The 71,837-nt window shown below is 42.3% G+C and overlaps 3 protein-coding genes and 1 pseudogene across 4 annotated transcripts; all 4 read right to left on the minus strand.

Moving 5' to 3' along the window:
* Positions 1 to 4,951: 4,951 nt before the first annotated feature.
* On the minus strand, positions 4,952 to 19,547 carry LOC129351379 (probable RNA-binding protein 46; annotated as a pseudogene).
* A 1,376-nt stretch (positions 19,548 to 20,923) lies between these two features.
* LOC129351406 (lecithin retinol acyltransferase-like) lies at positions 20,924 to 23,537 on the minus strand. The gene is made up of 6 exons (XM_055020271.1): positions 23,333 to 23,537; positions 23,299 to 23,301; positions 22,942 to 23,045; positions 22,525 to 22,599; positions 22,163 to 22,315; positions 20,924 to 21,222 (listed from the first exon to the last, which is right to left on the minus strand). The coding sequence occupies exons 1-6, from the start codon at positions 23,526 to 23,528 to the stop codon at positions 21,067 to 21,069; spliced, it is 687 nt and encodes a 228-aa protein (XP_054876246.1). The 5' UTR covers positions 23,529 to 23,537; the 3' UTR covers positions 20,924 to 21,066.
* A 948-nt stretch (positions 23,538 to 24,485) lies between these two features.
* On the minus strand, positions 24,486 to 29,807 carry LOC129351414 (lecithin retinol acyltransferase-like). Its single transcript, XM_055020277.1, is given in 3 exon segments — positions 24,486 to 25,211; positions 29,192 to 29,625; positions 29,628 to 29,807. Coding segments are annotated over 3 exon segments (711 nt in total). The 5' UTR covers positions 29,752 to 29,807; the 3' UTR covers positions 24,486 to 25,058.
* Positions 29,808 to 42,126: 12,319 nt separating this feature from the next.
* Positions 42,127 to 51,645, minus strand: LOC129351413 (uncharacterized). 2 transcript variants are annotated; one of them, XM_055020275.1, is made up of 15 exons: positions 51,336 to 51,645; positions 50,766 to 50,866; positions 49,867 to 50,067; positions 49,702 to 49,790; positions 49,430 to 49,529; positions 48,575 to 48,618; positions 48,190 to 48,267; positions 47,901 to 48,097; positions 46,757 to 46,821; positions 46,557 to 46,663; positions 46,333 to 46,435; positions 45,532 to 45,631; positions 42,483 to 42,522; positions 42,358 to 42,408; positions 42,127 to 42,235 (listed from the first exon to the last, which is right to left on the minus strand). In XM_055020275.1, the coding sequence occupies exons 1-14, from the start codon at positions 51,502 to 51,504 to the stop codon at positions 42,360 to 42,362; spliced, it is 1,443 nt and encodes a 480-aa protein (XP_054876250.1). In that variant the 5' UTR covers positions 51,505 to 51,645; the 3' UTR covers positions 42,127 to 42,235; positions 42,358 to 42,359. The 2 variants fall into 2 exon arrangements, with proteins under 2 accessions (XP_054876250.1, XP_054876251.1); XM_055020276.1 differs by lacking the exons at positions 42,127 to 42,235; positions 42,358 to 42,408; positions 42,483 to 42,522; positions 45,532 to 45,631 and adding an exon at positions 45,654 to 45,743.
* Positions 51,646 to 71,837: the final 20,192 nt, after the last annotated feature.

The following is a 71,837-nucleotide window of genomic DNA, read 5'->3' on the forward strand; positions in this document are numbered from 1 at the left end:
CTGAGGGATGAACCTGCGGAGGAATCAGTCTGGGTTTCCGTCTGCAGACAGTCCAATCCGAACTGAAGCCAAACAAAGGAGCCTTTTAACCGTCAGAACTCATTTCTCTCATTTTACAGAGTCGGCGCCGCAGATTAAACCCGCAGAGAAGGAGGAGGATTCTGCACCCCGTGTTCACACACAGGAAGTTCTGTGGAGATCCAACGTGGAGTCCTGCTGGGCTGGACTTCAAAGCCTCCAGCTGAACGCGTAGATCAGAAAGCCCGGCTCTCCATGGACCCCCGGGTCTCCTGGGGCCGTCCCACATTCACAGCAGTAAAAATAGATCGCCTCTAATGTAAATCTCCTCCACAGCTTCACGAGCCCGGCCCAGTCCTGTGGGACGCGTTGGTTCTGGACGGTTCTGTTGGTGCCTAAACTCAAAGTTTAGACGTGGATAAATGGAGCTGACGTTGCAGAGCTCATTAAATTCCCGGTTCGGTTGCCAGTGAAACAGAGACGAGGATAAAAGGCTTTTAAAGCTTTTCTACTTCCATGGATTACCGTCTGCAGAACATGGAGTTCTGGTCCAACGGTCCCACTGCGGTTCTGGCAGGAACTCTCTGGCGATCCAACAGAACCCGTTAAAAATATCATTTTAATCCGCAGCTCAGAGCTTCTTCATTAGGTTCACCTGCAGTCCAGCATCTGAATTAAACTCTGCAGCAGAGTGAAGCTATCAGGCTAACATGAACCGAAACCTCATCAAAACGAGTCGGACACCATCTTGAATCGATATCGCAGCCACAGCTGGCGGCTACCTGAAGATTAAAATCCTTGGATTTGATAAAGTGCTATTCAAATGAAGGCCACTCTGTATTTGGTGATGAAAGTATCTGCATTTGCTGTGTAAACCTTCAGGTGTTCTAATCTACTTAGAAGAAATGAAAGCAGATGGCAGAGCGAGCCGAGGCGTCCACAGAGGTGCCTGACTGTCAGCTCAACTCCCAGCGCTGATAAAAACCCGGCGGAGCCAGGCTCAGGTTTCTGGGCCGACCGGGCAGCAGAACGTTCATCGTTTAAAATCAGAGGGAGAATTAGGAGTTGAGCTGCAGACGCACTAAATGAAACATCAACTGTGTCGACTCTGATGCACAGACTCTCCTGCTGACAAGAAAACGGCTCACCCTGATTTTACCCCCCACAAATATTATTACTCTTCCTCTGAGCCTCCTCCTCTTCATCTTTTGGCCCTCTCTCTCTCTCTGTCTGTCTGTCTGTCTCTCTGTCTCTCTCTGTCTCTCTCTCTCTCTGTCTGTCTGTCTCTCTCTCTCTCTCTCTGTCTCTGTCTGTCTCTCTCTCTCTGTCTGTCTGTCTCTCTCTCTGTCTCTCTCTCTCTTTCTGTCTCTCTCTCTCTGTCTTTCATCTGTTCAGCAGCTCCTCCTCTTTTCTCTAGTTTTAGGCTCAGCTGGTGGAAAACTAAAATCCTCATTATCCACTCAAGGATCCAAAACGAAACAAAGGAGCAGATGCATGATGGGAATGAATGTCGTATTAAATTCTGCTTTACAAATTTTGAGCACTTTGTTTTCCTGAACAAACGCGGGCAAAAAGTATAACTGAAAGGATTTAAACAGTAAGATGAGCTTAAATGTCTAAAGTCTCAGTTTGAACATCTGAAACGTCGTCCAGGTTTGGGTCTACAAGAAGGAAAACCGTTTGGACCCAAATGGAGCTGATTGGAGGTCAGTTACTGGTCCTTCTGAGTACAACTTGTTCACTTCTAAATAACTTCATTTTTCTAATGCAGAACTTAGAAAAAAACTTTTTGGAAAGTGATAAAACTGTCCAGTTTTTTCCTCGTTAAGCCCTCGTTAGTTTGTTCTGTGGGGATTTGAGCCGTTTCATCTTACGGAGCAGCTCACATTGCTCAGCGGCACAAAGGAAAAACGACTAATGTGAGTTAAAACAACAACAGTCAAAGCTGCAGAGTCTGAATGCAAAACGGCAGAAATGGAAACTAAACCCAAGGACGGAGAAGAGAGGGAGGAAGAGCGGAGATAAAGGGAGACGCTTAGAGGAGAACAAATGCAAATGTGCAGCAGAGAGGAAGGAGGCTGCGAGTTGTTTCTGTCCAAACTGGGTTCAAACGGCGACAGGAAGCCACTTCTGAGCTTTATAACGCCGACCTTCAGAACAGCAGGGCTGAATGTCCATGGCGTCAAAATGGCAGACGACTCATTAAACTTTTATTGTCTGACACATAATTAGCCTGACGGAACATGACGGGGTTTTCACTGGGCTGCTAATGCCGCCCAACGCAGAACATAATCCACAAATCAAAGGAGCTGAAAGAGCTGAGTCATCACTTCCATGACCACATGATGGTGAATGAATGAAACTTCATCAGAAGTTTCTCTGAGTTCATTTCAAACGTGATGAAGAGAAAACAGAGAAACAAACGACATGAGGAAGCTCAATTCTAGATGTTCATTTACTTTTGATACATTATCTTTACTAATTAAAGAAGCAAGCTCAGAGATGTTTAAGACACATTATCCAACAGTTAAAGCTGTGGTGGTGAATCGTTCAGACGTCTCCCTGATGAGAAACCCTGATGATAAACCCTGAGGAGAAACCCTGAGGAGAAACCCTGATGAGAAACCCTGAGGAGAAATAAAAGTAAATATCAACATGCGTGAGTGAAATGACCCGCTGATGCAGACGTGGAGGCGTTGTGGTGAAAACAGACTGGAGAAGTTTAAATGTTCGGTAAATAAATGAGTTTTATTCAAAGACTCACCAGCATGTTTGTTTTGGCCGGAGCAACGAAACCGTTTCAACATTTCAGCACAAAACATTCATCTTCAGCTAGATTGATCATCAGCAATCAATGCCTTCATTTGTTTCACAGCAGCTGAAACACTTCATATTTTATCTGTTTCAATAAATAGGGTGACCTTCACACAAATGAATAATTTACTTTGCACAGACTTTTCAAACTCCAGAGCTGCGCGCCTGATTTGTGATTTCCCTCTAGTCTTTGGACTGTTAAATAAACATTTCTTTGCTCAGGTTTAAATTGTTCTGATAATCAAGGCGATTTGAAAGTCAGATTAAAAACATATATTTGTGGTTGTTCATTCACAGCGTCAGGATTCAAAATGGCTGCAGATTAAACACTAAATTAACTCCAACAACGTCAAACAAACCACCAGTGAAACGAACATGAATATCGACTCTCTGTGTCGGGGAACGAAAAAAACAATAAAAAAATACAGAACATTTCTGAGCTGCTCAGCCTGAACGGATCAATGAGAATAAAACATTTGAGCCAAAACAATGAAACTCAGGCTCAGAACAACAAAACACATTCAGACCACAAACGTTTTTCAGCGCTGAGGCTGGAAGCTCGTCTGTTTGCTCTGAATGAAACTTGGGTTGGTTCAGACGGTCCTCTCGTCTTCTGTCAACAAACTTTCCTCCTCCTCATCATCCTCATCATCCTCCTCATCCTCTTCCTGCTCCTCATCCTCCTCCTCCTCCTCATCATCTCCTCTCACTCAGTAACAGGTTAGAAATCAGCGGCAGGTTTTTCCTTCCGTATCGGTCAGAATGTTAAAACCGGCTTCTCTACAAACGCAGGAAGGTCCTGAAATCTGCCCGGAAACAAATGAGTCGAAATGCAGCTGCGCTTCGTATGGAAAGCCATTTTGGCCATTATATTAAATACAAAAAAATCATTTAAACATAATCATAAAGAAAAACATTTAAATGAAGATTTCATAAAGATTAATTTATGTGTTCCTGAAAATCCTTAATTAATCAAAGTTTAACTCCTAAAATGCATTTAATGACTTTATGTTAATAAATTAAGCATTTCAAAATAAAATTCCAATTTATAAAATGTTTTTAGAAATATTAGTATTTTGTTTCCAAGCATGAATAAAAGTCATCTGTAACAAAAAATCATTATCTCCTGAAATAAACAGAGCTTCAACATAAAAATAAAAAATGTAAAACATTTGAAAGTAGAAGATCTGAGAAAATAAATAAATGAACTTATTGATAAATAAACTTTAAAATAAATCACCTAAATCTAAAATTTCAAAAACAACACACTCCTTCAACAAAAAGATATTTTAAATAGTCTTAGTAATTTTAAAAAATCAAAAAGTATTTTGGAAAAGGTGCATATAAAATGTTATTATATTCCTGACATACTTTTTTTAAACCAATAAAAGTGAAAAACTCTGGCCTGAGGTAAGAAAATGCTTATTTTCATTAAATTATTAACTTTATGTATGTGTTCGTATTTACTCTATTATTGTACTTTAGAATTGTTTTTGCAGCCATGTTGTGTTATTACTGTTATATCATTATTAGTGACTGAAACGGCTTTCTGTAGATCGGCTAAATTTTCCTAAATATTTAGTTGAAATTTTGGAAAATGTTAATCATAGTGAATATTGACAGTGAATTATTTCCATATTTTATCTGAATCTGCAGAGGAAACACAAACAAACCTGATTAGTTTCTATGGCTTTAAAATAAACAGTTTTATTCTTTTTGACATTTAAGCACTGCTATTTATAATCATTAAATTTTCTTTTTTTTCTGAGCAGTTGAAGCCTTAAAAATCATAAATGAGTTTTGTTTTGCTTGGAGAAGCTGGTGGATTACTCAGGTTCACATGAAAGGGGTCAGCAGCTCCAAACAGGGAGATAAATCTGTTTTCAGCTCTGAGGGCGTCTCTGGAGGAGGCGGCCATATTGTCCTGCTCCATCTGAATAACGCGCCAACATTTCCTGAAACAAAATGTTGACTCTGCGGAGAAAGACGAGCTCTGCTGCTGTTTATGTAACCGGATCTGAGGGCAGAGGTCAGACCGGACCGGGGCAGGAGGCCGGTTCTGGTCTCGGTGGGACATGATGAGGAGATGAGGACAGAGAGAGACGGGAAGATGAGAGGACGTTCTGAGATCTGACAGGAAACTCAGAGAACCGTTGGACTAACTCAGATTATCAGACGGAGAGGAGAGAGAGAGCGGCTGGAAACCTGCATGGACACACTGCCTTCCTCACCCTCCTCTTCCTCGCCGATCGCTCCCTGGGCAACAAGCGACTCCCTGCAATCAGGAAAAACAAAACACAAACACTTTCTACACGTTCTGTCAAACTGGTAAGGAGAGAAGGTTTCCATGGCAGCAAGGTGAAGGACAAACCTTCATCCAACCCAAACTGACCATCATCATCATCAAAGTTACAGCTGATCTTGTTTCTCTTTGCTACTTTACCAGGACAGATTTTCATCCAGTTTCTCTCTATTTGCTTCTTCTCCTCTATATTCATTAGAGCCGCAGAGACAGTGGGACAGTTTCTGATTCCAAGTTTGACCAAAGTTTTTCTCAGATTTTAACCTTTTTCCTCAGATTCTGACTTTAATCATCTGAGATGAAAGTCAGAATTCTGACTGACAAAATGTCTGTTATGTTTTTGTCGGTGGCTGCCATCTTCTTTGGTATAACTGAGCACAAAGCCCTGCTCCGTGAACGTAGCTTAACAAATATAACCTCTTGCTTTTGTGAAACATGAGTTGAGGTGATAGGAGTGAAGCCTCACCGTCAGTAGAACGGAGACTGGGAGTTGAAGTAGAGCCGCTGGGCTTGGGACGCAGCGGGCGAGAAGGCAGAGAGCGAGGGGCAGGGGGGAGATGGGGAAGGGACGGCGGCGGCGGAGGAGGAGGAGCGGGCAGGCAGGGCGAAGGTGCGGCCGCCGCAGCTCAGCAGGCTGGGACTGCAGTCGGACGGCGACATGGCGAGCGGAGGAGAGAGGCTGCTGGGGGAATCAAAGGAAGCTCCGGTCAGGATGGACGAATCTGGACGGAAACACAGAAGGTTGGGAATGAGACGCAAAGGTCGGGATAAAACTTCCTCTCATCATGGCAGCAGTTTAAATCATCTGATTTATAACTTTTCATCAATTAGGATGGAATGATCAACTTCCAGAAAACTGAAAAACTGCTGAAACACTGAGTTAATTTAAATCACGGCTTCTAGATTTGATTAGAGGTAAATTAAAAAATGTATTTGATTTGTTTTGATGATGTAAAGAACTTTAAACTTCCTTGTTGCTGAAATGTTTTTCACAAATCAATTTGACTTTAATAAGCAGAAGGGAAACAGTTTAGTGAGAACAGATGAAACCATTTTCTTCATGACAGATTCTTCTTCTTCTGCAGGATTCAGATGTCAAGAAAAAGAGATGAAGCAGAAATAAATATATCTGATATTAACCCAATCAGGACATTTTTATCAGAACCAAAGATATTCAGGCTCCGGTGGAGGAAAGAGGGGATGAAAAATTCATGCAGTTTGAGAGTTTAATAAAAAAATCCTCCAGTGGATGAAACTCCTGCTGCTGCTCCCTCACTTCCCTCCCTTTAATTAGGCCGGTTCTGGTTGGCGGGTTCTGGTCCAGAATGAGAATCTCTAAACTCTTTGGATTGGAGCAGCTTTCCCAGCTCTGACCAGCTGTACCACTTTGTCTCTTTTTCCATTTCACGCTGATGTCCGAACTCCATTGGTTCTGGATTACTGGACCGGGCCGGTTCTGTTCAAAGAAATAAAAATCTAACAGATTCGACCAAATCGGACCTGCTGGTTGAGAAAGAAAAAAACTGAAAAAAAATTTACTGAACTAAAAATGTTGCGCATTTTGCTGACAAAATAACTTGAAGCTTCGTTTTAACATTTAAAATAAAATATATAATATAGTTTTTGAATACAATCCAATTAATTAAAGACCATGCAATTACTGCAGATAAAAATGTGAATTCAGTCCCAACCCTAATTAAACCATAAAAATCTTCAGTCTCTGAATGAACTGAAGATATTTAAATCAACACTGACATTTTGCTACAAGCTGCTTTAATGATAAATTGGGTCTGAACTGCAGAAAAGCCAAAGTTCCAGTGAAATGGAAAATGCCGTTTGGATTATTGAGCTGAATGGAAAAGTTTCCTGACAAAAACTTCCAAAAGTCATTTTGGTTCTTAATGCTCAGAGCTGGCAGACAGGAAGTACCACAAAAACCCAAACAGATGCTGCCTCCAAACAGAAACCAACTTAACCCAAACAGCAAAAAAAGTTCAGATCAGTTTCCTACTGACGTGGTTAAAGAAGCAAAACTGGACGTCTGAAACAGCTTCCATGTGAGGATCATTGAAAACTCTGGAATATTTCAAATGAATCATTTTATAATGACGGCCGCCAACATGGCCGCTCTGTCAGCCTTGCAGCAGCAGCGGCGGCGGCGACAGCGGCAGCAGCGTGTTTTGAGTGCGTGAGTGGGAGACGTGCTGCAGGTTGTTATCGCCTCATCATTAAAACTAGAGCAGGGGTGTCAACATCCAGGCCTCCAGGGCAGGTGTCCTGCAACTTTTAGATGTGCCTCTGCTGCACCACCTGAATAGAATAATAGGTCATTAGCAAGACTCTGGAGAACTGATCTACACAAGGAGGAGGTAATTAAGCCATTTCATTCCTGAGTTTTGTACCTGTGGCACATCTAAAACCTGCAGGACAGCGGCCCTCCAGGACTGGAGTTTGACAGCCCTGAACTACAGGGTCACTGTTTACGACGCTCAACTCCATCCATAAAACATGCAGCTGTTGTCAGACACACAGGCTGCATATCTCTGCATACATTTCCGAGCCGGTGTCACGCCCTCTGACCTTTAAACAAACTGGAGGAAGTGACTCGTGGAGAGCAGCCTGAGTTCAACACAGACTGAACACAATCTGTATGATTTCATGTCTATTTTATTCCACTTTCTCTTTAAAACTACTACTAAAACTGGTTCAGTAAAGAAATGTTTCTGTCCTCTTTATCGAATATTTACATTTCCTTCCTGTTTGTGTGAGCCCTCAGATATCCCAGCCAATCAGGCGGCTCCATGTCAGTAGCCCGACATGGACGCCGTTTTCCTGGAGACTGCGGTGTGAGTGAGACGTTACCCAGGTTCCACAGCGTGGTCTGGGCAGCCAGCTCCTTGGCGTCGTCCAGCAGCACACACAGTTTATCAGGGATGTAGGTGGCTCGCGTGGAGGGCAGCACCACCTACACACACACACACACACACACACACACACACACACACACACACAGAAATGAAGAATGTGGCCTCAGGTTTCTGTTGTGAAGGTCGGTGTTGTCAGGTTCTGCTGCTGCTTGTTTCTGTAAAAGTGAAGTTTCCTGCGGCTCTGAGCAGGTGAAGCTAAACCAGATGTTTCTGTTTCACAGCGCTGAGCAGCTGCTCTGTGGGATCCTAATGCTTTAGAACAGCTGATCATTAAAGATATGGTTCAAGATGTTGGCTCTTCTGTAAGTGGGTCATGAACTACTGTGTAAATATCAAGCTGTGAGCAAGGCAACCAGCTCAGTGTGTGTGTGTGTGTGTGTGTGTGTGTGTGGACCTTGTAGATGAGCAGCAGCTTCCCGTCCTGTCCCGGGGTGGAGTACAGGTGGTACTCGGGTGGAGACCAGCAGTTCTTGTGGCAGTGGTACTCCAGCAGGCTGACGGCCGAGCCGATCTGGCTCTGCTTCAGGGCGAGCAGACTGATGGGCGTCAGGGGGGTGCAGGGCAGCAGGGGGAACATGAAGCGCTCCGGGTCCTCTGATCCACACACACACAGACACACACACACACACACACACACAACATCTATTTAAATCAGCGTCAGATCAGGTTCTGGAAAAAAAAACATCCTGATGGACAAAATCCTGAAGATGTGAGGACAAAACGATTCACAGGAACAAAATGGTGACATGAGAACTTAACAAATCTATTAAGTCTTCTTTCAGCCAGCTAACTGGCAGTGTGCAGCAACAGATAGGGGAGGGGCAGAGCTGCCTTTCTCTACTCTATGACACAACAGGTGAATATAACTGATGTGATTTTGTGACTTTTAACTAAGTACATCATAGTGAACGATCAAAAAATGTGAAACGTTTTTTCCCTTCTCTGACTGTTCGGCTCTGAACTCAACAGTCTGACCTAAAATCAATCGTTTTATTTTATTTTAGTGAAACACCCAGGTCTCACTTATAACAACAAACTGATGCCAGTTGTTGAAGAATCAAAAGTCAGTTTCATTTTCTGAACGTCTTCAAAATAGAGTCAGACTGGAGGAAACTGGTTTCCGTAGAAAGTTCATTGTTTCACTACATTTTATCAAGTTATATCCAGCTTGGTCCAGTTTAATCCAGTTCTGTCCAGTATTTTGAAGTTTTATCCAATTTTATCTTGTTTTGATGGACAGTAAAATATGACGCTACAGTGAGTTGTAGACAGAGTAACATTTAAAAAGAAGTTATAGGAAACACTCTTTCACATACTTGGTGTAACGACACATCTGCTCCTAACATAGCATTAAAGGAACGCTGACACCATGAAGAAGAAAATAAACTAGTGTTGTACAATAATCTTAGGATGAATGTCAGCTGGGGAGCCAGCAGGTTGTTTTAATTCAGCTCAGATTATTTATGCAGCACATCAGACAATTTACAACAAACACAAAACAGAGCAGAGATTTCCAATAAGCAGCAGCAGAATGTGTGTCTGATTGTCCAGGATGTCTCATTTGAGTCCAAAGTGTCATAAAGCCACACTGAGAGCCTGGCGACCCGATTCTGCACTGGGCCGATCATTAAGCCCAGAGTCTGGGAATATTATTCAGACATTTTGTTTTGTATTTTGTAAAGTGAGGAGAAGCTCGGAGGAGTTAGAGCTGTCGCACACGGCAGTGGGAGGGGAACCGTGAATGAACTGGTACCAGAACCGACCCATTGATTTACTGTAACCCGGACACACTGTGCTAAGCTAGTGGTTATATGAGCATCAGTGAATATGTCGCTGGCCTTGTTATGACTGACTTTTATGTCCGACAGCTTAAAGCAATAAAGCTGCAGAACGCATTTACAATCTTTCTAATCATCTCAACGACACCAGAGCAATTTATATGCTAAACAGCTATAAATAATATTTTAATGTCTTTTCTCTGGTAGAAAATATAAAAATAAAAGGTACAAAACCCCTGAATGGGCCTGAAGCCGGAGTCTTTTCTGTCCGATGGTTGTGACGCTCTGAAGTTGCTTTGATAAATCTCTGATCTCTGTCGAGTCTAAGCGTGTGATGAAGCTACAGCTCCTCTGATTAACGACGCTCTTCATCACCTCGTCTCTTCATTAACACACCATGATGGAGAGACTGACTTCCTCTTTGGAGGGTTTTACCCCAGAAAACCTTGGCTCAGCAGCCCAGATCACCCACAATGCTCTCTGGTAACTGAACATGACATCCTGAATTATCACTATTAGCTGTTAGGAGACAAAACATAACTAAGTGTTGCTGATCAGCCCCATCAGTGTTAAACACTTTAATGGTCAGATGAAATGAATGCTGCTCTCTACTTTATGAAACTAATTAGTGTTCAAGTTGCTGTGCAACAAATGCTGTGTGTTTGTTTGAGAAACACTTTGAAGTTGTTTGGGTAATTATGTCCCTCATTGCTCCCCATAGAGGGTTCATCTCCAGGACAACAGGACGTGGACGGGTTCACGTGTTTAATGGGCGAGAGAGTCTCTCACTGTCATTGTTTAGAGCTGATTAAGCAACTATTCACTCACTTCCTGCCCTGGCAGCCATGTTGTCTGTTTACGTTTGGCTCCATGATTTGTGGGGCGTCTTGAGCTTGGAAGTAAACCTGCCAGACGGGGAAAATTTAAAGCTTCAAGCTGAATCAACCTCTGCAGTAAAGTCTGGAGCTCAGGTTCACTTCCTGGTTTAACTGAATGTAAACAAGCTAATTAAATATAACTCCATTCACTGGCTCTCTCACGGGGTTTTCTTTAGATTTTTTTGCTCTGCCTCTGTACTGATCAGATGTTTTGGTGACTTTGATGGTTTCATGTATCTAACTTGGTTTCTGCTTCGTCAATGAAAGTAAAGGAACGTTTCCTTTAAGGGTTTTTCATTCGAGTCGACCAGCCCTCGCTCCCCTGCTGTATCCATCTTTTTGTGGACAATAAAAAAGATTTTTCTGATTTTTCTTTTTCTCATTCTGGAGTTGCTGAGTTCCACTTGTAACGACCTATAGACCACTGGAAAAGGGATTTGTTGTTTCAGTGTTTCTATAATCACTCATCACTATTCCATCTCTCCTTCCTGCTATATGTGCTCTACCCACATCCTGCCATGAATCATTTATGGCTCATTTGTGGGAGAGCTCATTTTCAAACTTTTATTTTCAGGAAATATCTGCAGGAGTCGTGAAAAAGGATTGTAGCTTCACAGTTGGATTAATACAGAGTGTTTGTAACCTTCATCCTGGAAAGCACAGCCTGCATTGAAAGACAAAGTGGACGTTTGAGGACGTCTCTCCAGAGACACCTTGAGGGCGAAGAAGGTTTTAATCTCGGAGAAGCAACATGGAGCACGACTGGGCTCTCAGGAGAGGAAGCATGGTAAAAGTGTGGCCAGGCTGAAGGGATGCCTGGGGTGTTTAGTTTGGCTGCTCAGAAACACAGAGATCAGGATCTGAAGTCACAGAATTTAACTCCTCAAACTAAAAGATCAAATCTGTCCTACTTTGTTTTTATCTGACTTAAAAGCAGTTTAAGTCAGATTATTTTATTTTAGGCCATAAAATAAAGTTTTGAAGTGACAGAGGGGCTGTTTGAGATGCTAAAAAAATAAATCTGTCGCAAAGCTGCAGAAACTAGCATCGCAATCTCTGCTTTTGGTGGCTCAGCCAATCAGCACTAAGCAAAATAAATGCAGCTCCTGGATTGGCCAGCCTGTGGTGTGTCAAGTGTTTCAGTGTCCCAAGATGCATTTCAGAAGCGCATCAGTGATTAGGCGGATTTTCAGTGAATAGTTTGACGTCGAGTTGCAGAGAAAATGCTAAAAGGTTGAACTTTGACTAGGCATAGGGGCGGGGCTCCCCTGTAGAGGTGAACAGGGTTTGGCTCCCCTGTAGAGGTGTTTGGGGGCGGGGCTCCCCTGTAGAGGTGAACGGGTGTTTGGGGGCGGGGCTCCCCTGTAGAGGTGAACAGGTGTTTGGGGGCGGGGCTCCCCTGTAGAGGTGAACAGGTGTTTGGGGGCGGGGCTCCCTGTAGAGGTGAACGGGTGTTTGTGTGATTATGTACAATAAAGAGAATCGTAGCTACACCAACAGCCTTTGTGGGTTTAAAGCAGATGTCAAATCTAATCATGTCTCGTGTTTCAGGTTGTGTTCAAGCCATCCTCACCTCCTCCGTTGTAATAGGGGTTTCCCAGGCGTGTCTGCAGGGGCGTGGCTCTGAGCGAGCAGCGGCCGTCGCCAACGCCCCTGCGGCCGTATTTCCCAGGTAACCCCTGGTGTTGTACCTCCGCCCGGCGGCGCTCCCGTCCTTGATCCCGGCCGGCTTGGCCAGGGTGACCTCCACGGTGGCGCCGTCGATCTGGGCGCCGTTCATCAGGGTGAGGGCGGCGATGGCGTCGCTGCGGCTGCGGTAATGGATGAAGGCGTAGTCGGTGAGCTTCTTGACGCGCTCCACGGAGCCGGGCTTGAAGCTGGAGAACTCCCGGTGGAGCGTTCCTCTGTCGTGTCCATCATCAGGTTACGCACCTGCAGCAGGAGGACAGACGGGGTCAGCAGGCAACAGGTGGGGTCACACTTCAGAGCCACTCCTGGTGTTCTCTGTAAAGACCGTCAGGCTGCGTGTGTGTTCATTTGACTCTCGGGAGACGTGTCACCCTGCTGAGCTGCTCAGAGGAAAATCAATGACTCACGTCTCCAGGCCTCTAATTGTTTTCCACTTAAATCTCATCTGAGGAACAAACAGCAGGAGCAGTGGGAGTCTCTCCAGTCGGGATCTTCAGCCTTAATTACAGCTCTGATCCGGAGCTTAAATTCACTCCCCACCGGCACGCGAACCAGGATAATTAAGGAGTTTTAATGATTTTCCTGACCTTTCAATGACTTTCAAGAACAAAACCTCTGTAAAATATTTGAATTTATGGTGATTATTCTCAAATTAATCCAAGCTGCAGTTTGTTGGTGGAATCCAGGCTCAATATTTGTCCAATGTTGTCTCCGTGGTGTTAGCAGGCGGAAACGGACAGCGGTACGTACGTAGAGGACCCGAACGCGCTGCATCACCTCCTCGTCCACATCTTTCTCTGGCTCCGCCCAGTCCACCTGGATGGAGTGACCCCACAGCTGGAAGGTTCCTGCAGGAACACCAGAACCAGTTCACAACCAGAACCAGTTCACAACCAGAACCAGTTCACAACCAGAACCAGTTCACATCAGAACCAGTTCACAACCAGAACCAGTTCACAACCAGAACCAGTTCACATCAGAACCAGTTCACAACCAGAACCAGTTCACAACCAGAACCAGTTCACAACCAGAACCAGTTCACATCAGAACCAGTTCACAACCAGAACCAGTTCACAACCAGAACCAGTTCACATCAGAACCAGTTCACAACCAGAACCAGTTCACAACCAGAACACAGTGACAGTGGAAACAAGGAGCTGCTCTGGTGTTTCTCAGCTGTTTTCCAGAATGAAAATCAATTGAATCAGATTAAAAAGGTTTTTCTGGAAGCGTTCTGGTGTGGCGGGGCTTCAGTCCAGGTGAAGCCACCTGCTGGGCAGCTGAAGTTCAGCTTGAACTGGATCCACACTGGTGTTGAACCCAAACCCAGTTTGTCCCAAAGGTTCTCCACAATGATCCAAGATGAAAAACAATAAGGGGTTGGATGATGGGGTGTACTTACTTTTTAGCACATCAGTCTCTCATGTTGGCTTCAAGCTTCTTCTGTTGTTTTTGATCATTTCAGTTCCGTTTATTACATCCTGATGTATCAAACCCTGAGGAGTTATTGTTCATGTATTAAATGTAAACATAAAGCTCTACGGTTTGTATTATATTATATAATATTATATTATATTATATTATATTATATTATATTATATGAACGTGGTCTTGTTTTACAACCTGTCTGGACGTTAATTTAAGTGTTATTCAGTTTCTACGGTGCTGATGCTGAGAACCGTCAGGAGTCTGATTTATGGATTTGACCTATTCATAAACTCTTTACTGCGCTGCATTCACTGACACCAGGAACTATGAGTTTCTCCTCTCTAACTGGGGAAGATAAAGGAACAGGATGCAGATTCCCTCGGGATCAGGATGACTTCTTTAACTCAGACTGACCTCAAACTCCATGACTCACCTGCTTCATCATCCTGTTCTTAAAAAGCAGATCACAACAGTGTGTCGCTATGCTGTGCCTCCCCCTGCTGGACGCAGACAGGAAGTGACAGAGGCAGTGTGGAGACGGTACCGGGTATGAGCGTCCTGCGGGCCATGGCGGCCGCCTTGTGGGACTCGTACTCCACGAAGGCGAAGCCTCGGTTGCGGCTCTTATCCATGGAGCTGGGGTAGACGATGACGTCCACCACGCCATCCGTCACCTGGGACACACACACACACACACACACACACACACACACACACACACACACACACACACTCTGACTCATGGGAACAAGCTGTCACTTTAAATCTAGACACATGACAGCAGCTGCTCTGACATCAGCTGGACTGACAGGAGAGAAGCAGCATAACATGAAACAACCTGGACAGGTGAGCCACTGATTGGCTGATCAGGTGGCGTTCACATTCAGGATTTATTAAAGTTTCTACTGTCATTTTAACACTATGACAGGAGGAGGATTTAAAGAAATACCCCGGGTAGCTGGATGGAGTGACCCCTGAACACATTTAGTTTGAATTGAGTGAAGAAAAACGTGTTCCCCACCTTCTTCATCTCCTCCATGATCTCCTCCTTCTTCTTGTCTTTGGGGATGGAGCCAATGAAGAGGCGGCAGTTGTCCAGACTCACGCAGACGCCGATGAACTTCCCGGGTCGGACCTCGCAGTTGTCCAGCATCTGAATGGCCCTGAGCCGCTTCTCTGGACCAGAACCGACAGCGTCATTCACTAACCTGCTCAGCTCACCTGGCGGGGCCGACGGAGCGCCACCTGTTGGTGTACATGACGAAGGCGTAGCCGCGGTTCTCGCCGCTGAACTCCATCATGAGGCGGAACTCGTAGATCTTGCCCGCCTTCTCGAACAGCGGCACCAGCTCGTCCTCGAACATGTCTCTGGGGATCTTCCCCACGAAGACCTCGCAGCCCCGCGGCGGCGCCGGCCCCTCCCAACCTGGACCGCACAGCCAGGGTCAGAGGCTCCTCTACCACGGCTAACGTACAGTTTAAATGTCAGAGGTCACTAAAATACCCACCCAATAGATACAAATCTGCAGCGCCCTGCGAAGCTGCATCACTGCCACTGGCGACTATCTTTAGTAATTGATTATGCAATTAATCAAGTATTTTGACTATTATTCCAATATTCAGATGATCAATCAAATATTCAGAAAGCTAATTCATGACTTTGATTATTACTCTAATATTCTGACAAATAATTTAATATTTAATAAAAATCTTGACGATTGATCAATTATTCAATCGTCAATCTGCCAGAAAAAAAATTGGCAGATTCTTGTGATTTTTCATAAAACCACTTAATTTTACACAATATTAGAAATACATTAAAATTCAAAATGTGTGTGTGGAAGTGACACAAATGACTGCTGGACTTCAGCCGTGAGCGTTTATCATATAATTCATTGTCATAAATGTCTTGTCACAATAAGAATTCTGATTGTGGAAAACTGAAAACTTTGTTTTGAAATCCCAATAGAATGAATTAAAGTTTGTTGTTATATGGTGATAAAACGTAGAGTGAAGCTTTAATCTCATGGTGTTTCATTTCCTGTTTGGCTTACCTGGCGGCGGGCCGCCATACTTCCTCTGGCCGTTTTCCTGCACCATGTTATATCCCGTCTTCTCCATCAGAGCCAGCAGAGCCATCTCCTTCGCGCACGACACCCTGAAGTCGTCTCTGTTCGCCGGCAGGTCCACGTCCCCGGAGTCCCCGTCCAGGTCCTCGTCGGACGACCTGTCCCCGTCTGTCCAATGAGAAGCACCGCGGTTAGCATTCTGCAGCTCACCTGGTGCTGGGCAGACTGACTGTCGTATTAAATGTTACAAGAAAGTCTTAACCATTATGAGAAAAAGACAAGAACTCTTCACAATGAACTGGAGTACAGATGAATACTGGAGGCTACAGTTCAACTTCTTGTTGAAATTAACTTCAATCATTCACAGAAATCCAAAAATACTTTAAATGTGTTTTAAAACATTACAAACTTAGTAATGTTTTCATAAATCACCAGTTATATTTTTCAATGCATAATAATCCAGTTCTGGTTTCACTGAACTGGATTAGTGAAACCAGAACTAAACTAAAGGAGACTGCTTGATAAAAATAAAACAACAATTTTCAGAGTTTGTCTTTTAAAGAATCTGTAACAGGGTTAAAATAATACAATTATTACTATTGTATTACTCACCATCTGCAGTTCTCTTAGTTAATCCAAAAATATGAATAAACCTCAAACATGAAGGTTTAAGAAAGTAACCATGAGTTTTCTTCAGAAAATATCTATATGTGAGCAACTATTGGGCAGCTAAAAGCAAACAAAAACATTTTCACACCTGACTTTGGCGTTTTCGTTATTTTCAATCATTATTAATTCAAAACGTTCATATAAACATTTCTGACATTAAAAAAAGCAAAACAATAAGTGGCCGATATAGCTGCCCTTCTTTTCAATAACAGCGATCGGGTTCCATTCAGAGTTTGTCAGCTCCAGACTCCCAGAGAGCTGGACTGGTTTCCTTCACTGGAAATCTCCCATTTTAAGGTGAGGAAGGCCCATGCTATCAGTTTTGCTTCTTTTATCATTTATTGTTTGAAAGATGGAGACTTGATGACTTGAACCATTGATGGAAGAAAGTGTCTAAAAACTGGCAGAAGGTCTTCAACCTGAAAAGGTCCGACCAGTTCGGCTTTAATCATACCAGCACATACCAGTACCCCGTCTCCACCTTCAAAGTGAAGCTCTGAGCCAGTCACTGATCCACCCACAGGACCGTCCATCTGGTCCAATAAGAGTCACTCTCGTTTCATCCATTAAATCTTTGAACAATCTGCCATAAAGTAAATAACACACACCTTGATTCAGGGTGTTAACCTCTTTAGGCCACACCCTCCCTCATTATCAACTGATATGCTGTATTATGTTGAGAAATAATTATATTTATGATGTTGCGGATCATTTTGACCCGTACTGTGTAATTCGTCTCAAAACAGTCAAAAATTAAGTCAAACCAGTCAGAACTTTATTTTAGATTAGATACACACTTATGAGAGATGAGAAGAACAGATACACAACTTGAACACAATATCATTGAACTGCTTATTTAAAATTTTCACTCTTCATGAACACTGCTTTTCATTGGCCTTGCCTCATTTTCTCTGTCAATGTCCAACATTTTCAGTGTTCCCCACATGATGGACAGAATGTGACAGTGCTTTCTGCAAATGTACTTCCTGCATCTCACACAAGAGGTTCTTGTTTTCCTGTCATCTTTGGAGGAACAGACTTGGCATCTTTTGCGATTTTTGCACCTGTATCGACAGGTTCCATTGTGGGTTGGTCAGATGCCCTGCCCTGGACTTTTGCGATGACGGCTGCGGCTGCCAGGGACTGAGCTGGCCTGACTCGATTCTGGATGTTGGGAGTGACGAGTGCTTTGCCCAGTTCTTCCAGGAAAAGTCGACGTCGGTGCAGTTTGCTGGCATTCCACTGCTGGTTGATCTCAATCCACAGGACATAGGCATTGTAGGCAGACACATCCACAATGTTGGAGAAAACCACCAAGGGCCAACGGGCAGTCTTGCGCTGGCAACTATAAGTCGCTGTGACTTTGTCAAGATTATCAACTCCTTCTTTGGTGGAGTTGTAATCCAGGATCATTTGTGGCTTCATGTCTGCTCTTGTGCTCTGAGATGCATCTTTGTGCATTTTGCTCATCACAAGAACATTTTTGTTTCTCTTTGGGCAGTAAGAAACAAGTGTTGTTTTCTCAGTGAAAGCAAATTTTGAGGAATGTTATGAGGCAGGACTTGGACCCATTTATCCCAGACATCTCTGATTGCTGCAAGTTTGTCTCTCTTGCGTTGACCAGCTCAGGTGTCACGGTTGTCAAATCGTATGACACGAGAGATCATGTGAAATGTCTCCAAAGACATTGTTGCTCGGAAGATTGGTCTTCTATTCTCTTCATTCCACAAACTTGCAGTTGCTTCACCCTTTGACCTGTATACTCCAGCTAACACCAGAATTTCAATGTAGGCATGCAAGCCAGTTGGATCCAGCTGTTTCCATTTTTCTTGAAAGACACGTCTCCCCTCCAAGTTGGTCATCTCAAGAATTATCTTCTCCATGGGTGGGGATATGAAAAGCTGAAATGCTGATTCAATGTCATCAACTCTTGTGAGGGCAAATCTTGTTGGACCAGGTGTCATTTTGATGACATTAGAAGATAACAATCTGCCTTGGCTTTGATGTGGTGATGATGATCATCTTATCTTACCATCTTTAGATGTCCAAGTCCCCTTTGTGGATGAGGATTGTTGCGTTTCTTGATTTTCATCAGATGAAGAATCGTCCTCTGAATCCTCCACATCTTGGGAAAAATGACAATCTGGATCATCCACAGCATTGTCCTCTGGCTCTGAAGAATCTTCCGTCTCTGAAATTTCTTCGTCAACATCGCTATCCCAATTCAAAATCTGCAATGAAGCTTCTTCAGCTGTAAGTCTTCTGGAGCTCATTTTGGATGTGTCTCTCACAGAAAGGGCATGTAAATGAGGGAAGAGAAAGACCCTCCTCCACACAATAGCTATTCTGAGGCAATCAAAACAAATCACATCAAAGAGGCATGTTTACTTTGTATTTAAGCTCTTTAGGCCACACACCCCCTCATTATACAAAGAAATATCAACTGATATGCTTAAATTCATTCAAATTTATCCAGCTTGGAATTGGGAAAAATGCCTAATAATGATAATATGGTCAAAATTCTCACTTTCCCAAAGATTTCACAGAAAGTGGAGCTGATTTAAACCAGCAGTGACAGCTAAAACCGTTTATCTGAAACTTCAAAATGCTCACATTTTGAAGTTTTGGGATAAAATTCTAATTTTTATCACGATTACATAAACTTTCAGCATCATTATGGTTAAATTAGCATCATTTCCAGTAGCTAAACTGACATAAACAGCCATTAAAAGTTAGCTAAACATGCTAGCTAGCGGCTCATCAGTATAAAGATGTGACGTTACGAAAATTTAACTTTGTTAAGCAAGTCAAATTATTCCCTAAAACTTTAGCAAACGACTTAAATGAAACTCTTACCGCCTCTGTGCTGCGGCATTCTCCCCTCCGAGTGAATGATTCGCCCTCTTTGCGGTGATAAGACCTCGGGAGAGACGAGCGGAGCTCCGGTCTGCGGTCACAACTTCGCCGGGAAGAGAAGGAAGGTTGCCTGGCAACGGTGAGAACAGTTCAGAGCCGTTCGGGGAAGCGGATCCTTACGCAACTTACGTTTAGCCAATCAGAAAACTGCTTTATGAGTTCTCTATTTTCGTTTATATCCAATCCAAATTTTATATCGCATTTCTTTTCAAAAGATCAGAAGCAAAAAATTAGAACAAATTATTTAAAGCTTCCAATTCCTCCAAAAGCCAAGGAAGTCCACTTCAAAATCTTTTCAGGCCTTTACCCTTCTAAGGAATTCCTTAGACTTCGATTTGCTATTGATGATGACACTTGTTTATTTTGTAATGGTGATATTGAGTCGACTGAACATCTTTTGTGTGTATTGCAAAGCTCTGTGGGATGATATTCACTACTGGCTTTTTCCTAAAATCCCGAACTTACCTGACTTTTCCAAGAATGATATTATCTTTGGGACTATGAGAAAAGAAAAGAAATTTGAAATTCTGTTAAATGTCATAATTATTATGGGCAAGTTTTTCATACACAAATGTCGTTTCCTTAAAACCAAACCGTCTTTCCCCTTTTTTCATAAGGATCTCTGCCACCGCTTCTTCTTGCTGAAATTCATGAACAAAGGTCAAGATACAGAACTATATGATATGATAATCATTATGAAATTGCTGGAAAACCCCTAATGTATGTCTTTTTGTTTTGTTTTGTTTTGTTTTGTTATTTTCGTTCCTCCTTTTTTGTCTGTATGGAAGCAGCCGAGATCGGCTTCATCAGGTTTTTCTGATTTTATGTACATTTGAGGCCGATTACATATTTAATGTATATGTTGATAATAGTAATAAAGAGTTTTTTTTAAAAAAACTTACGTTTAGCCAATCAGAGAAGAGCTTTTCAGTGCGGAAGCCGGGATCGGAAAGATGCGAAAATAAAAATGAAAATAAAATAAAATAGAATAAAATAAGCAAAGTAAACTTTAAGTCTCATTATATAAAGCTAAAAACACAAAATTATTAATTTGTTGAATACTTACATTAACTGAAAGTTGAACAAGAATATAAATTTGAAATCTTAATAAAAAATGTAAACAAAATCATGAGGGGAATCAAATGTTAAGTTAATAAAACTTTTTTGCAAATAAATTTGGGACAATTTTGTTCAGTTGTAGTTTTCTATCATGTGATTGAGAGAAATGTGAATCAAGGATGTTGATCTCTCAAGAATAAATCATATTATCACAATTATTTTGCAAGAAATGTATGAAGAATATCGTATGAAACAATATTTAGAACGGGTGCAATCCAAAGGAGGTGGATTTATGAGAATGTTCTGGCAAAATCCATCCGTTAAGACATCTTAACATTGAACAAATGTAAATAAATAAACTTTTATTTGACAGGATATGTCTGGGATCTATTATAAATCAAAAACAATGAAAGATTCTCTGATGAAAACAATCAGGACTAATTTAAATTTCAGATTGGTTTGCTGGTCAAAATAAATCATCTCTGAGGATCCGGGTCAGGGTCCGGGTCATGTGTCCAATCAGGAGGCCATCCAGAGGAGGAAAGGCAGCAGAACCGCCAGCAGGACCGACCAGGTGTTCATAACCCGCAGGTAGACCAGCAGACAAGCAGCCAGCACTGCCGTAATCTTGGCAACGCCTCGACTCAGCAGCAGCTTCCTCACCGTCTTACAGAACTGATGGAGACAAACCAGAGAACCGTCAGCAATCTGTCATCTGTTTTCCTCATTCCTTCTTTTCTTCTGTCTCACTTCTGTTCGGTTCTATTGCCAGAAAATCTTTTACAAGCTTCAACAAGTTTGAAGTGAAAGAGAACATTATTCCTGGAGGGAGAAATAATGATAAAAAGTTCAGGTCTATATTTCAGTGCTAAATTGTATCACATACGTAAATCCACGCTGCATAAAACGGCCACTAGATGGCGACATTTCACCGTGCAATGACTCTAGAGACGATTCAGTTATTTTGATTTTCTCCAAACCAGCTGATAGAAACACGTCTGACTGGCATTTTGCCCCTTTTTTCACGACATGACAGTTGGACAGAAACCAAGCTAATGAAACTCCCTCCGAGTGTTTCTGGGTTCTCCAGCCACTCCCAAAGAAAACCAAGAGAACCTGCAGCCGTTCCTACGGTCTGGGTCATGAAGATAATCCTCTGTGGTTGCAGCAGGTCTGAACATTATGTTCCTGACATCCACTAAATGAATGTTTGTGTAATCCTGACGTGATTTTCCTTCTCTGTCGCCTGGCTGCAGCTCCACTGATGCAGTTTCAAGCCCAGTTCTCCAGCTCCATGCAGCCTGGTTAGCTCCTTCTTAATTCCTTCTCAACCTCCTAATCACACAAAGAATCTGCTGAAACAATGAAGCTTTCACAGACGAACGGTTGCTGCAATGCAAAGCTTAACCCAACCAGAGAAAGCGTCTGGTCTGATCGGTGATCGCTGTTAATCTGCCACAGGGAGCAAAGGTTAAAGTGTTGCTGGAAAACCTGAGAGCCAACAAAAACGCAGTCGCTTTTATTCTCCACCTGGGTTTGTAACAGATTTTAGTTCATGTGCCATGAAGTCGACTGAATTTGGACTGTACTGTTGGGGTTTCCTGTGGAGCGTCACCTGGAAGGTCTGGAAGCTCATGACGGTGCCGTATCGGCAGTACATGACGAAGTGTTCGCAGTTGTACCACAGAAGGCTGTAGGCCACGTCGCCCAGCAGCTTCTCGGCCCGCCGGGCCACTTCCTCTCCCTGCAGCGCAGCACAGCTGCTCATCTGAGGGCAGAACACATTAAAACCTGGATTAATACCATCAAGAGACCTCCAGATTCATTCAGGATGACCCGGAATAATTCAACATGGATCAGACCCAGAACTCCCTGAACCTTTAAGGACCCTTGGTTTATGGATTCATGGATACTAACATAAACTCATTGTTTTCTATTGTATAAATGACGTCAGAGCTTTAACTGAACCAGGGTCACCTTGTCCATGGGGTTGATGATGATCTCGGCTCCATAGGCGAAGTCTTCCACTGAGTCCACCCTCACGCTGCCACACTGCACACCAGAACACGTTAGGCTGGATTTTATCAAAGAGTCGAGGGCCAAACACACAACGAGGCAGCAGATTAAATCATATTTAAGGGCCTCGTGGGGTCCGAACACAATAAAACAGGCTGTTTATAAAACAGACACTGTTTCATAAACAGTGTCTGTTTATGTTGGCTGATTGTATTCTGAATTGTAACTGCAGAGCAACACTGCCGCTCACAGGTCAGAAGGGAAACTGCAACTTTAAACAAAGGAAAAGTTTGATGCTGCCAGTGTTGCTGTGAATGATGTAAAATACATCTTTGTACGCTCTCTAGATCCTTGTAGCTTCAGAAAATAACAGTCCACCTTAGCCAGAACTCCCAGTATGAGTCTGGTGTTGGTGACCATCTGTCTGATCCGGATCTGGTTGGTGGAGACGACGGGCATGATGTCAGGGATGAAATGAGCCACTCTGGAGGGAACATGGAGGCAAAAATACGTAAAATAACAGACAGACAACAATTAAAGGAATGAAAAATAAATGTTACAAATGAATACAAACTGATTAACAGGGAAATTTTAAAATAAAAAAAGGCAAATTAAGAAAGAAAATGGTAGAAAGACAGAAATTATAAAGAATATTTCTGAAGGGCAGAATGACGTCACACGTCAGAAAGAAGCAAAGTGACAAAAACAAGAAATATTCAAATGGCCCATTTTTACCTCCTGACCAATCAGAGCGCAGCGTCTGACTCACTGCCTCCTCCCAGGTAAATCCCAAAATGAGTGAAGAGAGTCCGGGGAACCTCCAGCAGGTCTCCCCTCATGAACACCAGGTCATACCTGTCCTTCTCATCATCATCATCATCATCATCCTTCTTCTTCTCCTCAGGTGAAGGGTCAGCGGTTGCCGAGGAGACGAAGATCAAAGCGAGGAGCCGCAGGGGAAACATGGTGCAGGAGACGCGGGTCGCAGAGAAACTGGAGGTTTTATCCAGGAGGATCAGAGATTAGAGTCCAAATCTGACCTGAAACCAGAGGAACTCAGACAGACAGGGGCGCTGTTTGCTTCAGCTTCTGACCTCCTGGGTCCAAAAGGATCAAAACAGATGAGAAGTGACCAAACATTATGATAAAAACCTATAAAGAACTTCACAGCAACTTTCAACTCCTGTCACAGAACATGAGATGAAGAGCAGGTCGTCTTCATCACTCAGCCAACACTGTCATGCAGTCTCCATGTTAGCCAGCAGGGGGCGTCAGGCTCCAAGGAGCCCAACGAAAAGAATCAGGTCAAATAAATAATGTAAAAACTTCATTAATATAACAGATGAGCTTTTTAAAAACTGCTTATAGAGTTTATAAAGTTTAATTTTTAAAAATAAAATTTGCTTATAAATAACCTCACATTAATGAGGTCATCATGTTTATTTACAGTTCAAAATGATTATGATGAACAAAAGTTAGCAGGCATAAGCAGCCAAAGACCATAAATAAAACTAATAAACACAACAGATTAAAATAGTTTCCATTCATTTCTTCTCACACAGGGAAGTAAATTAATATTTGATTTGAAGAAAATCTGTTTTTATTTTCATTTGATTGAATCTGGCTAGAAATAATCTTACAGCAAACAAACCCTGATAACAGCTGAGCAGCTAATAATGAGTTCAATGGAGATAAAAATAAATAAATAAAAACTTCAAGCAATTTTCAGTTAAACAATTTGGAAAGAAAAGTGCTGACACAGCTTTTTAAAATTTTAATTACTTTGCTTTAGTGATAATTTTGAAGACATTTTCATATTTTAATATGGAAGTGAAAATAAATCAAATATTTATAGAATAAAATCAAAGTTGGGTAAATTTGTTATAATAAATGTAACAATTGAGAAAAAAACCCACACACTCTCTTCTTCTATTTCCTTTATTTACACATTAAAACACAATATAACAAGTTATAAAACGTTAAAAAAGTTTGTGACTGTTAGGAAACAATAAGGTCCTGAAGGATATTTACAGATATTTACATCTTCACCAGGTTTCAGGCAGAACCAGAAAACCAAACAGATTCCCGAAGAACTGAGAAGAAATGGAGCCAAAACTGATGAAGAAGAAGAGAAACCTGGAGGAAAAGCAACGTTTACTCAGATCCACCTGCTAGAACCGGAAACAGAGCAGACTTCATGTGATTTTTATCTTTAAAATCTGAACTAAAATGTTCAGGCGGCTGTTTGGTTCCTTTCTCTCTTCTGATTGGCTGATAATCATCAAATGAAGTTTCTATTCAGCAGCAGAGAAAATAAAAACAATAACAGAATATCAAAGTGAGAAGTGTCCAAACTAGCAGAAAATGTTTTTACTTCCAGATCAATCAGACGAGGCGACAGTTTCCGTCTCCTCCTAAAACCTACACGGTCTAGTTAAAGGCCAGATGTTTCCCGTCTTCCAGAACAGTCTCTGGGTTTGTTCTGAGCCGGCCTCTTAGCTGGCCATCCACAGGGTGAAGGGGATGAGGGCCGAGGGCAGGGCGGTGCCGGGGGACACGCCCAAACACGCCATGCACAGGAGGCCCAGCAGGCCGGTCAGAACCACGCTGCGCTGGTCCCGGACCAGAGACTTCAGCCACTCACAGAACTGCAGAAACACAGACAGAACGGTCACATGAAGCCATTATGCTCTCCGGAAAAGGTCACGTTTCTGCAGGAATGGACAAATTCTCCCTTCCTGCCAGCCACATAAAACATTAACAGAAAAACCTTGATTTATAAAAATAAAATAAAACAAAACAATGCTGAACTGACTTTGTCTGAAAACCGGCTTTTCTAATCCGCATTTAACTAACATTCATTAATGTTAGGAAACATGTTTTTATTAATTCACTGCCTGAATATTTATCTCTTTTAAAGGGAAAACAGACAAAGAATTTCAGCACTTCTGATACTTTTCCACTTGTATTGATTTTTTTAGGCTTATTATTCACATGTTTTCACTCTAAAATCAAAACGTCCATGTATTTCATCCCCAGTGAAACATGATAGCGGCAGTGTCATGCTAAGTGGATGCATTTCTTCAGCATGGACTAAGGAAGCTGGTAGAAACTAATCAGATTTGGTCAATAACATGAGAAAAATCAATAACATACATTGAACTGTGAGGTTGCAGCATGTGGACCAGATCAAGAGGGAATGAATATTTTTTCCAGTTGATTCTAGAAACAATACAGAAACACCAGCAACACAAAAACCCACAGAGGTTTTAGAAACGCTACAAATTATTCCCATATTTGTAAGAAAATGACATTTGAAATGCTAATTACAGCCTGGATAAAAGGCAGACTGCGGTTTCCCTCCTGCTGCTGACAGACTTTCCCTGCATCGAGTTTCACTTCCTGTAATTTCCAACCCAAACATCTGACCTGTGTGCCGCCTCGGAGAGAAGCCCGTAAAGGTTTAAGGAATGGGGGGCCGAGGGCCAACAGGAGCTCTTAAAGGAGCCTCCCGGGGGCCCAGCGTTGAGTAAACATCAGGTTGGATGACCCTGTGCTGCCAGGGGTCAACACGCTGCCGCTCTGCTCACAAAGGTCTGATCAGCCTGAGTTTTAGCTCCGCTTTGTTTCCAAAATGTCAATAATGCGCCATCGTTCTGAGTTTGACTGTGTGAAACTGAAAACCAGCCTGTTGGAGACACCAAGCAACAACAAGCTAATTATTTATCACCTTTATTCACCTGGATGTTGGTCATAAAAACTTTTAACAACTAAACTCTTCATGTCTGGAAGTTGCCTTTAAATCATCACACTGATCAAGAAGACATGCTAGCAGCTTTAAGCAGCTACAGAAGATTGTGTTACATTCAGTTGTGCTTTTTCATTTAGAGGCAATAAGGCTCTCCACCCAGGGCGGCACATCCTCAGGGACGGCAGCCAAACTCACACTACAAAGTTTTCTGGAAGTTGTGCCATAACTGCGTTTCTAAGGCTTGTCTTCTTGTCCTGTCATTGTCAAGTCCTTTGGTTGGCAGCGTGTTCGTAAGAAAATATGAATGTTTTTCTGACTTTTATACAGTTTTCATAACCCAAAATGAAAACGATGCCATCTCTCTTTCACAGAAGTTACTATTTGATTGGCTAAGTTAAAGAAGTCTGCTCTGCATTATGTACAGCCAGGCTGACATACTTTATACTCAACTATTCAACAGCAATATTCAGACACGTAAGCAGCCACAGTCAATGAATCAATAGGGAACAACATTCATGCCAAACTCCCATATACAATTGAATGTCGTTTATTAGCAATTCATATTTTCTGATCCACAGATTTCAATTATTTGGGGTCAAAGCGCACATAACCTACGGAAACACCAGACCGTCACTGAATGACAAAAACATGTTTTAGAAACACTTTTACAAACAAAAAGTTTTTATATCTATATATTGTTAAAAAATCATTTTATTTATGGCTTATGAAAACTTTTCAGAACCTTCATATCTGAGCTAGTCAGTCAAATTCCTGTTTAAGAACAGCATTAGTGCTAAAGGCTCAAACAGGAAGTGAAAAATGAACCTTCATCTGATTTACAGCAGCAGAGATGAGGGAACGTTCCCCAAATCCAGCTGAAGTGTCAAGCTGTCATCTCAGTGAAACACGTCCTGGACCGACCGCAGAGAGGCGTGGCCCCGGGCCCCGAGGAGCCGGCTTAAAGGGCCGGTACGGCCGTCGTCCATCATCATCAGCATCCACAGTGCAGACTGAGTGACTCTCTGCTGCTGGCAGGCGGCTCGGGTCTGAATGCGGCTCTTGTTCTCAGGACTTTTCCGAGGAGCGACCCAGATTTTCCTGCTCCATGTAAACCCGGCTCCAACAGAGGAGGACGGATTCTGATTGGCTGTTCAACCTCCATGAGTCGTTATTTCCATCCTGAACAGTTCAGTCTCCTGAGGAGTGGTTCACAGCGAGGTATATCCTCACATGAAGCCAAGCACAGCATTTCTGCATCAACTCACTGCTAAACTTAAAGTTTTTATCAGGCAGAAGGACGAATTAATCAAATCAGCATCTATGTAAAAAATGAGCTGGTTTAGTTTGCTGCTCACTGCAAAAAACAAGAATTTTTAGTTTAGTTTCTACTGCAAATATTTTAGTTCACTTGAACTAAAACAAAACAGATGAAACTATTCAGGAATAAATAAAAGCTTGTTTCAAATTAATAATTCTTTAATATTGATGAAAAAGTTGTAGTTTCACAGGTAAATTATTTAACTTATAACATGGAAAATGTCTCGTTACAAGTGAAAAAATCAGCCAGTGAAATTAAAACTTTTTCATCAATATTAAGGAATTATTGATTTCAAGGAGAATCACAATCTGAAAAATCTCTAAGTTATTTCAAGTGAACTAAACTAAACCAAAATTACCTGGTAAGATTTTTTGTGTTTTTTTAAATGATTTTTCATCATTTTGGACCTAATATGATTAAAAATGGCATCATGAAGGATAAACCATGCATTTTAATAAAGGTAAATAAATAAATGTAGCACTTCATCAGTTTGTATTAAATATGCCGTGTGAATGTTTGCCTCCAATCAGTTCTGGTTCCAGTGAGCAGAACTTCTTCTTCTTCTTGCATCTTTGAGTTTCTCCGGAGCAAACCGGGTCCAGACATGTTCTGCTGCGGCTTTGAGTGCAAAATAGCAAACAAATCAGCAACAAAAGACTTCAGTCCAGCAGAGATTCACCTGGATGATGAGAAAGTGTAAAATAAAGTCCTGCTGCTCTTGCAGAGTGAGTCAGGATAAAGTTGTTTCACAAAAACCTTCAGCGTTTTATGAGGCTGAAAACTCAAACATGCGTGAACACATGTGGCCTCCTGCTGCAGGACGTTATGTCTCATAAAAACACAGAGATTCCTGTGAGCAGGAAACTTCTGCAGACTTTCAGCGACAGGTCAGTATGGCAAGCCATTAACGATAAATATCAGCATAAACAAATGGTGCAGAATTCATGATTTAAAGAGGCTGTAAAAGATTAGGAGGAAATGATTCAGGAGCGACGGAGGTTTAGAGGGTGGCGGTCTGGACTCGGCCATGTTGGGTTTGGGACCATCAGAGATCACCTGATCTCTGTCAACACGCCGCAAAACAGAAACACAAAGAAATTTTATCTGATCATTCAGAGACAGAATCATGTTCTAATATCAAAACATGAAACCCAAATAAATCCATAAAAATTACTGTGTGTGTGTGTGTGTGTGTGTGGGGGGGGGGGGGGGGGGGGGGGGGTGTGTGTGTGTGTGTAATATGGCTGAAATGAGTTAATAATTGATTAATTAATCAATTATTGAAATAAATGTCAAATAGTAATAAATGAATCATCAACTGGAGTTTACAGACTCAAATAAGATCATTTGAATTGAACTAGTGAATGAACTGATAAATGAACTGGTGAATGAACTGCTGAATGAACTGGTGAATGAACTGCTGAATGAACTGGTGAATGAACTGGTGAATGAACTGGTGAATGAACTGGTAAATGAACTGGTGAATGAACTGCTGAATGAACTGGTGAATGAACTGGTAAATGAACCGCTGAATGGACCGGGGTCAAAGGGCAGCTCACCTGGTCGGTCTGCAGGCTCTGCGCGGTCCCGTAGCGGCAGTATGTGACGAAATGCTCGCAGTTGTTCCACAGCAGGCTGTATGACACCCCGCCGACCAGCCGCTCTGCCCGCCGGGCCACCTCCTCCCCGGGCAGCGGGCTGAGCGGCACCGCCCGGTCCATGGCGTTCAGCAGGATCCCGGCTCCGTACGCGAAGTCCTCCACCGAGTCCAGGCGGATGCTGGCGCGCTTGGACAGGACGCCGAGCAGCAGGCGGCTGTTGGTCACCATCTGCTGGATCTGCCGGCGGTCGGAGCTCAGCGCCGGCAGGATGTCCGGGATCAGGTGCGCCACCCGGTTGTCGCCCAGGTAGATCCCGAAGTGCGTGAAGAGAGTCCGGGGGACCTCCAGCAGGTCCCCGCGCTGGAACCTGTGCGGGGCCGCCGCTGCCGCCGCGGGGGCTGCGGGAGCGGCTCCTCCCGGTCACAGCTGCGGGCCAGTTGCGGGGGCAGCAGGCTGGACAGCTTGATGTGGGCGAGGAGGAAGAGGCGCTCCAGGAGGAAGGTGAGGCTGTCCAGCATGGCGGCGGCAGGATGCGGGTTCGTCTGGCAAGAGAGTCTGAGCGGCTCCCCGCGGGAAGCCTGCTTTTACTGCGGGGGCGTGCGGGAGCGGGGCGCGCCGCGCGTGTCACAGGAGAGGGAGGGGATGAGACAGGAGACCAGTTCACCCAGTTAAACCAGTTAATACAGTTAAAACTGTGAACCCACAACCTCCTGATCTGTTCATCCATCCATCCATCATTCATCCATCCATCATCCATCCATCCATCCATCCATCATCCATCATCCATCATCCATCCATCCATCCATCCATCCATCCATCCATCCATCCATCCATCCATCCATCCATCCATCCATCCATCCATCCATCCATCATCCATCCATCATCCATCCATGGATGGATGGATGATGGATGGATGCATCATCCATCATCCATCCATTTCTGGTAAAATGGCGGCTGTGGATTTTCAGTCTGACCCATCAAACACCTGGATGGTGTCCGTGTGGGCGGGGCCTAAAGGTTTTAATCTGGCTCCGCCCCCTCAGCCTCCATATCTTTCTCTGGAATCAACAATCATAAAAACTGGAAGATGAAAACAGGAGCAATAATTGATTTGACCTGCAGGACAGAACTACATTAATAACAAGTTTAGTTGACCGTGTTTCAGTTGGTTCTGGTTCTGTTCGGCTCCTCTGGGCTTCCGTAGGGCCACAGGTTGACCTTCCATGAACCCGGCCTCTGCTGTGGTCGTAACAGAACCGCCTCCGCTCCAGCCTGATGCCAACCAAACGGTTCTGAGCCGTAAGTCAGAGCAGCAAATGTTGACGACGAGTCGTCAGCAGCTCTGTGGGAACGGGTCAGCCAGGAGCCGCTGCAGGTCCACTTCCTGTTCACACCTGCAACATCCTGGACCATGCAGCCTAACGGGGCCGTTAACACCTCACAATGACCTCTGACCCCCCGGCTTCACACTGTCCTGGATTATAACCACTGGAAACAGACTTTCTGTTGCTCCACTGATCCGGTGAACCGGTTCTGATTAAATGAACTGAACTGAGTTGGAAGGTTCATTAAAAGAAGGAATGATTCAATGATGACATCACTGAGCTCAGGTTTACAGGTTGCTTTGAGTCAGTGATGTGTGAAAGCAGCTGGAAATGGAGCAAATGTTGTGATTTTGGTTCATAATCGGTTTGATTGTTCCCAGCTGAGAAAACATCCTGCAAATCACAAAGTCACCAAAATCAGAAAACAACAGAAAATGCTTCCAGCAGGAACAGACTGATGGTTGGTCAGGATTCAGCTGAAGAAACAAAATCTGTTATAAACTTCAGCAACATGCTGTGACGCTTAACTTCTGAATGAGTCCCTGAAATATCAGCTTTATTTTGATAAAGATTATCAAATTAGTTTGTAATTTCTGAGAAAAATAAAACTAAATTTGGACGTTACTTCAGAAAACCTGCCTTCATGTTGAAGGAAAAACTGTTTTCAGCTGATCCTCGTTTTCTCTTTTCTGATTCATCTCCAGAAAGGAGAACAAACCGAGTTTTGTGTTTTCAATTGTGGTTTCATGTTCATGATGGGTTGAACCGTCTGATTAGCAAAAAGCTACTTGTGATTCACTTCTCATTTTGTTACCAAAGCTTTTCTTCCGTCTTCCTCCGAGTGGGAGAAGGGGATTTGGGAGGATTAGGGGAAGATTATGGAGACGGAGCGGGACTCATGCGGAGCGGGACTCATGCGGAGCGGGACTCATGCGGAGCGGGACTCATGCGGAGCGGGCCCACCCGGCCCCCCGCCTGGAGCTGAATGAGTGAGGAGAGATCTGAAATGCTGAATGGATGTGTTGATGTGACCCCGGCTGTGAGGAGGTGAAAGGAGGCGAGTGACGCCTCTGACAGGAGATCGCAGCTGATCCTCTCACTTCAGGACGGATCCGGTTTCAGGATGCAAAAACAATCTGGTCCGGTTTAATTCAGCAAACCTCAAAGAGGACAAAACGAATTACAAGCAACATTTAGCAAAATATAGGGCTTGTTATAAATAAATAACTCCTTCATATTGATAAAGCAGCACTAGTGCAGTTACTCTTACAGATTATTTAACGTTTCCTATAAATTATTTACTAAGAACATTTACTTTCAAGTCAGTTTGTCTTATTTCAGTTGTACTGAGATATTTGCACAAGAAACTAAACCAAAAATACTTGGAAAGACTTTGTGCTTTTGAATCCATGTTGTTTGGTTTTGAGCTCTAAACTGACAAACATTTGTTGTTTGTTTTATGGTTTATTTGTATCAGCTGCGTTTTCTTTAGAATATTTTCAATTGAATAAAAAATGGTATTGATACCTGAAAAATTTGGAGAGAAATTCCCCATAAAATATTCAACCAGAAACAGTTTGGGGTCAAATCTGAACTTATGGATGATTTAAATGTCTCTATAGTGAAACCTGGATGTGCTTTTTATCAAATTATTATGTAAAATGTTAAAAATAAGGAATAAAATAAATAGGTCCATGTTTCCATTCCTGAAAGTTTTCAGTTTCCAAAGGCTAATTTAGCTCTGATATGTAGAAAATAATAATGTGTAAACCATTAAAAACTAAAGACAGTAAATGAGTTTTTCCTTCATTTGTTCATTTTCTTCAACGCTTTTCATGGAGTCAAACTTTGGTGACAAAGTGACAAATAAAACCTGGAGGCTGTTTTAGGTTTGGACACAAAGGCAAAACGGGGCTGAAACGAGGACAAAGCGGGAAGATAAACGACCGACAGACCTAATTTATCTCCTTTTCTCAGCCATGACGGCGTGACAGAAAAGTTTGATTAATCTGAGCGTCTGGCTCTTTTGTTTGCAAACCGAATCAGACATGCTGCTGTAAAACCAGCCGATAACAATGGAGGGTTCACAGTGGAGCAAACCGTTCCTTTAGCACGTTTCTGTCCAGGAATCTGGGAGCTGAGTCTGACGGCCATTAATCAGTCGCCATAAAGGAAGCTTCCAGCATCGGGTAGTTTTGGCGATAAGCGGGACAAGTTGGCAGGAATCCTGTTCAAAGTGGGAATGAATGGATGTTTGTTACGTTTGTCTGCAGAAACCAGTTAAAGACGATCAGCTGGACTCTCGTTCTTAAACTGAACAAAATGCAGCTTCACACGACTTTATGTTTAAAACATTTACATTAAAAAGTTCAAGACAAGGAAGAAGAAACTTCAGTTTTGGTAAAAATATCTTTAATTTAATCAGTTTGTCTACAAAAGCACTTTCATACATCATGCATTAAAGGCATTTAAACATTCAAAATCTGAACAAAATCTAATTTCTACATTGATCAAATAAAAAGGCAGGAGTGTGAATCCGGTTTTCATTCATTGCTTCTTAGATTTCACATTTAATGATCACATGATGTTTAATTACGAGGTTAAAATCTGATTAGAGAAAACGGATCCATGAAGGCCTCGTGTTGAATAAAGTGCTGATCGCTCAGCTGGAAAAACAGAAACGTTTTAATTAAAACTCATTAAAATGCTCTGGAGTTCCACAGGGCTGAGTCTCCGACTGAAATCATGTAGAAAATAACGATCGATTACACAACCAAGCACCGGAAAATGATTCCATCAACAGTCAGTGATTAGCAGCTGTTGGTAACAGCCTGGATATTCATGGAGTTTGGCACAGATGAGGGAAACCAATACGGCTCTTCCTTCACTGAATTGTTTTTAGGAAGATTTTCCGATCTGGAATCAATAAAAACGTCGTTTCCGGTGGCGACGTGTTGGAGATCTGATTTCTGAGTTGAGCTGCTGAACGTTTGGCCGATTATCGAGCGAATTGATTAGCAGCGCTGCCTGTTAGCTTGTCATAACGCTCATCTGACAGCTGGACAGCAAAAGTCTTCAGTCAGAGGCACACATAGAGCCGTTTCAACACTGACTGCTACTGGGGCATCACTATCAAAAGACACTGAAGACAGGATTTAATTTCCCTTTGAGAAAATAAACATATTTCTGACTTGAACTGAAAATTCTTCTGTATCTTCAAAGTTTTGCTGTTTTTAATAAATGCAGAAATGATTCATAAGCTGCAGGAAATATAAATAACTAACGAAGATTTGTGTTTATAAAAGCTGGATTCTTTCTGTGTGAGTTTTGTTCTGTTTGTCTGCAGCTCGTAGTTTTGGTAAATATTACAGGGATCCATTCTGTTTTCCATCAGAAAAACTGATACAAGCATAAAATCACAAAAAGATCTTAATTTTCATTTCAAGAACAGATGCAATTACGTCAAACTGTAAAAGATCTCTTTCGATGTTTGCTTGAAATTACAGCTTTTCTTTATTTCTTCACCTGTCAAGTTTAAATTTACCATCATTTTTGGTTTCTTTTTGAGGTAACAAGATTACAGATTTATTGTTCCAGTTAAACGCTTGGGCCGGTTCTGAAGAAACTCCCTTGTGTTTTAGATCTGAGAGAGAACAAGATGACACACACACACACACACAGACACACACGCGGGCGGGGTCAAAGTGTGCCGCTGACAGCACTGATGTTTGACCCAGATCTCGTCTCTTGCGAAAGTTTCTTATGACAAAACGACGAGAGCAAAGAATCAATCAGCAGATCCTGTGACGCCTCGCTGTGTCCTGGGAAGGAAAACGGGGGACAGATGTGAATCCAGACCTCGTTTTAGTCACGAGTTCGTATGAAAGTGGTGACGGCTGTGGTTTATGAGAACAAGCACTTAAAGATTTTACTGTGACACCAGCTCTGCATGTCCTGTTGCTGTGAAACAAAGGCAGACAGATCTGAACTTTCCCCTGAGTCCTGATTTACAGCCTGCTCTGAATCCTGTCTGCAGAGTTTGACGGGTCGATGTTTATTATGTTCCCACTGACAGACGAAGCCTTTGATAGTCTGTTTACTGAGCCGCTGTGTATTTATTGTGTCAGGGAGGCTGCTCTGTGCGAGTCACCTAACGTTCTAAAAAAGGAAACAAAGTGTGTATGCTTCAGGTTTTCTGGTTCTTGGAGTGTTTTGCTGAGAGGTAAACAGAACAGTAGCTGCAGAGGTTCCCTGGAAACGTTGGAGAAAGACGTTTAAACTGCACACTGACTCCGACTCCCAGCTTCAGTCTGGTTGCAATTATGACAACAGAGACGGAGGCGGCCGAGTCTGGAGGGGCGAGCGAGCGAGCGAGAGAGAGACTCGCATTCCTCCGTGGCGCTGAGCATCAGAGCCGGGTCGGGTCGAGGTGAACCAGACACCGACGTTCCTGTCGGATGAGAGCGCCACCTCTGATATCTGCCGGGAGCATCTTCAGAGGAAACCCAAACCAAAACTCTCCAGTGCTCGGGTCAAAGGTCAGCTCCCCCGAGGCAAAGAAGGATAAGAAGGCAGCAAAACCCAAAACGGAGGAAAGTTAAACTGTTTCTGTTTCTCTTGGTTCTGCAGCAACAATCAGCTTAAAAACATCCTGATGTTTTCTTCACATGAACAACTAACTGAGCAGGAAATGATTCTTTGCCACATATGAATATTATTTGTGTAAAGGAAACCATGGCGACCGGGATCCTTTCAAATTAAAATCAATATTAACTTCCACACAGCAACATTTTTCACCACTTCTTACATTTTAGAATCTCTACCATCCAAAATTAACCTCAGATATTTTTTTAACTGTTAGAGGGAAACACTGGTGGAGTTACACCTCCAAACAACAAAGGCTGGATCCTACGGAGGGCCAAAAGGGACAAAATTATATCAATAAATACATCATTAAACCTTTAACCAAATGTCACTGGAGTTACACAAACCAAGAAATAATCTGCATGCTATTATTAGTTTGCATTTTAATCATATGTTCTATATATTGTCTTATTGAAACATTTATTGATAACATTTTGTCCCTTTGGCTCTGTATAGCATCCTTGTATCATCACTTACTGTCCAATGACTTCTGGCTTTTCACTGTTTCTGCATTTTAGATATTAAAGTTACATGATAATTAATGTGAACATAAGAGGTTGGCAGATTTGAGCAGAAACACTGAGTCATGTTGCACAGAATGAGGAGGTTTTAAGGCCGACATGATGACAAACTGAGTTTAAAATATTCTACATATCTTTATCAGAACAAAACGTATTTAAAATATTGTTTAATAAATGTGGAAATCTGGACTTGACCTGTAAATCACAGTTAGCTAAACATGCTATTATCTCCGCCAGCTTTTGTATGTAACGTTTCCCTGATCGATCAGTATCGTCTGGATCAATATGTTTGCAATCAGTCAGGATTTGTACATTCTGTGAATTCCCGAAGCATTTGATTCCTCCATGTTGTTTCTGAGTGAATCATCACTTACGCTGATGACAGTTTGGTTTGTTCCACAGAAACAATGGCTGCTTTGATCAGATTTACTCTTTGCTCTGGTGGGAAATAACTGCGGCTCAGTGGTGATAAAATAATTTAAATTAATGCTGGGTTTGATTTTAGACGCTTCAGTTCTTTTGACAGTGGACTTCATTTATTTTAAAACTTTCGTTTAGCAGTCCAACATGAACAACGGTCATGCAAAGCCGACCTGACTCCACACATCGCTGGAGTTTTTCCTTTGGTTGTGAATCTGTGCCAAATTTCATGTTATAAAAACAATAAATCAAATGTTTGTGACTGAAATGCAGCTGCATTTCAGCCGATCTGAAGGCGTAAATGATCCTTTGTGTTCCTGTTGAGGTGAAATGTTTTGTGTCCACCTTCATGTCTCCCAGCGGGATGTCGGTTCAGTCCACCAGGGACTTTAGATCTGGCAGTCCCTTCAGCTTCAGGTCCAGCAGCATCTGACCGAAGGCCTTTCCCTGGGAAGACCAAACAACAAGGCGTCAGCGTGGGAATTCATGTTATTACATTTAAATCAGCTTCAGCTTTAATCTGCACCAGTTAAGGTTACAGAGACATAATACAGACTGCAGAGTCCAGCAGTGAATCTTTACCTTCACAGAAAACCCAACAGTCTCACATTTTACCACAATCATACGGTTCCAGTATCACTGCCATGAAGGTTTACCAAAGCTTTAGAAACATGATGTTTAAACGTTGACAGGTTTGGTAAGACGTGATCTTATCTTTACTGAAACGTCAGTTTTAGATCCATCGGACTAAAAACTGAAATCTTTGTTCCTGAGTTAATTTCCAAACTGTAATCAGGATTTTCAGCTTTATGCAACGTATATCTGGTTTTCCCATTACAATACCTCCAGTGGTTTGGCCTGATTTAACTCAAATGGACCTGATGAAGCCACAGCATCCTCATCTGGGTTCCACTAATTGCTTAAAGGCGTATTCATCAAAGTCCATGTCAACGTCTGACATTGACGGCACAAACAAAAGGAAAAAAACATCCTTTTCTCATTACTGTGGCATTCAGCAAAGTGAAACAACATTCAGGAACGTTGAGTGTTTGTCTGCATCTGAGCTGAATTGGACATCAACCTGTTCACAAACCGTTTCCACATTTTCCTTCCACATGCAACTAAAACAGAACCAAGCACCAAAAGCAGAGCATTTCACAACTCCTCAACAAATCGACTGTTGAAACGAGAAGGGATTTCCTCACTGAGGAAGTGACACGACAAAGAGCTGCTGTCACAGCACAGCCAGCAGTTACTGGGAGTTCAGACTCTACTGGGTGATCTGACTGGGAACGCCGAGTCCTGCACAAACAGTTTGATGTCTGAGACAAGGACATAAAACTGAAGCTGTTCAAATAAAACAAAATGAGTGTTTCAGTCAAAGTTTCACCTCGGATTGAACATTTCATTGTAAAACAATAAACGTAGCTCATAAAATATCAGTAAAGATGCCAGTGAAAGGAGGTGAAGTCAGTAATTTCCCTCTGGGATCAATAAAGTGTTTTTTAATTTGATTTTGTCCAACATGTTGGAAGAGCTGAAGGTAAAAACAAACAGAAGTAAATTTTATTCAAAGCTTTAAAAATAATAAAACTCTATTATTATTATTCTGTTCTTCAGAGTCAATTTTCATCAACTGAAAACAAACAAAACTTTGAAATAAAATTTAATGGAAGACAGTAAATCCTCTGGTTTCTGCATTTATGTTGAAGTTATTAATTTATAAAATAACTTTTCTTGCTCCGTTAGAGAACATTGTTGAAATTTGAGATTAAATGTGATAAAATGCTGATTTATGGGGAAACAATTAGAAAAATTCACATTTTGCTGGATTTTTGTACTGTTTGGGTTTTTACTGCTTCTAAAAACAAAGCAGACATTTAAAATAATCACCCAACACATTTCTGACAAAACTTTGTTTTTTGCTGACTGAAAAATGCACGGTTTGAAAAACCAGCTGGTTACAATGGCTGCTGGAAAAACAAGTTTTATGTTGTTGATTTACCGTCAAGACACGACTTGCTGCAGTTTTATTCATTGTGCAGGAGGCGCTACTTCTGCTTTTCAACAGAGTTTCATCCTCTAAGAATGTTTACGTACAAAAATGTGATGAAGATGTTTTGTGTAGACCGTAGACATATCACAGCCTGTTCAAAGAACCTTTAAGGTTTTAATAAGATTTTAAAGGTTCAGTAGAAAATCATCTGTCTTTTCTTTTGCAGGTTTTCTACTTGTTGTTGGTTCATCTGCAGCTCCCTGACATTCCTCAGTGCTGAGTGAACCTTCAGGTGTCTGGACTCGTTTAACCTTCATGTGGGAGGAGAGGTGGTCAAAACAAGGACAGGAAACAGAAACGGGTCAGAAAACAGCTGAACAAGCAGAAAGTTCCCGTCTGTCTGCAGGTTTAGAGGCAAAACTTCAGGTAAAGGTTTGACACCGAGGTCACTCTTTGAAGTGAGCAGACGAAGCTCTGAGTGTGTGTGTGTGTGTGTGTGTGTGTGTGTGTGTGTGTGTGTGTGTTACCTGGGGGTCGCTGCGGAGCGAGGCCACCCCTCCCCCCCCCAGGGAGCTCGTCAGGACAAAGTTGAGGCCATGAATCCCCGGCAGAGTGAATCTGGAACCACAGACCCCACAGTGAGAACCCAGAGCTCGGCTCATGCGCTCATGCCTGGCCGTGTTTTTCTTGGACCTGCTGTGGGACTTACCAGAAGTTCATATGTGATGAATGAACGGCTGAATCACCACTACAGTGTAACGTGTGTGTGTGTGTGTGTGTGTGTGTGTGTGTGTGTGTGTGTGTGTGTGTGTGTGTGTGTGTGTGTGAGAGCACGGCGGCGAAGTGCGACCCTCAGAAACAGAGCGGTGTGTCTGTAAGCGTTTAAAGGTGAGGCAGCGCGGCCGCCCGCAGCGCTAACGAGCAGCAGGCGCGCTAACGAAGCGTCTGTGGCGGCGGGGGGCGGCTGGAGGTGTGAAAGGAGGCGCTGGTCAGTCGGATTTACAGCCTGAAACTCTTATTGGGCTAATCAGAACCACGCCACGTTCTGAGGCTGAGCTCCAGATTAAACACTCAGTTACTTTGAAAGTTCAAACAACAGAAAGTTATAACCTGGTTCTCATTGTGTCTGAATTTATGTGAATGTAACTTTAAATGAACAACAACATGTTGTTTATCCAACTGACCTGCAGAGACAGAAACCTGGAGCTGCAGATCGACGTCGGTTTAATGAAGAGCCACAAAAAACTTCCATTACAGATTTCTGATGCAGATTATTAATCTGATGTAAAAAACTTACAGAACCAGAAACCAGGAGTTTCTATTGTCTCAGTTCTCTTCAAATAAGGCAAAACATACCAGTAACATTTCAGCAAGATATGTCGGCTTGTTTTAAGTCCTTCATAATGATGAGAAAGTACAAATTTTAAAACATGGGAGAATTATAAGTGAAATGATCAGTCATTTTAAATCGATTTAATTCAATATTTACTGAAAACAAACTCCTATATTTCACTGATGAGCTGCTTGTTATTCAGTTTATATTTGCACCAGAGGCAGAAAATAAGATTGTGTAGTTTTGTCGGCTGTTTCTCACATGTTTATGACAAACTCAGACATGTTTCTTAAAAACATTGCCATTGTTTTGCAAAATTAAAGAAAAAAGTGGCCACACATGTAAGAATATTTGTATTAATTTGGAGCTTGTTTTTCAATATGTAGGGAGGAAAACATTTTATTGTACGTTTAGTTTGGTTCTGTCTCCAGGACGGTCCGCTCTGTCATCAGTGGGGTTAAAACATTTTGTCAGATGTAAAGCAGAAGCCCAACCCTCCCTGTAGAAACGTTTTTCTATTCCAGGATCACAACATTACGATTAAATCAAGCAGGAATTGTTCAGCGCTCAGAAACAAAGAGCCTGGAGAGATGAAGTGTGTTTTATGCTCTGCTTTCCAGCCTTACTGGCTCAACTTGGTGCTTAAAGTCCCACAGTACGAGCCTCTGTTCTCACCGTGTGACGGCGTTCTGCACGCCGGGCTCCATCAGGTGAGAGAAGTAGTCCTCCACCACAGAAGAAGTCAGGTGCTTCTTCAGGTAAGGGAAGTAGAGAGGATGGCGAGCGATCACACCTACGGAGACAAGCGAAGGATTTTAAGTTTAACACTCACTTTGTCGACATGATTTATATGAATATGTCATAAACTGAATTTCCCCTTAAGCCCCAGCAGCATTAAAACTCAACAAAAGACAGATGCTAGCTACCTGACGGTGCAGCAGTGTCTCCATGGCTGGACGCGTTGATGTCTTTGTAATCAGACTTTTCTATAAGATCGTTAACTTGTAGAAAGTGTTTGTCTGTCTGTGGCCATTTTTAAGTGAAATCAACTAAATCAAGTGAAATTAGGCTGAGCTGGTTGTTTGCTGCCTGTCATGGCGGAGTGGGCGGAGTTTTGAAGAGCGTGACATCATGGGCCAAAGGTCAGGAGTCTGAGAAACCCTGGGACAGCCGCACTTCATAGTGGCACCACAGCCTGGTTTAAACTGCTATGGGCTGATAGAATCTGATCAGAGCATGAATGCATTGAAAGATTAAATTTAACTACCATTTAACGAGTCGCGGTCTCCCTTCCCTATTAAATCTCTCTTTGTGGCTGAAAGCTTGTCTGAGGAGCTCTCCGCTCTGTATCTGGGTCTTTGGCTGCATTCAGACGCAGCGCTGAGGTTTACTCAGGTTCTCACCGATGTTTGCCGAGTCTCCTTTGTCGCCGCTGCGTGTGTATGCCAGGTCCTCCAGCCGGTAGCTGTGTGGTCCACTGGGCAGGTCTGGAAGGAACCAGAAAGACCTGCGTGTTTGGCCCAGAAACTTGTGGCACAACAGAGACAAACACACATTCAGCCTTTAGCTGTTTGCTTCCTGCCAGTGGTCCGAATGCAACCCGTTCACTTCGAGCTGAAGGCTCTCAACAAACCAGAAAAGCTCGTAAAAAGTTGCTAAGAATGTCAAGAATCTATGAAATGGGCGAAAAAACAATGAGTGCACAAAGACATCTGTAATCAATTGAGACTCTAGAAACCTGTAATGTTTTCAAGTAGCATGTTTTGTGCTTTATAATGACTGTAACTGGAGCTACTTCATGTTTTATGGATCCACTTCTGTTCACTTCCAAGCACGTCTGAAAGTGAATGCATACACAAAATAAAAACACTGCAGTTTGCATGCAGGTTTTGTAAAGAGGAGCAGCGTCTGAACAGCCTGAGGTTCTGCAGAACAAAACCACTGAAAACAGGAAATGGGTCAGAACCAGCAACACTAGTTCTGATGCCAGAGGTGAACAGAACCCTGAACGTCCTGCATTATGAATGATTAGTTTTTAAATATTACCACACATCTTGAGGGTTTTTTAAAGTAACCTGAAATTTAAATAAATCAACTAATACGGTTATCAATACCGACATTGATCCTGATGTTGAGGTGAAACTCATAACTCAGACATTTTTTACACAATAATCTCTAAATACTGTAGTTTATCTTCATCATCCATACAAAACAATCTGGGTAAACAAGAAGCAATTCAAGATAATAAATAATAATAATAATAATAATAATAATAATAATAATAATAACAATAATAATAATAATAATAATAATAATAATAATAACACCAGTGATAAAATCAAAACAAGGTCGACTGCTGATGTGTCCCAACAGAACGAACCAAGCCAATGAAAGTCATTACCAAGAACTTAAAAAACCCAGAATCCCTCAAGGATGTTGTTGGTAAAATAAACTAACAGGAGTTCTTGTTGCCAGGTCGTTTTCATCTATAAACTGATGAACCAATCAGAACCGGAGGTTCTGATCACTCTGAACTCGGACCAGCCGATAGAAATCCAGCGTTGCTGCAGGAATGAATCTGAAACACGCAGAACTTCAGATCCAATCAGGACTTACTGAGAGAACGTGAGACGTTTGTTCACCTGTGGGAGGAGCTTCATCCTGACCAGAGGTGGGAGGAGCTTCATCCTGCGGCTGCTCAGGTGCGTCCGGTCCCGCTTCAACAAGCGACTCTACCAGTTGTCCAGCAACGTGGATGTCCACCTGTTGAATGTTGGCGCTTCAGGTGAGAGCACGTTAAACCTGGAGGCTCTTCAGCTTCACGTTGTTTTGGTTTCCCAGAAACTCAAGACCTGCTGACATCAGGTCATCAGAGATAAACTGACCTTTATCTGGGCTTTGGGATGCAAGAAGAAATCGGTTTCAGGACTGGAGACCTGTGAGTATAAACCAGACACAGACTTAAACACGTCGATTCTCAGGTTTTTATGTGAAACGGGGAATAACTCACACTCTGGGTCGTCCGCCCACGATGCCGGTGAGTCCAGGAGCTGCAGGGAGAAAACAAGATTTCAGGTCATCAGATGAGAGCGGGAACTGGCCAGAGTCAGGCAGGGTTCACTCCGAGTTGAAAGAGTCCGACCCGAACGCGGCTCCAGAGGTCGTGACCTCTGCTATCTGCAGCCGGCCGAGGAAGGCGGCAGTTCAGTAAACCTCAGTCTGTTTACTGCTCACTGACTTCCAAACAACAAAGACGATTAATTAACGGCAGCATGACTTCACCGACTGCAGAGAAACATCCAGAAACCTCTGGACCAACTTCGGTTCACATTTTGGTTTCCACTCTGCTGCAGAGCAACGATAAGGAAGCGGAGGAGCCTTCCTATTGGTCACGTTTCATAAATACATGCAAACGCTCTGCTTCACAAACACCATTACATAATCAGCCGTGCAGTCTGAGACCGATGGCCAGAGGAACATTGTGAAACTCACACTTCAGAAATATTTCTTATTTTTACGTAACAGTTTGTGGTGCTTCTGCTGGTTACGCCTGGTACTGCAGGTCAGCCCGTCTTTCCCGTTTGAGACGATGGGATTGTCCGTCACATCGTCTGAATATCATGGGATATGATGCTGCAGCAATTAAAGATTCATTTGAGAGTACAAGTACAGAGAGAAGCCAGCAGGTTTAACAGAGCGACTCGTCTTCCTGATGATTTCTGAAGCTGCTTTGGAACTTTATTTAGGACGTTTCATAACGACGACAGCCAAAATATAAAACACATACAACTGAATGAATGTCAGTTTAAGGAGGCAAATTAAAACACAACCCAGCAGCTGAACTTTGCACCAGAGGAAGAGTTGGACCAGATGGAAACCGCACTGCTGAGGAAACATCAGGAGAAAATGGAGCCGCCACAGAAAAGACACAAACATCGACGCACATCTGAACCGCAAGGGATTTTGATCAGATTTTACCCCAATGATCAAATAGTTTCTCAGAGAAAGGATCCTCAGAGCCGCCATCTGAGTTCTGTCTTTTCCTCACGCAATCAGTTAAATCAGAGTTTCACGCTGCGAAAACAACATTTTACCATCTCTATGGTCCAGTTTCTACTGCAAGTACATTACAACACCTGAATTAAAGGGGCAGTGTTATTACAACACCTGAATTAAAGGGGCAGTGTTATTACAACACCTGAATTAAATGGGCAGTGTTATTACAACACCTGAATTAAAGGGGCGGTGTTATTACAACACCTGAATTAAAGGGGCAGTGTTATTACAACACCTGAATTAAAGGGGCAGTATTATTACAACACCTGAATTAAAGGATCGGTGTTATTACAACACCTGAATTAAAGGGGCGGTGTTATTACAACACCTGAATTAAAGGATCGGTGTTATTACAACACCTGAATTAAAGGGGCGGTGTTATTACAACACCTGAATTAAAGGGGCAGTGTTATTACAACACCTGAATTAAAGGGGCGGTGTTATTAGAACACCTGAATTAAAGGGGCAGTATTATTAGAACACCTGAATTAAAGGGGCGGTGTTATTAGAACACCTGAATTAAAGGATCGGTGTTATTACAACACCTGAATTAAAGGATCGGTGTTATTACAACACCTGAATTAAAGGATCGGTGTTATTACAACACCTGAATTAAAGGGGCGGTGTTATTACAACACCTGAATTAAAGGGGCAGTGTTATTACAACACCTGAATTAAAGGGGCGGTGTTATTAGAACACCTGAATTAAAGGGGCAGTATTATTAGAACACCCTGAATTAAAGGGGCGGTGTTATTAGAACACCTGAATTAAAGGGGCAGTGTTATTACAACACCTGAATTAAAGGGGCAGTGTTATTACAACACCTGAATTAAAGGGGCAGTATTATTACAACACCTGAATTAAAGGGGCAGTGTTATTACAACACCTGAATTAAAGGGGCGGTGTTATTACAACACCTGAATTAAAGGGGCGGTGTTATTACAACACCTGAATTAAAGGATCGGTGTTTTACAACACCTGAATTAAAGGGGCAGTGTTATTACAACACCTGAATTAAAGGGGCGGTGTTATTACAACACCTGAATTAAAGGGGCAGTGTTATTACAACACCTGAATTAAAGGGGCGGTGTTTTAGAACACCTGAATTAAAGGGGCAGTATTATTAGAACACCTGAATTAAAGGGGCGGTGTTATTAGAACACCTGAATTAAAGGGGCAGTGTTATTACAACACCTGAATTAAAGGGCGGTGTTATTAGAACACCTGAATTAAAGGGGCAGTGTTATTAGAACACCTGAATTAAAGGGGCGGTTATTAGAACACCTGAATTAAAGGGGCAGTATTATTAGAACACCTGAATTAAAGGGGCGGTGTTATTAGAACACCTGAATTAAAGGGGCAGTGTTATTACAACACCTGAATTAAAGGGGCGGTGTTATTAGAACACCTGAATTAAAGGGGCAGTATTATTAGAACACCTGAATTAAAGGGGCGGTGTTATTAGAACACCTGAATTAAAGGGGCAGTGTTATTACAACACCTGAATTAAAGGGGCGGTGTTATTACAACACCTGAATTAAAGGGGCGTTGTTATTACAACACCTGAATTAAAGGGCAGTGTTATGTAAAATGGACTTTTTTCAGGTCTGCATCACGTTGTGATGTCACTCCCTCATCAGAAACATACATGGAGTACGGGTGTAGCGATTCAATAATCTCACAAAACAATACACGATATTCTGCTCACGATGCGATATATATCACTATATTTTTCGAAACGATACAATTTGATGCGATTTGATTTATTTTTACGATTTTCTGAAAGATTTTTAACTTACACTGAGACATGTTCCCCAAAGTTGAAAGTGAAATAATTGACTTAAACTCCAACATGTTGATGGAAAGTTCTGTTCTTATTTAAAATGTTCAAGACGTTTGCAGCAGAAACCAGAATAAATACTCTGTAATATTTGGCGTTCAGATGCAGTTGCTCTGCATGTAGCTACAGAGGGAGCCTCTGGGTGTGGAGAGGTTTCCGTACCCATGCCTGTTCCTGCGGGAGCCACCTCCCTGGAGAAGATCTCCAGAGCTTTCTTCTGCTGGTGGTGGACGGCCATCCAGATCACGGCCTCTCTGCAGTCCTGCACACAGACACAGACCAGAGTCAGGTTGATCCGCTGCAGGCTGGCGGCGCCGCTCCGCTGCAGCCTCTGCAGGAGGCTCCAGGCGGGGAGCCGAGGTTCACGGCAGCGTCTGTGGCGAATGGAGAACAAGAGACACACAGAGGAGTTCAGAGGCTTGAAACAGGCTTAGCTTTGACCCTGACCCAGTTGGTCCGACACCGAGACGCAGACAGAGGAACCACGCAGCAAACATTCATCTTTTAAATCAATTATGCTAAAGATACGTTGGTAGAAACAGGCCTGTCAGGAAAACAAAGGTTGCTGGATGTAAAATATAATAATCCCCTAATGAAGAACACATTCCTTAAGGTGAATAAACTTAATAATTCTGTTGCTTTGAGACCATTTTCAATAATGATCATTATAATGAAAGAACACAACATTAATACACTTTAAAATCTAATGGGCATTTAACACTGGAACTGGAAGACATTTTAAATGTTAAACAACAAACAAAATTACTTATAAAGTCTCTGGAGACAAAGTTGTCCTTCAAAATAAAAGCTGGTAGAAACCAAATAACCAGACTGAAGACTTTTGTCATCCAGTTTTTGGTAGAAAGAGAAAAATTGTAAAAATGTAAAACAATGTTCCAACCCAACACCAACCATTACTGGACCCGAACCTGCAGAATATCAGGTTCTGTTTGGTTTTCTTACTTTTCTGCGAGCGTTTGGGCCGTAAGTGTCTTCAGCTCCAAGAACCTGAATATTAACCGAGTGAAAATCCTCCAGGTCCAACTGCCGAAACATCCTCCTGGTTCTGAACCAACAGAACAAACCCGTTAAACTCAGTCAGCGATGATTTATGTGATCAGAACCCAGAGAACCCAGAGAACAGAATGAGAAGAACCATCCAGCTGGGTCGGTTCTCCGGCACGCACCGTCTGATGATGCTGTCCGCGGTCCGCCGGGCCTTCTCCGCCGCTCTGGGCCCGCCCACCGGACACACCGCCGTCGCTCTGAACCCGTCCATGTAGGTGGCACACACCTGGACGCCGGCAATGACATCACCATTAACCCTTTGCTATGGAGTCCCGTCTCCTCCTGGTGGCGCCCTCTGCTGGTGACGCTGCGGATTTACCTTGTAGTCAGGAGAGGGGGCCAAACCTCTGGCGCCGGTGACTCTGACGGCCCCTCCGTCTACACCTGAAACACGACTTATCAACATCACTGAGACACAAAACATATATTTAAACTATTTCTTAATAGTGTTTATGTATTTTTTTATTTTCTAAACACTTTTTATAATTTAACGTTTTTAATAAACTCTTAAATGATTTATTCTGTGTCCTCTGTTGTCTCCGTATCTGAACCGTCTGAATCTACGGAGCGGACCGTCCTGGTTCTGGACGCCGCCTCTCCTCCGGTTTCGTCCCGCAGCGTTTTGTTCACCGCAGAGCTGCAGACTGACCCGTCTCTGGTTCCCCAACCCGCCTCGTTAAGGTCCAGAGATAAACCGAGACGGGTCGGCTCGCGGTCAAACGGCTCTGAGTTCAACGAGGTCCAATCAGACTGAAGTATTTATATTTTCCAGCTGGAAGTTCCCATCACTGCTCAAACATTAACGGCTGATTCTGGTTTTAAGGGATATAATGTACAGATTTCTGTAGAAACCATGTTTTTCATTTGCTGACTCTGTTCCCTCGTCTTCACTAACCGAGATGTAACCGGGTCACTGACATACATGTGTGAAATATTCTGGATGTACTGGAACCAAAATGCACACACAGCTCTTATTTACTCAGGCTGAGCAGAGGGAGGGAGACCTGAGGGTGGAATTTCAGAAATCTGGCAACAGCAGTGAAGTTTCTCTCTATCAATCAAGAAAGTCCTGAATTAATGACCAACAGGCAGAAAATGAGGCGTTTTATCAGCGAGGAGGAGCTCAGCAGAAGGTTTCTGGAGTTCAAGGGAAGGTTAGGCGCTGCTGCCCAAAGGTTCAGGCCGGGCTGACGGATCCATGTTTAGGTTTATAAAAGGAAAATCTGTGACTGATAGCTGATAGAGAGTTTAATGGAGGTTCAGAGGAGGGTGAAGGGTTCAGTCAGGGGGCCAAACGAAGCTCCAGATGCATTTGTTTAGGAGATTTTCAGGGTTATGAAAACAGTCAGCAGTTCAAACTGTGGTCATGTCCTCAGGACTGTGTGTGTGTGTGTGTGTGTGTGTGTGTGTGTGTGTGTGTGTGTGTGTGTGGTGTGTGTGTGTGTGTGTGTGTGTGTGTGTACCGGGCAGTTCCTGGATCGCCACCTGGCTGAAATCACAGATGACGTCGGGCAGCAGGTATCTCCGCGGGTCGGCGATCTCGTACACCAGCTGCTCGGCGACGGTTCCGAAGGAGACCAGGCCGCCGGTTTTCGGAGGCTTGGAGAGAACGAAGGATCCGTCGGAGGAACATTCGACCACCGGGAAGCCCATGTTGTCCCTGAGAGGGGAGCAGAGAGCAGCTGTGACCAGAAAGATTCCTCAAAACACAGTTATTATTTGGAGATGGATGAACGAAAATCAGAAACTCACCAGTCGGGAACTTGGTGCCAGTCGGTGAAGATCCCTCCGGTGCTCTGAGCTCCACACTCAATCAGATGACCTGCAAGGCTGAAACGCAAAACGACAACGACGAGATTCAAAAACATGTTTCTGGGTTCAGCATTTATTTTATGTTTTTATTCACATTTCAATTGTTTTTTCTTAATTTTTCCACCAGTCTAATGATAATGATAATAATTATGCAACGTTTGTGTTACAATAAGATTGTTTTTGGTCTGATCTTATGTGTTTGCTGCTCTAAGCTGTACAAAAAAAACCCCACCTGCATTTACACAGCAAGAAATAAAAACTTGAATAGAAGAATATATATTTATTTTAAATCCTGCTGGATTTTCTAGTGTTTGTGTTTTTTTACCTTCCTGCTGCAAGCAAATCGTAATCGTCCTTCTTCCAACCAAACTGCAACAGAAACAAACTGACTTAAAGTCACATCTGAACAAAACTCAGATTAAAACAGCCATAAAGTCCTGCGATGGAAACCAAACTATTATTTCTACATAAATCTTTAGCCACAAATAGTTCAGAGTTAACTTGAAACCAAACTTTGGGAAAATAACTGAGTCATTTTCAGTGAAAGGCCGAATATGGCAGGATATTCTGTCAGATTTCAAATCCCTCCAAAGATCTTCTAAATGCTACAGTATGCTAAGCTATGCTAGGCTGTTATTAGGAACATGATGTTATTTTATGCTATACTAAGTTATAAAAATAAATGAAATATTTTCTAAATACTATGTAATATGTTCAGCTATGTACTGATGTAATAATGTGCTATGCTAAGCTACAGAATGATAGGCTACAACATGCTACGCTATAATATCCCACTTAGCATGCTATGCTATAGCATGCTATGATCCCGTATGCAAGGCTACAGCATGCTATGCTACAATGTGCTATTCCACAGAATGCTATACTGTGTTGTGCTACAGCATTTAATGCTACCACATGCTATGCTACAATATACTGCAGCTATGATGTGCTATGCTATGCCAGTGTATTTTGAGTGATGCGATGTATTAATTAAAGAAATGTGAGCAACATCTGGATTTCAATGCTTTAAACCTGGAGTTGTTAGCACTGTTGCCTAGCAGCAAGCAGGTCCTGGGTTCAAATCCCAACCTGGGATCTTTCTGCATGCGGTTTTCATGATGCAGGTTTTCTGCAGTTGCTTTCTGCGCTTCCTAAATCCTCTACAGTCAGTCAGCTGTACCGTGTGCAGGAGCGGTCCCAGAGCCACGGCGCTGTCCACGCAGCGCCCCGTCACCACAACGTTGGCTCCCAGGTCCAGGCAGCGGCGGATCGGCTCGGCCCTGAACACAGGAAGGGAATCGTATTAGGATATTTACGGTAAATTTAAGGCATTTATGATTCAAAAATTACATCAGGTTTTGTTTTGTGCTTTCTATTCAATAATAATAAATAAATAAAATACATCAGTAAACACATCAGTTCATCTTTATATCTATATTTCCATGTTCGTACCCCAGGTAGGCGTTCATGCTGTGCAGCGTTTTAGGCAGCGGCCGCCTGCCGCCGCCGTCGGCCATCTTTACTTCAGACAGGAGGCTCCTCTGCAGGAAACCAGAGATCATCTCAGATCAACTTAAACTCTCAGGACGTGTCGTCAGATCAGAGGAGGCGTCGTACGCTGGGCATGAGGTCATCACCGGTCACCACGGCGACCTTCAGGTCCAGCCCCGCCTTCTTGATGACTTCCTGTATGGCCTCAGCGCAGGCCAGCGGGTTCACTCCGCCCGCGTTGCTGACGACACGGATACCTTTCCTGTGGATGTCGTTGATGAACGGAGCCAGAGCCACCTGGACGAAGTCCAGAGCGTAACCCAGGTTCTGCAGGAAGGAGAGAACGAGCTTTAAAGCAGGGACAACAGCACCACCTGCAGGCGCCGAGCTGCAACTGCAGATGAAAATCATGTTTCATCTGTTGATTCAGATAAAAACTAAAGTTTTTACGCAGATCAGGACAGGAAGTCATTACTGCCATGAAAAACATATAAAACCACACAGGAAGTTATAATTTAAAGTCTTGAAGTGGCAATAAAAATTATGAAGTAGAAAATCAAAATTAGAATTTTTTTCATTATTTCTGAATTTAATTATCATTTATAATTTCGAAATTATGACTTTCAATCAAATAATTGATTCTCATAACTGTGACTGGATCTCAAACTTACAACTTTGAAAGTTGAAATTATGACTTTCTGTCAAGCCTTTAATTTTGCTTTCATGGCCGAAATAGACTGGATAACTCAGATTACATTATTTATTGTATTAAAAAGGAAAAAAATATTAATGATAAAGAAAAATATAATTGCCATAAAGTAAAAAAATACATTATGGACAAAAACCAAGAAATTATAATACAGAAATTATAAGCAAAATAAAAAATAAATAAAAATCTTTAAGAATTTTTAAGACTAATAAATGGTGCTTGTCTGGTTTGCTTTAAATAGTCAGGTGAATGTTAAACAGGTGAGTGTTGAACAGGTGAATGTTGAAAAGGTGAGTGTTGAACAGGTGAGACTCACAGGTGTCTTGGTCCTGGCGGCGGTGAGCAGGGACATGGTGATCTCACTCAGGTAGTCGAACACCAGGAAGTCCAGCTTCCCGCCGTAGATCAGCTGAGGGGCTGAAAACAGAACCAGTGTCCGATCAGCGGGCCCAGAGGAGCAGAACCACCGGACCTTCTGGCTCCGGCTGTGTGTGTTTCTTTAAATGTTGTCACAGGAACCAAAATGTTTGAAGGCTTTTAAATGGGTCAGGCTCAAAGCCTCTGTTGCCATGGCAACAAGAGGTCAGCGATCCAGAGGTCAGGTGGAAGAATCCTGACCCTGATTTTACCTGGAGGAAAACAAACTGCACCCTTTACCTGAAAGCACAGCTGATGGGAAGCTGCAATAAGGTGGCCTAGTCAAAGTAAATGAGTCTGTCACCTAAAGTCCCAGTGAACCGAGGTGCTTAAGGGGGGAATAGTTCTGCAAAGCATCATAACACCAGAACGCATCCTTACAGAACCCGCAGGTTGTTGTTTATTAACCAACCGGAAATGCCCCGCAGCTGAGCGGTTCCGCGGCACCGAACCCTCCGCCAGTTCTTACCCGACGTGGCCGTGTCCCCCAGAACCCGGAGGCGCAGCCGATCCGGACCGGTTTGCAGCTGCTGTACCGCCTGGACTCGCCTCTGCCGTCCGGGTCGGCTCCACCGGGCCGCAGAAAGTTCGCTCTGGAAGACAAACCGACGCACTTGTCTGCGCTTCCTCTGCGCCATATCCGCTCCGAGTTTGAGGGCGAAAAGCGGAGGAAGCGAGGAAGCCCAGACATGCTCCAGAAAACCGCCCCGCTGAGCAGGAGACGGGAAAACACGGGAGAAAAGTCCAAACTTCTGCCCCGCTGGTGCGTCAGCAAAAACAGTCCGATTGGAAACGCACCACGAAGGTTCCGCTCTGCAGTAGATTAATAATATTTTAATAATTCTGAGCTTTTTATCAGGAGAAATTATATTTTTCACAACAACTAACGGTCATGCAATTAAAACCTCCTGGCAGAGAGAGTTTAATTCATTAAATTATCACAAAACATATGATTATTACTATTCTTCTGCTGTTTTATTTTAAATAAATGATTTATGTTTGCTAAAACACAAAATAAATTAATGTTTTAATTCCATTTCCTCGTTTATCTATTTAAAAATTCCCAACTTTATTTCTTAATTTATTTGTATTTATTTAGTTATAAATCATAATAAAATCCTAATTATTAATATGCTGTAATTTTCTCTTTGCTTCTTTCTTTTTCATTTTCTCTTTCTTCCATTATTTAATATGATAACAATTTAGCTAATTAAATTGATTTATTTATTTATTAAAAGTTGCAATTTCTATATTTAAGTATTTCAGTTATTTCTATGTTGCAGTATTTATTTTTATTTACTGATTTTTACATTTATTCTGGAATATGAAACTAAACCAAATCAAATATGTTCTTAGCTCTGAAGTTTAGTTATTTTTGTACTTATATTTTTTATTTGTTTAATCAAAGTGCGATGAAAAGACATTTTGCTTTTGATTGTGTTTGCATTGACATGCCATACTACACCACCGCTTCATTTGCTGCGTTTGCATACATGCTGGGTTTAGAACGAGAAACATCAGACGCTTTTACGTCTCCATTTCAAACTAAACGACAGCTGAGATCACTAATGACTGACTCACCGGGATTAAGTTACACGAAAACATTCGATCAGTTCGGTTTGTTGGTTTAAGTCCAAATATATGTGGAGTCATTGTCCAATTCTGACAGTCAGAACCAGAAAGACGATACATGCAGGTTGGATCCAAATTAACAGGTACATTTCTATCACTTTTTTATTTATATTACTTTTTATACAATATTGAGAATCACTGTGTCTAGAATATCCTGGATTATTTATGGATTTGATGAGTTATTTGATATGTTTGTAGTAATCAAAGCAGAGTGATTCATTGATAAATGACTGCAGGAATCTTTTTATCTGAAGTCCAAAAGGCTCAACGTTAATATTCCAGTCATCAAATCTGATTCCTGTAGAGTTAAATTACAGCCAACATGTCTTCAGCTCACTGCGGTTTGCAGACGTTTGGTTCTGCACAAAGACAAATGTCTCCTTTAGTCTGACAAGGAATCTTGATACGGACTTTGACTGGGCTATTGCAACGTCTTTGTCCTCGTTTTTCCAGCTGTTCTGTCGTAGATCGGCAGTTGTGCGGCAAAAATTGTGATTCTGGGCTGAAGAAAGAAGCATTTCCGTTCTCTATTCCTGTCATTTCTTCCTGTATTGCTGACAATAGGGCTCATAAATTAAAAGAGGATTAGTTAGCGATGGTTTAACAGTTTTTGCTCGTCTTTCTAGGTCATGTCTGTCAACGCTTCGTTGTCTCCTGGTGTCCTTCCTGTTTCCTCCAACTCCTCTGATCTTCCCTTTTTCCTGGCCTGTCAGCAGTCGGCAGTCAGAAGAATGATATTCCTGTTGTACTGCATCATCAACGTTCTCCTCCTCGTCCCGCTCTATGTCTCCGTCCTCCACACGGCGGTCCAGCGGTGGAGACATCAGCGCCCTGCCGGGGCGACCTTTAGTCCCTCCGACTTCTTCACCCTCAACATGATAATCCTAGAGATCGTTTGCGTTGTTGGATCCGTCGCTTTCACAACCAGCTTTTACTGTGAAAGTCAGATTCTGCTCTTTCTGGGTGTCTATTTATTCTCTATGATTTTACCTGGACAAACATTCTTACATGTGCTGACCTGCGCTGACCGCTACCTCGCCGTTGTTCACCCCATCGCCTACATGCACAGTAAGGAAGCCCACCGGGTCAAAATCAGAACCATCAGCACCGTTTGGGTTTGGCTGCTGTGTTTTGGATGGGTGGGGCTGATACGGGTGTACTTGCCACACTTTCCAGCTGTTCCTTTTTTCATTTTTTTAGTTCTCACCATCAGTGTGATGGTTTTCTTCTGCTCCTCTGTCCTCTGGGTTCTAACTCACCCAGAGTCAGCGGAGGCGGGCGATCAAAAACGACAGGCTGACCAAACCAAACGCAGAGCTTTTTACATAATCTCGGCCATAACCGTCACTCTAGTGTTGAGATTTGCTGGGCTCCTGGTGGGTTTTGGGTTGAAACACGTGGTCTCTCTGGATCCCAGCAGGTTCTGCGGATTCCTGGATTTAGGAATCTTCCTGATGTTTCCCAGCAGCCTGGTTCTGCCTCTGCTGTTTCTGCACAGAGCCGGAAACTAACTAACCTTTATAAACTAGAGCCTTGTTACAAAATGTTCAGCTTTTACTTTTCTAACTTCCTGTCAGACTTAGCTGCGCTACAGTGCTATCATTGGCTTCTACTATGAAAAAGACACCTGATTACTGGTTTTTTAAACAATGAGTCAATGTCAGCCTTACATTAGTGATAAGAAAACAAACAGCACAGATGAACGACGACAGGAAAAGGTTTTAAAATGAGGTGAATTAAATGAGTTTGTTTTAATTGCTTTGCTTCTTGTTTAATGTAAACAAATGTTGCATTATTTTCCACTTTGATTTGTAGTAGTTGTTTGTCCCTCATAGAGTTTCCTCTAATTTCGCTTCATTTCACTTTTCTAACTTCCTGTCAGAAATAGTTGTGCTGCAGTGTTAACACAATCTGTACACAAGAAGATGTAGAATTCAGCTCTGTGCTCTAATAAAAACAATTAATGATTTAAAAAAAAAGATATTGGTGTAATTGTCTCATTGTCTGCTGCATCCAGCTGTGCTGCAGTATCAATAGCTTGTAAGTAAAATCAGGAGTTTTGACTCGGCTGTGATGCTTTTCTTCATTTTTCTCTTCCTTCCTCCAATCGTTCATAGATAACACTCTTTATAAAAGAAAAAGTCTCATTTTTGAGGCTGATCCATTTTAATCACTAATATAAAAAACAAAAATTACAGTTAAACTTGAAAGAAAGTGTCATTTAAAACCACAGTGCCATCTTCTGGCGAAATCTGGTCATTGCAACATGACGCAATACTTTCCAGACTTTTTTATTAGCAATTTTAAAAAATGAATGCATTCATTTCTTCCAGCTTTCCAGTGACGTGTTACTCTGTGTTGATCTGTCACATAAAAAGAAAATCATCTTTCTTTTCAAAACAGCTTCACACATTTATAAAAACTTCGAAATGCAACTGAAGCTATTTAATGTAAAGTTAAAGTCCATTTGTTTTTAAAGAAACTTATGAAAATGAAATGAGCACAAAAAAAACTCAGAACAATTAATCCACAAACTCTGCATGCAAACCGCAGCTGCTTCATTTGATTAATTCATTAATTAAACAAATGAATAAAAATAGCAGCTTGTTCCTGCTCTACCTGGCAGCTGAAGGATCATAACTCTGATAAATCACCTGCAGGCTGACGGTTACATAACTGATGATAAATCACATAAACTGACATGTTTATTTGGAGAAAAAACATACATAGATGCGCCTGGAGACCAGTAGCGTAAATCATCAGGATATTATGCACTGCAGGTCTAAATACAATCATATTTATCATTTTCTAAAATGATAAGATCCAATTTTAACGATGAAATGGATCCGTAATGGATCTAGTAATGACCAGATTCTTTGCTGAGTTCACATCTGAAAACTGATGATGTTTCTGGAGTCTCAGTTCTCCAGAAACATCTTTTCATCAGATCTTTTTCCAGATGCATAATCATCTGAATATTTTAGGACTTTTATGCCAAATTTCTCATAAGGTGAGAAATCATTTCTTTACTTTTCCTCCTGCATGATTTTTGTTTTGTCCTTAAACTATTTGGTCTAATATCTGGTTTATTAATGAAATAAACATGTTTCTGATGATGCGAGGAGCGGCCATTTTGAAACGCAGTCAGAACCGGCGGTAGTGGATTTTAACCCCAACATATTTAAATCGTGGATGATCAGTCATTTCCTAACATGCAAATAACACGTATGTATTAAACATCCAGACCAATAAGACTTTCTGAAGCTTTATGTGTCTGGAGGAAACGCTGCTGGTGAGACATTTTTCTGTTTTTATTCATTTCTATAATAGAAACGTTCAAATGTTCCAGATGTTTCTACTGACTTTTAATAATTTAACCAATGAAAATTACTGGATGAAACTGAACTGACTTTGTTTTGTCTGAATGGATCAGAATTAAATTAAGTTTGATTAAAATTGTGGACAATTTTAATCAAATAGTGTGATTTTATTCTCATAAAATGTTTTATCTTAATTTTATCATTTCCTTTTTATCCTTACATTGTAGATTTTGATGCATCTTCATCATAAACATTTTTCTGATGGGAATTAAAACTATTTTATGAATCTTCTGGGTTTGTAAACAATTAGAAACTTATTAAAATATAAGGCCAGAATTTGATTTAAATACCAAACACGTTGATATTTCCTCTGTTTTTTTAAAATAAATCTTGCATGTTTTTATTTATTTTCCTGCAGAGATGATGTCCCTCAACTCTTCGTCGTTCCCGTCAGTGGCTCCTCGGCTCTTCGCCTCGTCCAACTCCTCCGCTGAGGATTTCCACGTTGTGTGCCTGAACTCTCCTGAGAGCCTGGCCGTCTTCCACACCTACACCTTCATCAACGTTTCCTTCCTCCCGCTCTACGCCTCCGTCCTCGTCTTGGGTTTCCGGCAGTGTAGGCGTCAGATAACACGTATTTCGTTGATACGAAATGAAGCCCAGAAACAGACAATTAATCAAATCCATAACTCACCAGTGCTGTTCATGATTCCTGGAAAAAAAACAATCATGCATGGAAAAGTTACAATAAATCAGAAAGTTTGCATCATGCAAATCAGCTGTCAGTTGTTAGTTTCCCTCCCTTCAGTTAAAACCTCCTGATGAACTAAAACATTCAGCCAGACGTCAGCTGAACTCAGCCAGCAGCAACAGATCACACTGGTCAGTCTGTTCAGTTCGTATGTTCATATCACGTATGGAAGGATTTTTCCTTGAAAATGACCAAGTTTTCTGTTCCTCCTGCCATGAAGCATTTTAATACGTTGACCCTCTGAACCACTGGAGGCGCCATGATGGAAGCGAAGGATGGGAGTTTTGAACAGAGTTCTGCAGAGTCACATGCAAAATAAAACTCGTCTGTTATTGTTTCATCTCCAGGGTGGAAACATCTTCTTTTCCTCTGCCATGCTGACCAACTCCACCTCCAGCTCCTTGTGCTCCTTTAACGCCTCCCTCCATCCTGTCACCTTCTCCTGCTTCAGCAACATCAACCATTTCATCCATTACTACTGCTACACCCTCACCAACCTGCTCCTCGTCCTCCCTCTCTACCTCTTCGTCCTCTGGATGGGTTTCCAGAGATGGCGCTCCGACAGGCCGGCTGCAGGACAGAACAGCCACACGGACGTCTTCACCTTCTGGATGGCTGCGACAGAGAGCCTCTCTTCCTTTGGGTTTGTAGTTTTCAGTTGTGGCGTTGGAACCTGCAGAACAGCCCTCATGCAGTTTGGTTTTTACTGTGTCTCCTTTGGTGTGTCGACACAGACTGTGTTCCACTGTCTGACCTGCATGGAGCGCTATCTGGCTGTGGTTCACCCCATCATCTACATGAAGCTGAAGAATTCACAGGGAACCAGAGTCAGGAACGTCTGCATTGCTGTTGGCTTCCTGCTGAGCTTCGAGATGTTTGCTTTTGTTCCCGCGTTGTACCCACGATTCCCCACCACAGTGTACTGTTCCATCTTTGCCTTCATCATCATGACTATGTGTTTCTGCAGCCTGTCTGTCTTCTGCGTCCTGATCTCCTCGGAATGAAGACGGATCAGACCAAATGGAGGGCGTTCCACACCATCCTGGCCATAACCGCCACGCTGGCGCTGAGGTTTTCTGGGCAGAGCGCATCCTTGGCCGTTCTGCACCCAAACCACACAGCAGAAAATCGTTGTGAAATCTTTCTGATCGGGTTCTGGTTGTGTTTGCCAAGCAGTCTGGTTCTACCGCTGCTGTTTCTGCACAGGAATCAGAAACGTGTTAATGTGTATAACGAGAGCTCGAGTCTCATGAAACTAATTACTGGAATCTGAGTTCTTGCTGTACAATTATGCATAAACATAGAAATAATGTCAGGTTTGTCTACAATACATGATTAATCAAAGATTGAAATGTAGACGGATGGAATATTAACGCTACTTTACTAATAAAATGTTAGTGATCAGAAAGTGATCAGCCAATGTTTTGTGTTCAATATTTTCTTTTCAAATAAAACCAACCTGGATGAAAACTGTCTGGATTACTTCTTAACATTTTTCAAATATGTGCATGTTAGCATTCATTATCCAAGTTTAGCTTTATTCTTTTATCTGGATGAAAAAGGAAACAACTTGTTAAATTAAATTGATCCAACAGCCTCTCCTCTGACAGGATTAACACTTTTAACAACTTATATCTTTGGTGTAAGTTGTTCTCTCACTTCAGTTTGTCCTTAGCATCATTCAGGCTCATTAGCTAAACCAGCTGCCTAACATTCATCACATCGCTATTAGCCATTAGCTTTGCCTTCTCCTCATCAGTAAACATGACCTCAGCGGTTCGTTTATCAAACTGCTGCCTTAAAAGGTCATAACTTCATTTGGTTACTCAGCAACCAGCACAGCCACAGACTGTTCCTGCAACGTCCTGCAGACCTTTACTCCTCCATGCCAGGATCTTTATTACATATTGTAGAGTTTCAAGACTTTACTGACGTTCAATCCCCTTTATTTTCAGGAATGAATTCTTGAATAACAACAATATCAGTTCCAGGCATCAGAAGCAGGTCAATCTGTCTCTGTCCACTAGATGATTGGAACATGCAAAGAACTAAAGGTCTTGTATGTTTTGCACAAACACAAATCCATCATCAATAATCCTCTGAACAGAAGCTGCTTCACGTTTCTCCTTCTTCAGCTCAGTCCGGCCCGAGACGAGGAAAAATCCACCTCAGCTGATCCAGATCTGAATCTGATATCTGGAGACGTTTCTCACATTATCAGCTCAGCAGTAATGAAATCGGGTTGTTGGGAGATTCTGCTCCATATTTAAATCATCTGAGTCGTCTGACATTTGTGGTTTCATAAACAAAACCAGGATTTTCTTCATCACTCAACACGTTTTACCAATAAATGTTGGGAAGGGAAGCGGCTCCACGCCAGACGCTGCAGAGAAGAGTTTCCATCTGCCTGGACGTTTTACTGCAGGGAAGGTTTGAAACATTCACATTTAATCATCTAAAGATAGTTTTAATGTTTCACCCATTTTCTATTTCTGTGTTTATTGATAATCTGCAGTTAAATTTGACTAAAAATGATCAAATATTGAGAGCTTAAATTGATCTGGATGCATTTAGTTCCATCAGAGAGAAAAAAGTGGATTTTTATTGAGCTGGATGTTTGAAATAGTTTTGGGACGACAATTTATAACATTTTATAATCTGTGTTTGAAAACTTCTTTGTAGCTAAACCAACACTGATAATGAGAAATTTATGTTTTATTTTTAATCAAATTTACATCAAAATCATGGTAGAAATATTTGAAGATGCAGAAGGCGACTGAAAAATATTTAACACTTTCAGTAATTTCGACTGTTATCTGGAGAGTTTTAAAGAAGAAACACGAGATCCTGATATTACACCTGAACATTGAATTTTTTAAAATCATGTCTTTGTTTTCAGAGGATAGATATCAATGCAACAGTCAGAGCAGCATTTCTGCACCACATCTTCACTGAACTAAAACAATATTTGGTCCAAAAGTGACTCAAGACTTGAGTAACTGATCAAAACATCAACCAAAAATATGAAGTTATATGAAAATATTGGTTTGAATCAGTTGTTGTTTCTCCTGATGAGTTTGTTTTCCTGAAGGTCACCAGTCCCACCATGCAGTTTGTTTAGATATGTGGCGCTATAATCAGCAACTATGCAACATTAATATTTGTGACTTTTATTTTCAGGTCATTCAGAAAAACAAACCAGTTTCCTGTTGGGTTTGGACCAAACGTTTCACTGTTTTCCATCCTCCTGTTGTTTTATTTCAGTTCATTTTCTCATCTTTTTGCAGACCATGTCCCTCATCTTAACGTTTGTCCCTTCAGTCGTCCCTCCTCTCCTCAACATGTCCAACATCTCCGTCAGTTACTTTTCGCCAGGATGTCGGCTTTCTGTAGGATTCAAGGTGGTCTACACGGCGTACGCCTTCACCAACCTGCTGCTCCTCCCGCTCTACGTCTTCATCCTCTGCCTGGGTTTCCAGCGATGGCGGAGTCAGCCGTCAGCTGCTGCAGGCGTAGCAATCAGCCACTCCGACTTCTTCACCTACCAGATGATGATTGCTGGGATTTTTGATGTCTTCGGATCAGCTCTGGTCATTTTGGGAAACCACCTGGGATCTCAGACTATGTTCCTGGTGGGAGGGTATCTGCTGGGCTTGGTTATTCCCAGTCAGACCTTTCTCCATGTCCTGACCTGCGTGGAGCGCTACGCAGCCGTGGTTTACGCCATCGCCTACGTGAACCTGAGGGAGGCGGTCAAAGTGAGAGTCAGGAACATCAGCACTGCGGCTGCGTGGCTGATAAGTTCTGGCTTGTCTACTTTAATTAAAATCCAGCTACCAAACGTCCCAGCAAACATACTGCTGCCTTGTTTGGCCATTTGCTTCACAATTACGTTGTTTTGCTGTCTGTCTGTCCTGCATTTCCTGATGCGTCCAAAGCCAGGGGGCGCTAGTGGGAACCAGCAGAACCTCGACCAGTCAAAGAAAAAAGCCTTCAACATGATTTTAGCCATAACCGTCACTCTGGCCCTGAGGATGCTGGGTATTCTGCTTTGTGTCGGGGTGAAGAACTTCATTGCAGTCGATTCAGAGATTCTGTGTGGACTGATGGACTCGGGGGTTTGGCTGCTGGTGCCCAGCAATCTGGTTTTACCGCTGCTGTTTCTGCACAGAGCAGGAAAGTTGTAGTTTCTGGATGAGGAGAAGCAGAACAGCAGGACTCGACTCCAACTGTTGAGCATTTTAGAAGGAAAGGGAACGAGAAACTGTAAATAAGAAATCTATAACCTCATCCTGTAATTCAATGCTTCGATGCACCAAACAGTCTATAAAAATTAAGAAGTATTTCTCATGTGTGGATTGTTTCTGTAAAAGCTGGTTTGTTTAAAACTGTTTCAGGAATCTTACTTTGATGCTTCCTCATTGATCCAGAATATCTGGGTTTGATTCTTAGATTAGCTCAGAAGATGGCGCTGTGCTACAGATTTTGGTGGTTTGATGCTCTTTGGAGAAACTTTTTCACTGCCAAGCCGCAGCTCAGACCTCTGGGATTTACATCAGAATAAGTAGATGCTGCAGGACAATGTAGGATGCCAGGATGCAGCAGGATACAGCAGGATGCAGGATGCTGCAGGACAATGTAGGATGCAGCAGAATGATGGAGGATGATGCAGGATGATGCAGGGTGCTGCAGGACAATGCAGGACGCAGCAGGATGCAGCAGAATGATGCAGGATGCTGCAGGACAATGTAGGATGCAGCAGGATGCAGCAGAATGCTGCAGGATGCTGCAGGACAATGTAGGATGCAGCATGATGCTGCAGGATGCTGCAGGATGCTGCAGGATGCAGCAGGATGAAGCAGAATGATGGAGGATGATGCAGGATGCTGCAGGATGATGCAGGATGCTGCAGGACAATGTAGGATGCAGCAGGATGCAGCAGAATGATGCAGGATGCTGCAGGATGATGCAGGATGCTCCTGGATGCTGCAGGACAATGTAGGATGCAGCAGGATGATGCAGGATGCTGCAGGATGCGGCAGGATGATGCAGGATGCTGCAGGATGCTGCAGAACAATGTAGGATGCAGCAGGATGCTGCAGGACAATGTAGGATGCAGCAGGATGCTGCAGGATGATGCAGGATGGGGCAGGATGATGCAGGATGCTGTAGGACAATGTAGGATGCAGCAGGATGCAGCAGAATGATGCAGGATGCTGCAGGATGATGCAGGATGATGCGGGATGCAGCAGGATGAAGCAGAATGATGGAGGATGATGCAGGATGCAGCAGGATGTTGCAGGATGCTGCAGGATGCAGCAGAATGATGCAGGATGATGCAGGATGATGCAGGATGATGCAGGATGATGCAGGATGGGGCAGGATGATGCAGGATGATGCAGGATGGGGCAGGATGATGCAGGATGCTGCAGGACAATGTAGGATGCAGCAGGATGCAGCAGAATGATGCAGGATGATGCAGGATGCTGCAGGATGATGCAGGATGCAGCAGGATGAAGCAGAATGATGGAGGATGATGCAGGATGCAGCAGGATGCTGCAGGATGATGCAGGATGCTGCAGGATGATGCAGGATGCTGTAGGACAATGTAGGATGCAGCAGGATGCTGCCAAATGCTGCCAGAAGCAGCAGAATCCAGTTCCAGATGACATTGTCTGCCCATATTTAATGAAGTTTCTGATTTCTCCATCCTGTTTTCCTAGTTAACAGAAACCAATGAAATATTTTGATGATAAAACACAGATCTGTGTCACGATTCGTGTTTTTTGACTAATTTTCACCTTCAGCTAATAAAAATTCTCTGTTGATGTTTGGTGAATGTTTAATCCAGATGAAATAATTCTATGTTGGTAGTTTCCTGTTAACTGGCCACTGATAATATAGTAATTTGCTTCATTTCCTTCAGTAAGTTTGATTAATTTTTAGATACATGAAAGGTGACAGAATCTCCTCTGTTCTCCCTGAGGCTCAGTTAAAGTACCGGATTCTGATTATGATCCACATTTTTAGGTTAATGTATGAAAATAAAAATGAGCAATAAAGATCAGTCACATCTAGTATGAAACAAAAGTACCTGGTGGAGGATCTGGTGATGCTGTGGGCCTCTTTGTTTCTAAAGGTCAGAGTTCATAGCATAAAGAATGAGAATATCTCATCATATCCACATTTAACAGAATCATTTTCAAACCAAATAACAGAAAATGTTTCACAGCATCCATCTTCTATTTTAGTTTGAGATTTTTTCACATTTTCTCTTAGAAGTTGCTGAAAAACGTGAGAAGTTTCTTATTTGTCTCATTTCCCTGCTGATGCTCAGACTGTCTGTGAAAACATTTAATGGAAACTAAAACAACAGAAAGGAGCCGCAGCGAAACATGCAAAGATGTTTGTTTTAGAAACTGGTGTTAACATGACGCGTCCAGACAGGAGGCTCATCAGTCACTGTCAGGAGGAAACGGGAACACAATCCTCATCAATTTGAATACGCAGGAATCGTCTGTAAAGGTACTTAAAGCAGGTTTAACATCATTTAATAACAGGAAACATGATGCAAAGAACGAAACATTGAACAGGAAATGGACTGCAGTGTTTATTTTCAGAAAGTTTTGTTTTGAGTTTGTGGAAATTGTCAGTTGTTGTCAGGAAATGAAAACTTCAGAGTGAATGAGCAGAAAATGTCAGTTTTTGACATTAAAGATGAAGCAGTTTTATGTTTCCAGCTGGTTTTGTTTCATTGTTCAGTTGTAACATCGACTGAAGAAGATTCATTTGGCTATAAAACTGGTTGAAGATCATATTATTTTAACATTAAAACTGAAACATTAAAACTGACACGGGGAGAATTTGCGTGTTACTCTGACTGAATAAAACCGGTTCTGTTCTATACATTTGGCCCAAATTGATTCAAAAGAACCAACAAGCTTTCACTGAAAACCTGAACATCATCAGCATAAGACGTGATGCAGGGACGTTTCTGGCTCAGAGGTTTCAGTGTCTCCTCTGGTTTCTGTTGGCAGGTCATGGCTGCTAAACTTCTGGAGTTTCCCTCTCCAATTCTTCTGCTTCTCTGTACCAGCTGTGCCAGCTGTCGGTCGGCAGCAGCGTCATCTTCGGCCTCTACACCGCCTCCGTCATCGTCATCCTCGGCCCCCGCTCTTCGCCCTGATCCTCTTCCTGGGTTTCCAGCGATGGCGGCGCCAGCGCTCCTCGCCTGCGGCGACGGCGATGAGCAACACCGACTTCTTCACCTACAACGTGATGCTGATGGAGCTGCTGGGCGTCCTCGGCGCCGCCGTGTATGCGATCGGGAACCTTTTCACTGGGGAGCCGGTGCTGATGCTGGGGGTGGTTCTTTCTGCCCCTCCGATGTTCGGTCTGGTTCTGTTCCACCTGCTGACCTGCCTGGAGCGCCACCTGGCCGTCGTTCACCCCATCGCATACATGCATGTGAGGGACGCGGTTCGGATGCGGATCAGGAACATCAGCTCTGTTGTTGTCTGGCTGCTTTCCTTCGGCGGTTTGGCCGCAGTTCGGCAGTATTACCCCGACTACCCTGTGGCGCCCATGTTTTCCCTTCTCGGCGTGGCCATATTCGTCATGCTGCTCTGCTGCGTGTCGGTCCTCTGCGCGCTGGTTCGGCCCGGACCGGGCCAGGAAGGCGGGAAGAAGCCAGACGTCGACCAATCCAAGAAGAGAGCTTTCCAAATGGTGGTGGCCATCACCGGCGCGCTGGTCCTGCGCGCCGTCGGCCTCCTGTTCTGGTTGGGCGTCGTAGATCTTGAAGCTGTTGACACAAACTTTCTCTGCATCTTCATAGATTTGGGAATATGGCTGACGGTTCCCAGCAGTCTGGTTCTCCCAGTCCTGTTTCTACACAGAGCTGGAAAACTGACCTGCAGGAACCAGAGCGGACAAAACTAATGATGCTGTTAATCTGCAGTCTGGTGTCACATCTGGTCAGACATTTAACGTCATGATTTACCTCCACGTTATTTTATCTGCTGCATTAACAGGAGACCCAAAAAACAACAGAGAAAAAGTTCAATTCTGTTTTTCTAATTGGTTCCAGAAATTATCGTTTGTGTAGAAGAAATGTTTCAGCAGCAGAAATAGGAACATTAAAGAGTAGAGACAGTAACTGAAATATTTATTTATACATCTATTCAGCTGTGAATGTTTAATCTAAACTGTTTTAATTGTCCTATGAATAGAAGCTGGGAGTGGAGCTCAGGAAATCAAACAAAAACCTGAGAAAACTAATAAACTAAAATCAATTAATAAACTAAAATCAATTAATAAACAAATCAACTAATAAACTAAAATCAATTAATAAACTAAAATCAACTAATAAACTAAAATCAACTAATAAACTAAAATCAATTAATAAACTAAAATCAACTAATAAACTAAAATCAACTAATAAACTAAAATCAATTAATAAACTAAAATCAACTAGTAAACTAAAATCAATTAATAAACTAAAATCAACTAGTAAACTAAAATCAATTAATAAACTAAATCAACAAATAAACTAAAATCAATTAATAAACTAAAATCAACTAATAAACTAAAATCAACTAATAAACTAAAATCAACAAATAAACTCAAATCAAGTGAAAACGACTGAACTAAAAGAATCGGATCAGAACAAAGGAATGAACTAAAAATGATGAGTGAATATGGCAACACCTTAGTAACAATAATGAACACAACAAACCGTATGGCAAGACCTTTAGAACAAAATCAAGAAAATGATCAAAACAGAAACAGGAATGAAAATCAAACGACCCATGACCTTTACACCTTACACTGTGCCGACAAACTCTCCCTATTTATTCTGTGTTCTAATAATACAATATATATAAGTAAATATAATATTGAAAATGTTGCATTCTGCTTGTCTTATTATTATTATTATCCATTTTTCTGTCCATCTATTCATGTTCATATATGGAGTTTTGATGTATTTATTTATTTTTGTTGTCGTAAAAAGAAAATATGTCAATAATGTAGAAGTTCCAGCTTCTCTTAATCAGCATCAAGTTGAAATAAAATCTCATGACATTTGTTTCCACATGACTGAGAAATAATGTTGTGATTTATGACATAAAGCTGAGACACATGATGTAACAGGAGGGAATGTGACTCTGCTGCTGTCTGATGCAAATTCAAAATGCAAAACCATCCCAGTCATTTTTCATTTCCTTATGGAAACATAAAGACGTGGAGGCGAAGCGACGCCTGCAGAAACCGCTCCGTCTGATTTGTTTCTGCTTTGCTTGTGGTTTTTCTGTCTGGGCTTGAATTCATATTTTTCAATCTGTAGCCAAAACACATCATCACCTGATGAAATATGGTGGAAACAAACCAACATCTCAGCTGATGAAGTTAATAAGCGATGAATCATCAGACAAAAAGTCATGATTTGACTTTAACCAAGCTGTCGCTGTCACATCTCTGATGCTGAATATGTAAATATTTTATTCTTGCAACTCGTCCTGGTTTTACTGTTCATAATGCATATTTATCAACAGATAAGAACAAAACTGACAGTTCAGAGCAGAAGAGGGAGAAAATAAAGCAAAAACATAAATAAAAACTTAAATTAAATTTTATTAATCCCACAGTGAATGAAAAAAATCAGTTTTTATTCACCTTTTGTGTTGTTTTACTAATGTTTTGATTGATGTGTTCATTTCATTTAATCACATTTGTTGAAATAAATGTATTTTCAACCCAAATGTGCAAAAGCTTTGAATAATTTTTGACTTGACTGCAGAGTTTCAGAAACAATAAATCTGGAAACGTCATTTCTGAGCCAAACGGCTGCAGGTTGATGCTAAGCTAACAAGAAGCTCTTGGTAGATTATAAGCATTAGTGAAAGAAGATGGCAGCCATTTTGTGTTGGTATTAATGGAGTTTATTGATCAAATGAGAAACAGTCATGATCCTGATATGTTAAATTCACTGAAAAAAACAAACAAAATCCTAATTCTTTTTGGGTCAGTTTCCTGTAGTGCACTTTAAATAATCTACAGATCAATTATCTTGATTTTAATCAATAATTCCTTCATATTCCAGGTTTCCTGGCTGATCGGTGAAGCCTGACGGTTTTTGGCCGATACCAATTTTTTCTGATATGTAGCTAAATATGAAGAAAGTTGAAACATTTCTGTGATTGTTGTAAAATGAGCCGATCATTGGATAATCTGAGCTGCACAGCTACGAATCGACTGAGCAACAAACTCCCAGAATTCAGGAAATTGTCATAAATATGCTGAATATTGATGATTTCTTATAGCGAGCATTTTTTCATCAATATTGTTATTTGACTTATTTCTAATCTGAACCAGAAAACAAGAATAAAACTCAGACATCTTGTCATCAATATGTTTTATTTATATGATATTTATTAATATAACATCAGAAAAGAAGAGCAAACAGGAAAAGCAAAATCCCATCAGCTTTAAAAGTTATATTTTCAAACTCAGAGGCAAACATTAAATTATCTAAAGCATCTAATTTTACTTCTCGGTTAACTTCAGCCATAAGACGATAAACACATAATGTATCGCTGCTTCACTTATTTTTGAAACATAACTGCAACCCAAACTTCTTTATAAAACAAAAACAGAAACATTTTCAAACTCATACATGATTTCTCAGAAACAGGTGGGCAGAACATCTTCACCCAGAAAAATAAAATTAGAATAAACTTCAGCTGTCATCCTGCAGGGATGTAAAGCTGAGCAGGAGGAACTTTCACACAACAGATGTGAGATAAACGAGAAATAAACGTCACCAGTTGGTCAGTGACAGAAATTATGGCACCAAATTACCGACAAAGCAGCCAAATGACACCAGAACCTTTTATTGGAGCGGAGACCAGAAAGCACAAAGGAGTCTGTGAGCAAAGAGGCCCAGAAACCCGACTTGTTCCACCGGTTCTGTCTGGAAAACAGTGAGGAAAATCCTGTGGAAGGAAAACGTTTGACTCAAGTCAGACTGTTTAAGGAATGCAGGTTCCTTAATCAGTCTGAGTGCTGCATCTTTCTGTCATTTAACGAATAAATCAAATTCTGATCAAATCTGGTTTAGACTGAGAGAATCAACAGCTTTATTTTTACAGCGTATTAAAACATTAAATGTGTTGGAAACATCGGATGTTCAACCCTATTGGTCACTTGCTTCATCCTTTATGAAAGCCTTAGAACTGGAACATTATCCTTATTTTGGCTTTAGATCAGTAATTACTGCCATCAACTAAAAGCGTTTCTAAATCTACTCGTCCTTATTTTCTGGCTGGTTAAAAATGACTTTTTGAACTGTTCAGGACTTCACTTGCAGCTCCGGTTCTTGCAGCTCCGGTTCTTGCAGCGGTTCTTGCAGCTCTGGTTCTTGCAGCTCCGGTTCTTGCAGCTGGTCAGTTTTCCTGCCGGTGCAGAAACAGGAGCGGAAGAACCAAACTGCTGGGCAGAGACATCAGCTCTGCACACTGCGCTGAGAAGCAATCAGCCTCTCCACTGCGAACCACGGAGCTTTTAATGGCTTCACAGACCGACGCGCCGCCCAAACCCAGCAGCAGCACCGCCATTATGAGCAGGATGGTGTAAAAGGCTCTGACCTTTGACCGGTCCGCCTGCTCTCTGCGGGCCGGACCCTGCTGCTTCAGAGTCCACAGAACCGAAACGCAGCAAAAACAAATGACAAGCAGGAACGACACGTGGCAGAAATACAGGATCAAAGCGTCTTCCTCCTGAAGGGAGGTGACGGTCAGAACGGCGCAGGCAGCGCAGCTCAGCCACACGCAGGCGATGCTGGTTTCTGATGGCGACGCCGGCCGAGGCTTGTGACGCAGATAAGAGATGGGAAACACGACGGCCAGGTAGAGCTCAACGCACGTCAGCATCTGAAACTGAGGCTTCACGCTCAGCACCACGAACACCACATCCTGGCTGACCTCCAGCCGCTCGTCTCCTATCAGGATGTTGGCGGCGAAGCAGATGCTGGCCAACACCTGAGCCATCTCCATGGCGGCCATGTTGTAGGCCAAAACGTCCGAGTGGCTGGACGCGGCGCGGGAACGCTCCCGCCGCCGCGGCAGCCCAGGAGCAGAACCGCAACCAGCAGGGGGACCTGCAGGAAAACGTTGGCCACAGCGAAAGCCGTGAAGGTCCAGAAGGGAATCAGGAAGGTTCTGAAGCTGCAGCTGGAGAGCAGGGAGGAGTTCAGGCGGCCATGACGGTGGAGTCGCCCGACACGTTCAGGGTCACCAGCATCTGGACGGGAAACGGCGAGCAGCAGGACAAACCAAACGTCACACGATCACCAAGTTAACAAGCAGAGAGGAACCAAGCAGTTTGGACTGAACAGAACATTAACGGGTCTGGAACCGACCTGGACAGGAATCCATCAGTCACAACCCAGTTTCTGGCATTTTTGGTGGCAAATCTCTGATTTACAACATCTCAGAACATCTTAGCTTAAATCCTGTAAATTAATCATAAAAACATTTTTTCTCTTGGAAACGTGCGACTTTAGAAATCAGAGAACATCCAGGATTTTTCTGGGACTCAGAGACAATAAGCCGAAAATGTATTTGTTGGTGTTTTGGCGGAAACGTTCTCCTCTATAATCACATCTTTATTTTTGTCTTATTTCTGTCTCTAGTTTAATTAAAACCAAACAGGCTAAAAAAAAATCAAATCATTGCACCTCATTTCTGCAGCTCCGCAGGAAAACCTGCAGCAGAATGAAACTCTGAACGTGTCAGAGACGATAAGAGGAGAAACATGTTCCTGCTAGTTTTATATTTTTGTTTAACTCACATTGGAGCAAACCGAGAAATAATATTAAATATTAACCAAAGAGGATTTGTCAGCTAGTTTAAGACCTGGAAACAAAGGCAACAAGCCAACTCTGATGTGCTGATCTTCAGGACTCCAGATTGATGCAACCTGAAGCAACGTGACTCCAGGCAGAAACACAAAACATCGACTGACTGGAAACTTTCAACCCTGCAAACAAACGACTGATAGTTTCCAACAGTAGGATCAAATGTATTATAGTTTCAATAATATCCCAGAAAACTTCACCTTTCTACTAGAGGTAAGGGAAATATCATTGATAAACTTCAGTTTTCAGTCAGTAAATTTGGATTGGTTCTAAAAACTGGAGCAGATTTTCTATTTACAGACAAATGATCCAAAACATCAAAATAAAATAAAAAAGAAAAACGCAGAATGACTATTTTTACCCAGATAATAAAATACATTGAAGGTCTTAATAATTTTTATAAAAACTCACCTCAGTCATAAATGTATCTGGTTCAAAACTCACAAACCAGGAGATAAACGTCTGACAGCAAACGTGACAAACATTCAGAGGGTTTTTGCATTTTGCAGAAGCAGAGCCTCTTCTTCTAATCTTTCCGCTAAATTTAATCAGGCAAATGTTTTTTACAGATCATTGATGAGCAGAGAGACGAGCGCAGAGACCGCAGAACCACGATTCACCCAGCATGTAGGAATAATATACAAATATATACTGAATTATTCAGGCTTTATTTCCAAACAGCAGAGATCGGAGCATAAACAGACTGATCCGGATTTAAGACCAGAACGTTCTGGAAACGTTAGATTTCTGGAGCAGATCGGATCCGACAGGAAACTTCTGACTGAAACCACAAAACCTCACATCACGTCGGCTACAACGCAGGAAGTGATACCAGCCGGGTTCATTCTCTGTTTACATCGAATTCATGTGAAAAACAGCTTTGTTCCTAATGAGGTCAAAGGTCAGGGTTATTTCTACAGTACAAGCAGTTCAAAGGTATTAGAGTGAAACGATCAAACAGACATCAGTTATGAAGCAGGTGAAAAGTGAAAGTCACCAAACAAAACATCAAATATATCGATCGATTTCCACTTATGGTGGTTTAAACACGATTTCTGGATGTTAGTCCAGATTTAAAGGAGCCTGCAGGAATCAGTCTGACTGGACATAAAAACCTGCTGAGTCATGAATCCTTTCGTCCTCCATCAGGTGACGGAAGGCCGACTTCGGAAACCGTCTTTATGTGGCTCTGAAGGTTCAGCTCAGAGGTCATCCAGCAGGAAACAATGAAGCTGTGCATTGACTCTAGATCTATGACTCTAGATTTATGACTCTAGATCTATAACTGTAGATCTATGACTCTAGATCTATGACTCTAGATCTATAACTCTAGATCTATAACTGTAGATCTATAACTCTAGATCTATAACTGTAGATCTATAACTCTAGATCTATAACTGTAGATCTATAACTGTAGATCTATAACTCTAGATCTATAACTCTAGATCTATAACTCTAGATCTATAACTCTAGATCTATAACTCTAGATCTATAGCTCTAGATCTATAACTCTAGATCTATAACTATAGATCTATAACTCTAGATCAATGGCTCTATATCTATGACTGTAGATCTATAACTCTAGATCTATGGCTCTAGATCTATGACTGTAGATCTATAACTCTAGATCTATGCCTCCATGTTAAACCTGATCTGATTTTCTCAGGTCTTATTCTGGTTTCCACGCGGCTGTTTCACTGTCTTGTGCAAATAAAGCAGAGGTAAAATCAGGCTGCTGGGCAGACTAATCCAGAGCACAGAAGTCTCCAGGACACATCTGAGGCTCCCACCTATGACCTTTGACCCTACCAGACAGATGTACACAAAAACCCCCATTAAATAGAGGCAGAGGACGCCCAGGATGGCCGTGACGGTGAAGCAGGCCCTCTGCTTTGTTCGGTCCACGTGCTTCTTGTCCCCGCCTGCGTCCCCCGGCCCCGGCCCGACGAGCGCCAGGAGGACGCACAAGCTGCAGAAAGAGATGAATATCAAGTCCAAGATGAGCAAGGAAAGGAGCAGGATCACAAATATCACAGGGTTTATTTCTGAGTTCATGGTGTAGGACATTAAGCCGCACAGCAGCCAGACGCCGACGATGGCGGCGTTCCTGAACGTGACGCGCGTGTTTCCGAAGATCTCTGTAGACGACCGGATGCACGACGGCCAAGTAGCGATCCAGACAGGTCAGGACGTGAAACGAGGTTTCTCCTATGAAAATGCTGGTTGACAGGAAAGACCCGGAGTCTTCATGGGGACAAGGCCGACGTACGTCAGCAAAGTGTGCAGAGACGTCCCCACCAGCCACATCCACTCCAGGACGCACTGGTGGAAGGTGAAGATGTCGGAGTGGCT

Source organism: Poeciliopsis prolifica, unplaced genomic scaffold (assembly GCF_027474105.1).
Source record: "Poeciliopsis prolifica strain line A6 unplaced genomic scaffold, Auburn_PproV2 SCAFFOLD066, whole genome shotgun sequence".
NCBI lineage: Eukaryota > Metazoa > Chordata > Actinopteri > Cyprinodontiformes > Poeciliidae > Poeciliopsis > Poeciliopsis prolifica.

Bases quoted from the DNA above. Each gene is read 5' to 3' on its own strand.
- LOC129351413 (XM_055020275.1), bottom strand. From the start codon at position 51,504: ATGGCGCAGAGGAAGCGCAGACAAGTGCGTCGGTTTGTCTTCCAGAGC. The intron at 50,867-51,335 runs GTAAGAACTGGC...TTCTGTTTTCAG, and splicing joins GGGGGACACGGCCACGTCGG to CCCCTCAGCTGATCTACGGC. The intron at 49,530-49,701 runs GTACGAACATGG...TCCTGTGTTCAG, and splicing joins AGCATGAACGCCTACCTGGG to GGCCGAGCCGATCCGCCGCT.
- LOC129351406 (XM_055020271.1), bottom strand. From the start codon at position 23,528: ATGTTTCCCCTGCGGCTCCTCGCTTTGATCTTCGTCTCCTCGGCAACC. The intron at 22,316-22,524 runs GTGACCCTGGTT...TTCTGCCCTCAG, and splicing joins TCATCAACCCCATGGACAAG to ATGAGCAGCTGTGCTGCGCT. The intron at 21,223-22,162 runs GTGACGCTCCAC...TGTCTCCATCAG, and splicing joins TGAGCTTCCAGACCTTCCAG to TTCTGTAAGACGGTGAGGAA.